General features: G+C 39.9%; 5 protein-coding genes, 1 long non-coding RNA gene and 1 other non-coding gene across 9 annotated transcripts; 3 read left to right on the plus strand and 4 right to left on the minus strand.

Annotated features, from left to right (window-relative positions):
• Nucleotides 1–3,135: 3,135 nt before the first annotated feature.
• LOC102714995 (gamma-glutamyl peptidase 5-like) lies at nt 3,136–6,646 on the plus strand. Its single transcript, XM_006650355.3, has 4 exons — nt 3,136–3,655; nt 5,651–5,806; nt 6,030–6,197; nt 6,343–6,646. Exons 1-4 carry the CDS (start codon nt 3,266–3,268, stop codon nt 6,508–6,510), a joined length of 882 nt encoding a protein of 293 aa, XP_006650418.1. The 5' UTR covers nt 3,136–3,265; the 3' UTR covers nt 6,511–6,646.
• An 8,271-nt stretch (nt 6,647–14,917) lies between these two features.
• On the minus strand, nt 14,918–16,739 carry LOC102715279 (uncharacterized protein C6C3.02c). Its single transcript, XM_040521795.1, has 5 exons — nt 16,712–16,739; nt 16,117–16,170; nt 15,934–16,014; nt 15,646–15,818; nt 14,918–15,268 (listed from the first exon to the last, which is right to left on the minus strand). Exons 1-5 carry the CDS (start codon nt 16,737–16,739, stop codon nt 15,179–15,181), a joined length of 426 nt encoding a protein of 141 aa, XP_040377729.1. The 3' UTR covers nt 14,918–15,178.
• Nucleotides 16,740–17,361: 622 nt separating this feature from the next.
• LOC121054062 lies at nt 17,362–17,477 on the minus strand. The gene has a single exon (XR_005811528.1). It is a non-coding gene; the product is annotated as a small nucleolar RNA U19 (small nucleolar RNA).
• Nucleotides 17,478–19,177: 1,700 nt separating this feature from the next.
• On the minus strand, nt 19,178–23,688 carry LOC102715555 (angio-associated migratory cell protein). 3 transcript variants are annotated; one of them, XM_006650358.3, is made up of 12 exons: nt 23,603–23,688; nt 23,007–23,157; nt 22,860–22,907; nt 22,028–22,072; nt 21,724–21,843; nt 21,072–21,217; nt 20,807–20,954; nt 20,521–20,604; nt 20,305–20,420; nt 19,979–20,037; nt 19,790–19,880; nt 19,178–19,688 (listed from the first exon to the last, which is right to left on the minus strand). In XM_006650358.3, exons 2-12 carry the CDS (start codon nt 23,104–23,106, stop codon nt 19,461–19,463), a joined length of 1,185 nt encoding a protein of 394 aa, XP_006650421.1. In that variant the 5' UTR covers nt 23,107–23,157; nt 23,603–23,688; the 3' UTR covers nt 19,178–19,460. The 3 variants fall into 3 exon arrangements, with proteins under 3 accessions (XP_006650421.1, XP_006650422.1, XP_006650420.1); XM_006650359.3 differs by having other exon boundaries at nt 23,007–23,168; nt 23,603–23,684; XM_006650357.3 differs by having other exon boundaries at nt 23,007–23,180; nt 23,603–23,684.
• A 345-nt stretch (nt 23,689–24,033) lies between these two features.
• Nucleotides 24,034–35,141, plus strand: LOC102721634 (calcineurin-binding protein 1). The gene is made up of 21 exons (XM_006651636.3): nt 24,034–24,124; nt 24,222–24,296; nt 24,761–24,880; nt 24,963–25,003; nt 26,172–26,383; nt 26,472–28,429; nt 29,440–29,661; nt 29,756–29,903; nt 29,988–30,101; nt 30,317–30,516; nt 30,623–30,858; nt 30,963–31,173; nt 31,268–31,423; nt 31,559–31,716; nt 31,805–31,997; nt 32,328–32,719; nt 32,873–33,053; nt 33,147–33,376; nt 33,451–34,096; nt 34,199–34,283; nt 34,391–35,141. The coding sequence occupies exons 1-21, from the start codon at nt 24,122–24,124 to the stop codon at nt 34,627–34,629; spliced, it is 5,820 nt and encodes a 1,939-aa protein (XP_006651699.2). The 5' UTR covers nt 24,034–24,121; the 3' UTR covers nt 34,630–35,141.
• A 7,315-nt stretch (nt 35,142–42,456) lies between these two features.
• LOC107303922 lies at nt 42,457–50,093 on the plus strand. Its single transcript, XR_001549890.2, has 2 exons — nt 42,457–42,648; nt 50,059–50,093. It is a non-coding gene; the product is annotated as an uncharacterized LOC107303922 (long non-coding RNA).
• On the minus strand, nt 42,878–56,409 carry LOC102716201 (myosin-17-like). The gene is made up of 39 exons (XM_015835241.2): nt 56,013–56,409; nt 53,962–54,090; nt 53,592–53,735; nt 53,361–53,506; nt 53,095–53,251; nt 52,934–52,992; nt 52,663–52,822; nt 52,393–52,542; nt 52,166–52,302; nt 51,935–52,081; nt 51,736–51,837; nt 51,582–51,639; nt 51,397–51,498; nt 50,542–50,576; nt 50,262–50,388; nt 50,006–50,176; nt 49,186–49,317; nt 49,008–49,117; nt 48,847–48,907; nt 48,479–48,656; nt 48,191–48,396; nt 47,886–48,005; nt 47,678–47,776; nt 47,115–47,336; nt 46,305–46,444; nt 46,044–46,158; nt 45,891–45,944; nt 45,739–45,819; nt 45,425–45,595; nt 45,043–45,195; nt 44,721–44,927; nt 44,495–44,635; nt 44,346–44,416; nt 44,172–44,271; nt 44,047–44,103; nt 43,909–43,965; nt 43,745–43,825; nt 43,540–43,622; nt 42,878–43,452 (listed from the first exon to the last, which is right to left on the minus strand). The coding sequence occupies exons 1-39, from the start codon at nt 56,013–56,015 to the stop codon at nt 43,341–43,343; spliced, it is 4,578 nt and encodes a 1,525-aa protein (XP_015690727.1). The 5' UTR covers nt 56,016–56,409; the 3' UTR covers nt 42,878–43,340.
• Nucleotides 56,410–56,640: the final 231 nt, after the last annotated feature.

Genomic DNA, 56,640 nt, shown 5'->3' on the forward strand with positions numbered 1-56,640 from the left:
CTGGCAGCAGGATCCGAATCTTGGGGCGTCACATGCCACCACATGTGGTCCTCCTCATCTCGTCTCGTCTCGTCTCGTTGTTCTCTCGCGCCATTTCTTGCATTGCATGTGGACGCCTACATGCATATATACTGATATTGCTGCTACTACTAGCTAACTGCACAAGCACGCCTCACTTGTACTCTTCTCCTGCAACCGTGCAGAACAAATTGCACAAAAGAAGTGGGCAGTCCTCGATCTAGACATGCAAAGACAGCGTCCTGTATCTGTATTTATTTATTTATTTTTATGTTGTCTGCAAGACAAAGATTGATACCAAATGTTCTATAACGTTAGTGGTATTAATGGCACATATTTGTGGCGCATTCCTTGTTGATTCTTAGATGAGTACAACCATAGCATTATTGTAATTAAATTTTTGAAGCAATATTGAAAAATAGTTATACTTTATATGTTTTATATTATAAGATATTTTGGTTATACATAGATTATCTACATATCAATGAATATGTTTTATATGTAAGTTCAGATACATTAGTGCCTATAAAAATTTTAGGGGTGGACCAAAACATCTTATAATACGATAAAAAATAGTAATACCTTAGTTTCATAATATTTTTTGGTTGCAATGTTTGACCATTCATCCTATTCAAAAATTTAAAAATTTAGTATAAATATAAAAAATGGCAAGTAGTACTTAAAGTTCTTTTGATAATAAAATAATTCACAAGCAAAATAAATGATATTTTCATAATTTTTTTTGAATAAAGCAAATGATCAAATATTGTAACAAAAAAAAGTCAAACATCTTATGTTAAGAAACGGATGAAGTACTAAGATATGTTAAGTCAAACACATAATATTTATATATGACCTAATCAGATTGTCTTCTTGGATAGCACATGACTACATGAGCTATCACGGAACCGATGTCTCTCCACTTACTTTTCTCTAACGTGTGGAATTCGATCATGCTCTCACAGTGTCGCGCGCCACTGTCAAACCGGCCACTGTCACAGCCACCGCGAATCTATTCCCTTCCCGAGCCGAACTATCGTGGAAACATGAGAGCGAAAGCAGTATATCCACTCCATCCACTGGGGATGACAATTCACCACATTCCACTCGTCCCTCGCATCAGCCGACGTGCGTGCGTGCTTGACATCCAAAAACCCTTGAGCTTCACGCAGGTTCAATGAACGTGGACGCCTTCTTTTTTTTTTTTTCTTTTTCCCCTTACCACCCCATCTCCGTCTAGGTTCATCCAGAGATTCATTCGGAGAAAGAGAATGGTGTGTGTGCAGGTTTTCTCCGGAATTTCGTTCTTCTCCCGATCGAGATAAAGAAAGCGAGCGTACGTCCGTCTCTGTGTGTGTGCGTGTGTTTTGTGTGATGGCCGTTTGCCGTTTCGGCCTCGGACAGCGTGCTCGAGCCGCTGTTTGCACTGGTCCAAAAGGACGCAAAGCTAGGTTTCAGCGTGTTGAAAGAATGCGTTCTTGGATCGTTTCGTGGAACAAGTTATTACTATTTCTTACCCCTTTTCTTTGGCGTGATTCCAAGGAGGAGCATGGTGTTGCATGGATCTCGTCGGCATATACTTTGATATGAAAAATGGAACAGCTTAGGCCGCGTTCGGCAGCAGAGAAGATTTATCCGGCGCGGAAAATATAGTAATATATTATTACATAATTAATTAATGATTAATTATTTTAAAAAATATGAAATAGACTAATATGATTTTTTAAAAAACAACTTTCTTATAAAAAAATTACAAAAAATACACTGTTTAATAGTTCGAAAAACGTATGCGTGAAAAAAGAGAAAGCTTAGTTATCTTATGGGTAATGCTGAATGCGGCCTTAATGTGGTTCGGGAGGTGGTAGAGTAAAAGTTTTGCTTATACTAGTAGTTACCCTGTTTCATTATGCAAAATGCGGGGATTTACATATATACAGCAAGCTCTCCATCCGCATGTTATCACGCTAAATCGCAGTCATGCTCTCCAAAGTATTGTTTTTACATTGGTGTATTTTAGTCGTAAAGAGGAGGTTTTTAACACCTTATTGGGAAACCATCACATATAAATGTCAATTGAATGGAATCCATGAGGATAGTTGAGATCATAATGTGTACTTCATTCTAAAAAAATACAATTTCTAACTATATCTAAATTCATAGTTAGTAATTGGTTTCTAGGACAGAGGGAATATTTCATTTATTATATTATGGTTTCTTTCGTAAGGCTTTTGCATTAATGATTGTTTTCACCATGGTTAGTTTGTAACAAATGTATTTTAGCTCTATTTGATGAGAAATAGAATCTAATGCTATGGATGGGCGTGGATCGATCTGAGTAATTTAGGAGCGGCCTCGATTCAACTTTAAAAAAGTAAGTTTTACTATAAAATAAAAATTAATTTATTTCATTGAACTAAACTGACCCACGTCCATCCATAACTAATGCTAACAAAAAAAATCGATCCAAAATTACTAAGAAGACAATTAACATATGGATATGTATTTTAATCTTTTTTAGTATGATTGAGATGAAAGTATAGATTCTTATCTTCACGGGGCGATATAAGTGAGAAAAATATCAAAAACTTAATAAGATATACATACGAAGAATATATATTAAAAAATGTTATTAAGATGTACACAGAAAGAATCCAACAAAGGCACATATTTTCAGCTTTCTTTTCCACATATTTTCACATATTATTTTTCTAATCTTAAACTTTTGATATGCGCAAGTTTAATAATATATTTGTAAAACTAGATGCTAATAAAAATGAGTAACTAACGGTTTTAACACCATAATAAAAAACAGCTAATAAAAAAGAACCAAATTTACAAAAGATAATCCCCAAAAGGAATTCAATTTTGTGGAGACAATTGAGCCATGAATACATATTTTATCTCTCGATACGAATGAGGGAAAAGTACATATTCTTTGTCTTGATGCAAGGATTCAAAATGAGAAGAATGAAATCAGAAAAGCAATGAGGAGGCAGACAACCCGGCGTAGACCAAGGGAAGAAATAAAACCGCGGTGGAAACGAAATATTATTTTATTTTATTTATTTTTTTAACGAAATGGCCCACAAATCCCGCCTTTAAATACCGCCGCTCACCTCGCTCCTCTGCCCCTCTTCTCCTCACACCCAAGAAGCCTTCTTCCACCCTTCCTCTGCTCGTCCCAGCTCCTCCCGCATCCGCCTCCGCGCGGCTCCCCATTCCCGGAGACACCCCGAGCGAGACAGCCATGGGAATGGGGCCCCTCGAGAACGCGGCGTCGGCCGTGGACGCGGCGGCGGTGGAGGCGAAGGCGGCGGCGACGGCGACGGGCGGCGGGGGGTCGTACGCGGTGCTGCAGTGCGGGGAGGACTCGGAGTACGTGCGCAAGGCGTACGGGGGATACTTCGAGGTGTTCAGGGCGCTGCTGGCGGAGGACGGCGAGCGGTGGCGGGTGTACCGGGCCGTGCGCGGGGAGCTCCCGGGGGACGCCGATGCCGCGGCGCTCGACGGGTTCGTCATCTCCGGGAGCTGCAGCGACGCCCACGCCGACGACCCCTGGATCCTCGCGCTCGTCGACCTCATCCGCCGCCAGCACGCCGCCGGCAAGCGCATCCTCGGCGTCTGCTTCGGCCACCAGGTGCCCCCACCCTCCTCCTCCTCGATCTCCTCCTTGTTCGGTTCCGGTGGTTTGGTTGGTTGGTTCCCTCGTCGCTCTCGAGATCGGTGGGAGTTCCTTCCGAGGTTGGCGCCGCTTGGCGCGACGAGGCGGGGGTCGTCCCGTCCGAGAGCGCGGCGAGGCTGATTGGAGTGGCGTTGTTCTAGCGTCTTCTTAAGGAATTTTATTTTTCATATATACGTTTTGGCCTTAAAAGTTTAAACCATGCGCGGTAAAAATTTGAACTTTTAACTGAAGCACCTAATCGCATTGCCGCAATTTAAAGTGTTTTGATTCCGTGTTCAAAATTGAGAGATTCGTAAATGTGGATAAACCTGCAATGACTAGTTCACGAGTTGACAGGAGGTGAGCGAGTCATCGCAGTAATTCAAGGCATGAACAAAATTCTTGGAATGAATAAAAGTGCTTAAATATATAAACATTATAGTTTTTTTTTTCAGAAATTAGTCTTTTGAAAACAAATTAGTACTAGCAATGTTTTGGGCGTGAACCATGGGTCCATGCCGAGCCGCACTCGTGGCCAGAAAATACCCGGTTCTGGACATATGGGCCCCACTTCCTGTCACGTCCCATCCTGCTTAAAAAAATTAAAATCAATTACCTGGCCGCTTAAATATTCGTAATAAAATCAATTAGCTTAGGCTTAATCAATTAGTTCCGGACGGTTGATGACAGCCTGGCCGTGTGCCAAGACGGTTCACGTGAATACGCGAGCTGACGTGGCGGCCCCGGCTGAGCCTGAGCTCAGTTGCCGTTGAACACGACACCAAGACAAGCTGCCATTTTATATCCCCGTGCGGCGGCGGCCCCCTGTGGCCCCACCTGCGGCCGGCGGCGGGGCAGCAGCGCGGCAATCACACCGCCGTGGAGTCAAATCGTCGCCGGAGCCGCCGCCGCCGCTCGGGTTTTTGAATGGCTACAGCAAATCCACACGATTGGCGTGACGCGTCTAACCGAGCGAGCGGTCAGCGGTCGCTTTTTTTTGAAACCAAACCACCGGCGACAGCGCCCAAAGTGTGTGAGTTTAGGTTAGGTGGAGTGGGCTTACATGTTTGAAACCGGTCGCTCGTGCAAATTTATCGTGACAATCATGCTCACGAGAGGACTAATTTCTATATTTGTACCATAAAGTTCTCGAAAACCTGAATTTTTAGACGTAGAAGATGGTTTACCCCTGTCCTCGTTCGATCGTTCGATCGAAGAGTCGAGTTGTCTGTACGTTGCATGTAGAGAAGCACAAATTGTTTTGGTGTTCTTGGGGGGTATTGATTTTCAACTAGTCTCAAGTAGGATTGGTTTATTTAGTGATTAGTATAGTATAATCTTAGGATGCGTCCTGTGCCGATCGATCATAGCTTGATATCCAAGCATCGGCCGTGCCGCTGTTCAGAAGTCAAAGCTTTCCTGGCGCCGTACAAGCTGTGTCGAGGAGGTCAGCGTGTCAGGAACAGCTGCACTGCAAGAACAGTTGATTACATTCGGTGACGCGTTAGATCTCCCGTAGCTGTCTGAAAATGGATCCGGTGTTTATATCGCGCCAGCTCAGCTCGCGTGTGCCCTGTCGGTGTGTCCTCCTCCACATGGCTGGCTATGCCAAGTTCTACCAGTTGGAGTTAGTTGAAATGTGATGCGTCGCCGGCCGGCCCCGGCATTGCTGATGATGACCCCAGCGGCGAAGATGGAATCGATCGACTGTCAGGAGCACGTTTAGCTCATAAAAATGGCAACATTGGCCTTAATTATTCATGCATAGGACCGAGTTCGCAGTTGATCTGGTCTCTGCCTCTCTGAAGATCTGTGCATGTGACTGACTGCAGGCGTAGTTTTTACTTCACGTTTCAGAGATTTACAGTTCTTATATGGTTTTGCCGTACAAAGTTTCAGTTCTTGCAGTTTGCAAAATTATATATTCTTTTTCACAAGTGGCTAACCAGAGGAGTGATCGCTCTGCTGCAGATCCTGTGCCGGGCACTGGGCGGCAAGACCGGCCGGGCGAAGAAGGGCTGGGACATCGGCGTCAACTGCATCCACCCCACCGCCGCCGCGGCGAGGCTCTTTGCTCCTCTCCCGCTCCCCGTCCACTTGCCCATCATCGAGTTCCACCGGGATGAGGTACGTTTTCGCCGTATTCCAATGTTTGACATATTTATAAATAAAAAATAATTCGTAAATAAAACTGTTATATGTGTTCTTAGCAATTCAGAAAGTCAAGTCTTATAAGCATTAAAAAGATCACTTTAAATTTAAAATTAAAAATTTAAATTTTGGTTTATAAGCATAAACATAAGCAAAAGATTCAGAATTAGCAGCGACTGAACCGACGATGGCAATGCAGGTGTGGGAGCTGCCTCCTCAGGCTGAGGTGCTGGCACGATCGGAGAAGACCGGCGTCGAGATGTTCCGGCTCGGCGACCGCGTCATGGGCGTCCAGGGCCACCCGGAGTACAGCAAGGACATCCTCATGAGCATCGCCGACCGCCTCCTCCGCAACAATCTCATCCTGGTAATCCACCACTGAAAACGACTCAAAACACCCACACACACACAATGATTTCTTCAGCACAAAAAATAACTCAGGCACCAATGTGTAGCTTACTGTAGATGATCCGAAAAACTGAACTTTTCCAACTTTTTTTTCGTGTTGGCAGGATTGCCAGGTGGATTCGGCGAAGGCTAGCTTCGACGTGCGGCAACCTGACAAGGAGCTGTGGAAGAAGGTGTGCAGGGGTTTTCTGAAGGGGAGGCTTCAGTCGCAGCAGCAGAAGCAGCAGAAAGCGTCGGCGCAGCTGGTGCTATCGGACTCGCTCTACTTGTAAGAGCAGTTCAGGGGAGAAGGGCATTGGAGGGGCCTAGATTAATCCTTATTTTCTGGCTTCAGATTTGTACAGAGAAAAAAAACTAATTATGGGGAGCACTAATAAAGAGAGTAATTGGGTGGTTTAATTGGCAAAACCCCTTGTCACCATCTCATCTTCTATCATGCAATTTTCATTTTAATCGAATGTCCCTCCCCAAATACGGCACCACAAAGTATGATTCGTATTGAATTACTCATCACACACTACCAATACGAAAGTAAAAAAAGACTAAAGTATACTCCACTTTATCAAATTCTAATATAATTATTTTCTAGTTTATCAAATTTAAATGTAATTATTCATTTACTTTTATAAGCTCCAATATAAAGATTACTCTGAGATGAACTTAGTTTCACGAACTCGAATGTAATTATCACTTTGAAATAAAACTATTATGAGGCAATATACGCCACAGCTTAACCTACAAAGGTACAAACCCTAACTTTCATGGCTTCTAGTACTACACTATTACTACTAGAAGACCAAACCAACGAACAAAAAGAACCAGTGCCAAGTTCCTTTCACGGACAAACAGTGTGGCGTGCGTTTCGATTCGAGATCGAGATCGAGAAAGATCGAAGGAAGTGGAGGAGGAGGAAGGCAAATAGGCAATGGCATGGCCCTACAGAATCCGGCGCCGACCGCGGCCGGCCGGCCATGGATGGCCGCATCGGGTCGTCGCCGTCGAGGCCGCCAGCCAAGATCCAGACTCCGGCCACGCATGGCGCCATCTCGCGTGACCCCGTTGCGTCGCTGAGGAGATGACAGCGCCCGCGGTGCATGTGGTCCTGCCCGCTGCCCATGATGTCGTACGGACGGTAGAGGTGGGAGACCACCGCCGGCGCGCCGTCGAAGAGACAGATCCACCCGGCAGCCTTTTCCGGTAGAGAATTCTTTTTCATTAATAAACATTTTTAACAAGTAATTTTATTACTTAACTACTGGACAAATTTTTTTTAAAAGCTACATTAATGTTGGTGGTGTGGCAAACGTTGCAACATAGTCTGGTCGGTGTGGCGTGACAGTCTTGTCACGCCAATATTAGCGTGGTAGGACAATGTTGCACTGACAAATAGCATGGCAAGCCGTTTCGTCACGTCAATGTTAGTGGTGTGATCAAAAGGTTCGTGTGTACGGTAGTAATATTTTTTCCAAAGATTTAGTAATAAAATTATTTATTAAAAAATAAAAATAAAAAAATTTCTCCCGTAGGCAGGAAGGATTCAGGGACCGGTGGTGGGTTATGCTTGGCGATGGGACTGGGACCATTTCCTTTTTCTATTCGAGGGGACCGATTCTTTTTTTTTTCGGTGTGGGGGGGACGATTTATTTGTGAATGCAACTCTATTGGTTCGTTTTGGACCAGAACATGATTTATAAAAACAAACAAATATAGTTTTATTGAAATATATTTCAAAATAATTTCTACATATAATTTTTATGTTTTTAAATATTTCTGATTTATAGTCCATGGTCAAATTCAAAATGTTTGACCTTAGCCTTATCGAAGTGATTAATATTACAAGTAAATCAATGTATCAGTAATAGGTTCTTATGAATTGCTAATTTTAAGCCCTGCTACATATGTAACTAGTGTTGTAGTTAGTGTGTCTAACCAAGTACCTAACACATTATCAATCTAATATTTTCACTTATGTTTATACTTATAGGGGCATTTAACTTTTTGCCACTCTTAGAAATGACAATTAACATATTTGTCAACCGCTGTCTATGACATGTGGGCCCAGTGACAAATATGTTTAGCATAATTTTTAAGAGTGACAAAAAGTTAATTATTCCATACTTATAAGCTAAAATTTGATTTTTTTAACATTAGAATTAGAGTTGATTTTGGGGTTTTAATCATAGTTTATCTTTTGGAGTTTTATATTTGTTTGTAAAAAAACTTAAAAAGTAGTAGATTTTATTCTATTGTGTCCAGCTATAAAAATCACTTCCACAATGTATATAGTAGTCCATATAAGTACAATTTTTTGTGTAATATCTACTTTTATATCACATTGGGGATGCCCCTTATAACGTGGAGCGAGGATAATATATCTATAGCTAGAAGCTTAATTAGAACAAAATACAACGGATGTTACTTGCTTAGTGTTTAAACTGAGTTTAGATTGCTCCATGTGTCTTTAGATTGAAAGTGGTACATATATAAAATAAAAATAGATAAACTTTAGCTAAAAACTTTTCGTATAAACCCCTCACTTAACACAGCTTCGCCCCTGTCGATTATAGCCTCACTGAGCCATCAACAGTTAGTTTCGCCCAACCGCGTGATGGGCGTGTCTGCTTGGGCTTCTGTTCCAATGGGCTTTCCTGTTGGTTTGATCTATAGCACTTCTGCACTTAGCCACCGTCATCTAGAGGTTGACTACCTGCTTAGAGCAAGTTCATAGTCAACTGATAACTCTAATTCATCTATAGTTAATTTAATAGTCAATTCATATAATAGATATCTATAAAACATATGCTACTATGTCTCACCTGTCATACATACATTATATTTTAGAGTTCATGCTGCAACTGGCTACAAATTAGTAGACCATTATTTTTCTCTCTTCTCTTTTATATCCTTAAAATATATTTATAGCTGGTTTATAGTGTGTTATTGTACCTGCTCAAACGCTTCGAGACATTCGTCGTATACTCATATGGTGTTGTGTAATCCGCATCAGGAACCACACTTAACTTATGCAGATGGAACGTGCACCATACTTCCAACAGTTCGTAAGGAAAAAAAAAAGGATGCTACCACAATTTTCCACATTTTGCACGAGCAGCTACAGGCCTACGGCCGAGAATACACACGAGAGTACTGATGTACGATATTTTTTTTTCCGTTCATGCTTATACTTGTAAACCAAAATTTAAAATTTTAACCTTAAATAAAATTAGTTTAAAATTTTTTATGATAGTTTATTTTTTAATATTTATTTTTAAATAGTTAATACGTGCATACAAGTTTTCATAAATTAATTTTTATTTATAAATATACTATTTATATTTTTTTAAGAAAAAACCGAACAATAACAGGCCGCCCAACCTTAACATATGTGCTGCCGGCCATACGTACTACTAGAAGATAAGAAATACTAGGTGTCTAGGTTCGATGAACCACAACTTCACAAGCGGTACCAACATGATTGGTCCGTAAGAGCATCCCCAACAGCTCATCTATCCCATCCTTCATCCTAGAAATAGAGCATGAAGAGTAAAAGTTGAGCTCCAGCAGATCATCTATCTCATCATCTATTTTTGGATGTCATCCATATTAGGAGAGAAACTCTATATTTAGATGTTCTCTCTCCAATCCTCCAAATAGATATAGATGATGTCATATATAGATGATCTGCTGGAGTACAAAGGGATATCAAGGATGAAAGTGTTTTAGATGATCATCCAAATAAAGATATGGATGACCAAATTTAGATGAGCTGTTGGGGATGCTCTAATGCACTAATGTGGATTAGTGAATAGACGTAGCCGTCCCAACAGCTATGGAGCTGCTTTATTCTAAGGCCTTAATAATTAACTTTTTGCCACTCTTAGAAATGATATTAATATATTTGTCACTAGATCCACATGTCATAGACACATGAGGACCCACGTGTCATAGACAGCGGGTGGCAAAATATTAGGTGATATTTCTAAAAGTGGCAAAAAGTTAATGCCTCTTGTTTAGTTGCCAAAAATTTTTGGTAAAAAGGGTCACGTCCAACGTTTGATTGGATATCGAAAAAAGTTTTAGAATGAAAAAACAAATTTCAGATTCCGCCTGGAAACCGCGAGACGAATTTTTTGAGTCTAATCAATCCGTCATTAGCACATGTTGGTTACTGGAGCACTTATTACTAATAATGTCTTAATTAGGCTCAAAAGAATCGTCTCACGATTTTTCCTATAACTGTGTAATTAATTTTAATGTCCATGTATATTTAATGCTTCATTTAGATATCCAAATATTTAATGTGATGTTTTTGGAAAAGTTTTTGGAACTAAACAGGGCCTAAGTCGTTGCGAGAAATGCAACAGTAACCCAAAAGGGTCAATCTCACAGACACCGTTTCATCGGCCCTCTTTAGTTTCCAAAAAATTTTCCTAAAAAATATGCATTGAATCTTTGAGCATCTAAATGAGCATTAAACATAAATGAAATAAAAAATTAATTATACGGTTATGGGAGAAATCGTGAGACGAATCTTTTAAGCCTAATTAGCCATAAGTGCTACAGTAACTCATATATGCTAATGGCGGATTAATTAGGCTCAAAAGATTCTTCTCGTAGTTTTCAGGCGAGCCGTGAAATTCATTTTTTTCATTCGTATCTAAAAACATCCGGTCAAACGTCTGATGTGATAAAAAAAACCGTTTTTCCCAACTTGGACTTCAGATTTTAGGATGTGGACAGAAGGACAAAAGATGCTGAAACAAACAGGGTTCAAACAGGACAAAAAATTTACAACACTTTATCACAAATTGGGTACAATTTTAATAACACTTAGTTTGACATGATATGCTATCTATAAGTGTTGTTAAAACTGTACCCAATTTGTGATAAAGCTCTGTCAATTTGTGATGAAAAAATTATGTGTTACGTTATACTAAAGAAGGAATTAACAGCAATACTGCTTCTATTGATGTTTACTGATACGATGTAAAATAGAGGATAAAAACGCAAATGATGAAATATACATGGATAAAAATAAAATTCCTGAGAAAGGATAAAAATAAACTTTTATGACTGAACTATTAGTACCCTCCATCCAAAAAAAGGAATTGAGCTAAAAAAATGGTAAAAATAAAAACCCTAAAAAAACAGAGGTAAAATCAGTATTAGAGATTGAAGCATGGTAAGAGCGAAATTGCCCTATTTTTTAATGGTTCATATTACTCCCGGTCGTTGAATTCCGAGTACAGGATACGAGCCAGCAATCCTTTTCCACTAGAGGAAAAACCAAAGCAAACTAACCAGAACCGAGAAATTTTTTATTAAATAAACCTTTTAAGCATATACTTTTTATAATAAACTACCATGGAAACAATTTTCAAAACTAAACCTTCTCATCACACCTGGCATGGCTTACCTACACCAGTGGCGGCTAGCCGGTGGACTGGTCAATTGGGGGTTGGCGTGGAAGAGCTGACGAGGCGCTTCTGCCACGCGCGACTTTCTAGCGTTACAGAGTTAAACAAAACTGATATTTTTTTTTTGGAAAAGGCTAGATGCCTATATATACATTTTTTTTTTGGAAAAGGCTAGATGCCTATATATACTGGACTGGCTGCACTTTGGACGTGGCCTCTGACTTAAGTCAGAGGGATGCGGGTGGCTGACATGTGGGTCCCGTCGCCCATGGGCCCACATGTCTGTCACTATGACTTAAGTTAGAAGATCTCATTCCTGCACTAGTATTGTTGGGTTTTTTCTTGAAAAAGAGGAGTGGACATAATCTTGATGTATTACGTATGTATAAGTTCCGAAATCATATGCCAGAACATTTCACAATGTTTTAGTAAGTTAACTTTGAATCTCTACAGAGCAATAGTATGAGACAATTAACACGTTACAACAAGCATTAAGACTTAATTTAATGCTAATTACTAATTAGCATCAATATATATGAAAACATGTTGAAAAAAACCGTTGTAAAACCGTTATTACGTTTAAAAAAACCGTTTATAAACCGAAGTTGCTACGTTTGAAAAGGTGGTTGTCAGGTAATGCAATGGAACATTTCCAAGTGGGATTGGATTTCATTTACGAAATGAATGTTTATAGCGTTGGTGACTATGTGTGTACGCTTGCGGTGCAACCTTAATTGATGGTGCTAAGTAAATCCGGGATATAAAGCAATGAGGGCACATGTGTGTAGAGATAATCATGCAAGAAGAGACGAGTATAAATAGTATAAATAGGGAATGCATTCGGACACGAAAGCAACCTTAATAATAAAAATGAAATAGATCGATAAGATAGCCATCTAGTAGGTCATAACATTATGAACGTACAGTAACAAGCAGTACATGTATGGGTTTGGCTAAGGTGATGCCTCAGCTAGATCTAGAATTGCCCTTAGTAATTTTATGGCCATGATGATTCGGAGCAACATTGTCGATGCACATAGTGAATTTGCACAATCTAGAATTGCCCTGAGAAAAAAATTAGAGAAGATAAATAATATTATGCGTTGTTCAAAACAAGAACGGAGAGGAAAATACGTGAGATTTGTAACATTTGTAACGTACAATCGAAGTTGGTGTCTATGTTGGAACAAATGAAATATCTTCTTCGAATGTCTCCTGTTCAAACGATGTAGTCACCTGGCAATGAGTTCTACAATTGTATTTTGGAGCTCTGTCCATTCGGGGATACCTAATGAATTGTTCCTCCAATAAAATCTAGCAGATTGTACACGACGTTCGTACTCCATCCATGCATGAATGAATTGGGTTGTTGATTCGGGTTGGATAATCCTCTCATCCATGGGACGTAATCTCACTGTATCAATCCACTTTTCGAAGCCACATTTTTCTTTCTTCTTTCTAGGATTACGGTTTCGTTAGAAATGGTCACACTGATAAGTTTGACAAGTAGTTGGTATTGTATGCACAATGAAATAACTAACCACAAAGTCGTCGTCGATTATACGTGGACATACAAAGCATCGTTTAGATATAACATTGTAAAAAGAGAGAGATCCATCAAAATCAGACACACACGTACATACCATGGGGATTGGCTCCCCCTCAAATGTGATTCAAATCAGGGTTAGAATCCCTAGATTTTGGAGGGTCTCGAGGGATTAGGGTCGGGGGAAGAGGAGCAACGTTCTTCCGCACGTGCTAGAGAGATACTAGAAACCGAGAGGAGAAGAAGAGAGGAAGAAAGGTTGCGGCAGGCTGAAGCTATTTCCCCTGCCAGTGGCAAGCCTAGGGGTTATTTAGATGGGGTTAAACTTTTTAGCCCTATGTCACATCGAATGTTTGGACACTAATTTGAAGTATTAGACATAGATTAATCAAAAAAATAATTTTATAAATGAGAGCTAATCCGTGAGATAAATTTTTTGAGTCTAATTAATCTATAATTAGTAAATGTTTACTGTAGCATCACATAGGCTAATCATGGATTAAATAGGCTCATTAGATTCGTCTTGTGAATTAGTCCAAGATTATGTATGAATTTTATTTAGACTACGTTTACTATTTATAATAAGTATCCAAACATCCGATATGACTAGGGGCTAAAGTTTAGCCCATAAAAACAAACACCCCTACCTACCCTCCCCTGGTATAGAGGCATCAAAGCTGACCATTCGGGTGCCCAGGACCGCCACAAGTGCAGGTCTGCCAACTACTGCATTTTGCCACGTTAGCTTCAGTGGCGAAAATGTTCAGATTTGACAATTGTTTCCCCTACTTATTTAATAAAAAAATCTAGAACCGAAATCAACTTTTTAGTCTCCACTGAGACTAGCAAAAGTAATTTCAGTTATAGTTATGGTTAACCAACCAAATTAATATAAGGAGGTATTTGTTTTCTTTAGCCCTTAGTCGCATCGAATGTTTGGACTAGTAAACGTGTCTATTAATCAAACTCATCTATAATCTTAGACTAATTTGCGAGATGAATCTAATGAGCCTAATTAATCCATGATTAGTCTATATGATGCTACAGTAAATATTTACTAATTATAGATTAATTAGGCTCAAAAAATCCGTCACGCGTATTAGCTCTCATTTATAAAATTAATTTTTTTAAACATCTGATATGACATGAGACTAAAAAGTTTAGTCTCATCTAAACAACCGGAGATTAAAGCATATTAGGCTATAAGCCTTATTAGTGAAGATGTCTTTGGTTATTAAAGCATAAAAATTATAAAAGAGATTTTTATATTACAATCTCAATATGTCAAAATCGAACTACACAGTACTGGCTTTTCCCAAACCAAAATAACAAAATTAATGAAATGCCCACCTACACTTTCCACTAATCAGGAAAGTTAATGGGCCGCAAGCGGCAAGCCTAACCTGATTTCCCCTTTGCACAACGTCGGCAGTTTGTACTAAGTACGCACTTTCCCAACTATTTAAGTATTTTTAATAAAATATTTCTATATAAAAATTCATCATCCAACTTTATAAAGTAGACTATCAATTTTATATTAGTTAATTTTATTATCTATTATATTAAATAGTTATAAAAAATTGAATAATCTTTCAACGGGAAGAAAAAGAACACAGCCTTGTGCCCTTGTCGCTGATCTCTTTAGCTTGGGCCAGGAACCATGAAAGAGTAACAACCTCGAAACACTAAGCCATAATAAAAAAGTAACAGCCGAAACATGAAACCATACTCAAAGAGTAACATCATGTTTAATTTCAAATATTTGACACCCAGAGCCATGGCGGCAGTTCTTGAAATTTAGGATAGTAGAATGTACTACTCCCAAGACAACATACGATACCACAAACCCAAGCGTACCAATGATAATCAGAGTACAGCCATAAGTAGTGGCACAAGTTCACAAATTTGCCAAGTTATTCATGTAATCATGAGAGTAAAGCGAGGCCCAATTAATAAAAATTCCAACCGGCCATCAGCTTAAGCAGTTGCACCACCACGGCGGCACTCGTTCAGCATATCCAGGTAGAATTGGCACTTGCTGATGTCACTTCCATAGTTGTTGATGCACTGCAGTACAAAAACCAAACAATTAGGATAGGACGACCCCACGGTAATGCTGGATTTCGGACAACCTCCACGGTAATGCTATCAACATGTAGAATGTTGTGACAGTATGAATCCACCGTTAACCTTATGATTAACAATGATGGTTTCTATTCCTATAGGCAAAAGAACTATTGGGTATGAAACATTTCAAATCAACAACGATTAGATCGATATCAACCAGAGAATGGTGAGGGGAATATGCAAGTCTGATCAATTTTAGGAGTAAAACAAAAATAGATCGACAAAGCATTGCTAAAATCATCCTCACGGTAAATGGAAATAGATTAAAGTAGCCAGAAACAAAAGGTGACTGAACCAAAATGGGCAGGAAAACATACGTCTTGGAAGGCCTTGGAATGGATGCTGCATGAGTCGGATGCAGCGGCGTTGCCCATTGGGGTGACAGAGGCAGCGGCCTCAGAGACAACGGTTTCATGCTGAATGGTCCGCGGACCCATTACAGCATCAACTGCCCTGTGTGCCATGGCACTGCCAGTACCGAAAGCCATGCCTGCATAGATGTAAAAAAGTACCTATTAGAATCTGCATTGATAATTAGTGCCATTCATTCCAATTAAACACACAATGCTATTCATTTGAATTAAATCAAAGCAAAATAATGATACCTTGAGCAATAGTGGACCCAATTCCTCCCAGGATAGAGCCACCACCGCTCTGGGTGGGAGCTGGAGGAGGAGCCTGCCTTGCTGCAATGAACAATTGCAGATGCGAATCAAATAGGAATTAAGCAGACTACTGGTAAAAAAATAATGAATAGCTATGGAACTCCAGCAGGGACATATCCATACCTGGCTGCGGAGGGTTCCGCACTGGAGCAGCACGTGGGGCAGGGCGAGACCTTCCTGCAAATTAAGTGCCAAAATGAGGATCTCCATGTCAAAAACAAAATGGGTTGATACGTTCCACACTAATCCATACAGATGTAGGGCATATATAATACATAAACAGTAACTTTGTATCAGAATCTATCTAAGGATGAACAGAAATTCAGATCCCTTCCATCAAATATTCTTTTTGCTATGTGCCCCAGTCTGAACCAAATGCAAAATACTAAGCAGCAGGTTATTCATGAGGCACATTCTTTTTTACTAACATCTTAGCACAGTACTAGAGTTATATAAGTGGTAGTTTAACTAATTTTAGTCATTCAGAACATAAGTTATCTAACACATTTAAATTGTGTATTTAGCCTATTTAAATCTTGAGGCCCAGACACCATGGTGCACCAGTTAATTTACCTATATACATATTTATATTTATATATATACACCAATCTTAGTATTAGTACATCTCACAAGTTTTCCAAGAAATTGACTAAAAAGGAGAAATGACAGAATGCGCAATGCTGATCAAAAGGCAACCCATCAGATAAGGGAATTGTACTTAGAACAGTCAATGCAGTCAATAACATCTCTATATGCCCCCTAACTAAGCCAAGATAGCATGTACAACTATAATGGCTACTCAAAAGGCAGAGTATGAGTTCCAACCCAAAATGAAAAAACAATCTTAATGCACAATGTTTAAGGCCATTCAGTGAACAACCCTAAAAAGAAGGAAATTACACATAGAACAGCCAAAGCAGTCAATAACATCTTTATATGCCCACTAACTAAGCCAAGATAGCATATACAACTAACATGGCTACTCAAAAAGGCAAATAGTTCAAGCTCAACAGAGGAAGAGAATCAAAAAACTCTTAATGCAAGTTCAACACTACTTCCCAATAATCAAATATGAAAGTGGTAGCCAAGTGGAACTAAAGAGCAGGAATTAGAAAACAATGTATATCTAGAGCATCTTGGTATCATTTCCGGTTAAGAACTTAAAATAGATGAAACACCCAAGCCCAAGTAAATTTGAAAACTTTCACAGCTATGATGTCTACTCATGAAGGCAAATATGAAATCGTATAATAATGATAAAATAAACACAAAAAGTGAATTTTAATGCACAAGGCTAAAATGCAAAGTTGCTGATGTGGATGGAAAAACGTAGCAAGAAATAGAAGCAAACACGGTAATTTGATGATAGAATGTCTAGAGCTGCTTGGGGAGCATCGCGAATTATGGTTTACAAGGCGCTCCCTCAAAAGGCCCAAGTGGACATCACATTGCCCATCCGTATGCGCCTCCTAACTAAGCCAGAACAGTATGCAGAACTGTAGTGGCTACTCACAGAGGCACATGTGGTGCGAAGCTATCGAGCTATTGATAACGATGAGCTTATCATAGCACATCCACGATACAATTCACAACTGAAGATAAACCACAGATATATGGAGTCCATATGAGAAAGGATCAATGGAAATTTCCTTTCCTTAATGCTAACATGGATTCAAACTTTGTTATATGCCCCTGTCTGAACCGCCTGCGAACAATTCGCAATCGGTTATTCAAGAAGCAATCGATCTGTCTCTGGTCTAAAAACGGCCCTTTTAATAACTACCCAAACACGGGGGAGCCTACCTACCTACAGATCTGACCATTCTACCAGCTAAATCCGGGGAACCGATCCTACAGACCGTCAGCCGCAAAACATCAGACTACGAATCGTCTATCAGATACCCCACTCGCAGGCGGATCGAACTCAACCCCAAAACCTACCACCCCGAACGAGGTCAGATCCGGGAAGAAACCAACGAGCGCGGGAGCGGAGCCATGAGTCGTTGCTGCTAGGGCAGGTAGGGAAGCGTGGGGTGGGGGTGGTTTACCTGAACTGCGGCGAGCCATGGCGGCGGCGACGGGAGCGGACGAAACCCTAGAGGCGGCGACGGAGGCGGGGGGGAATGAACAGGGAGAGGACACCAACGGATCGGAAGGGTGAACGCGAGCCACGCCTAGGGTTAGCTTTTATAGCCACGGGAGCGGGATTTTTTTTTTCGCTCGCGTTGCGCAAACCTCCCTCCCACCTTCTTGCAAGACACGCCAAGCTGACATGTGGGCCAGAGCGTGTTTGCGGATGACAGGTGGGACCATGACGTGTGGGGTCCACAAGTCGGAAGCACCGCTGTGAGGTAGCCGTCTTTGACCATGGGAGCTGGGAAGGATATGCTCGGAAGACTCTGGATTCCACCAGATGAGGGCATCAACGGATGAAATACCAGGAGAACGGCGATTTTTTCTATTTCTTTTTTTATTTTCCTTTTGCGTTCGGCCGTGATAAATAAAGGTGAAAATTGATTCGTAATTCTTCCAATGTCAAAGAAATTTGACAAATTTGTCCATAAATAAATATATTCAGCGCACCATTTCTTCTGGACAATGACAATATCTATTGTAATCTTTTTTTTCTTCTACGATGACTTGGGCTTGTCCTAAAATTCCAACGGATAATGGATTCAGTGGCAGATCCAAATCCGAAGGTTGAGGGTTGCTTATCTTTTTCTTTCAATTTTTCTTCATTTTTCTCTCCCCTATGGAACACCAGTTGATTTCAAGAAGTTTATTAACAGATGCTGATGAAGGCTCAGGAGCTCGGATTCATTCCGGCGCTAATGTGTCCACCGTTGTCTTTTTACATATGCTTATAAACAAAAATTTAAATTTTTAACTTTAAATCTAGAGTTAATTTTAGGCTTTTTATCATATCTTTTTCAGTCTTACTTTTAGATAGTTAAAAACACGTGCTTAAAAGTTTTATTCATAAATTATTTTTGTTTTGTAAATATGGTATTTGGTTGAAAAAGCCAAACAATCTTCCGTATAATTAGTAAGAACAAAACAACACAGGACACACCTTGAAGTATAGTAAAAATATTCTAAAAATCTGTGAACTAATCTCCACATTTAGTTAGGTCCAACAAGCAAGCTCCGACACAGAGCCAAACGCATGCACGCACCGATGGCATTGAAAAGAAAAGGGTAAGCAACAGTATGCAGCAAAACATCAGAAAATTTAGGCTATCAATCCAAGTCAAATGCCCACAATAAAATGATATAGCCAACTTTGCAGTTCCAATCCCCTCGACAGGAGAAGGCGTTAATTTTACAACTCGCAGTGGGTGCGGCTCCATGTATAGAAATAAAATTTCAATATCTGGCATGTGGCCAAAGTGGCCGAGTAGATAAGATAGATCACCGTGCAGCTTCGCATTGGCTTTTTTATCTATTGTATTGGCGCTGCCATGCCTTCACTTGAACATGGAAATGTCGAAGACGAGGGCAGAGCCATCGGTTGACACCGAGACCACGGAGTTGCCGTCAGCGGAGACGGCGAGCGACTGCACGACATCGCCGTGGCCGGCGAAGGCCCTGACGCACTCCCCGGAGAGGCTGTCCCAGACTCGCACCATGCCGTCGATGCACCCTGACGCCACAAATCTTGACGAGCCGAGCCATGCCAGGGACGTCACTCCCTCCTGATTGTTTCATCAGCACAAGCAGCCCCAAATACTGTAAGAAATGTAAATGGTGGTGCAGGACGAAAAAAGGAAGGAACGGGCTACAGTTTTGTGCTTACATCATGGTTGCAAGTGCATCGGATCGATTGGCGAGCAAGGTCCCAGATAATGAGCTTCTGATCCATGCTCCCTGTTGCCACCCAATTGTAACTGCACACAACACGGTAGGTCAATATGAGAAATGTGCAGTGTTAAACAGAGTAACCATAAACACTCCAGGGATCCACCATCGTATTCAGAAACAGTACCTTGGTGAGATACCAACACACTCAATAGAGCCACTGTGGCCATCCAATGAACCAACAACCTGCAAAACAAAGTCACTACTTCTATTAGACATCTTAGCCGCCTCTCTTCTGAGGTGCTGTGGTTGCCGCCAGTTTCTCTCAGACGGCTTTGTTTGTGTATAGCTTTTTTCGGTTTTTTGGACCTTCTGTATTCTTTCTCCCTAAGTCTTAATAAATTTCGGGACAGGTCCCGTGGAATTAGACATCTTAGTCCCAAACAGTAATGTATACATCTCCTAACAAAACAAAACTTCTATTAGACTAGCTTTAATCATAAATACGCTTACCTGGCCTGAGTTTATGTTCACAACATGCACAGAATTATCCTTTGAGCCACTAACGATTGTTTGGGAATCCAAAGTAATTGATAAGCATGTTACTCCATCCGTATGATAGCCATGGCCTGGAGACAAAAGAAAAGATCAGAATTTGATGTCCACACTGAGAGTATATATGAATTCAATAATATGGTGATAGCAATACCAACGTAGATGATAATTTACCTCGGATAACATGCCTGCTTTGAGCAGTTCTTGGGTCCCATAATCTCAATGATGCATCATCTGATCCGGTACAGATAAGTTTACCTTCAGAAGTGTGCATATTAGCAAACAATATTTTCATTGAAAACCATGTTGCCATTGCAGAGCTTCTATGTGAACAGCTAAATAAAGATGGTAGGAGAAAATATCCATGCTAAAGCATCCCAACAATTTGTTTAGGCAGAGGTTAACTAATCAAATTAACAACCTAAGCAAATTATTATTGATCAGGGAAATATATTGGTACCATCTGGAGTAAAATCACCACATGTCACTGTGCTACTATGGCCAGCAAAGGTATTAAGAATGGCATTATGGTCAGCGTTCCACATCCACAAATTACAGTCTTCTGATCCTGCAATTATCAGATGCCCTCGTGGATGCCATTTAAGCCACTACAAAACGAATGGCATACAATTACACCATAGAATTCACATTTTGGGAGAGGAAACAGGAATTTGTCAGGGGAAATAAATTCAACTATCAAATGAAATTAACCTGAATCATCTCACCTCGAAGCCAGATCCAGAACCCTCAAGGGTTCCCTGAAGGGCTCGTGTAGCTGTATTCCACACATTTATGCATCCATCAAAACTCCCAGAAGCCAAAAGATTCCCATCTGAGCTGAAAGCAACTGTACAGACTGTATCTGTGTGCCCTGTATTGGAAAACTACTACATTAGTTCAACAAAATTCCTAGCATCAACAATCTGCGATGATAATTATTATGTGACAATTAATTGCAACAATAATGTGAATGCAGATGAATCTAAATCAATGGGCCATAGGAAATCTCAAAATTCTTTGATACAAAGTATCCAGAAAGCTCGTGGGTACTACCAACTTGCCATCACTGACATGCATGAGAAAACAGAGAAATTTAATGTAAAATGGTTGATATAAACTGAGCAAATAATTTGTGTGCATGAGATCAATATATAACAATTGAAATGCTAATATGTTGTTTGTAGACACCATAGACATTATGCAAACATTTTCCAATTAACAAAAAATGGATATGTCATCTTCATAGACGAAAGAAATGGAAGCAAAAGCAAGATGTGGCAGTTAATATTTTTAAAAGGTGCAAAGGAACATAGATGTTCCCATGAATATTTCAGATACAACAAACTAACTTGGTAATAGTTAATAAGTAAAACATACCGGCCAGCTCTAAAACATCCTCTGCTGATCCAATTTTCCACAGGAATCCTCTATCATCTTTCCCTCCAGTAGCCACAAGTGATGCATCTGTAGGACTGCATGCAGCAGAGTATATCTCGTCTGTGCAGAAGAATAGGAAGTATCAGAATGCATGTAATAAAACTGCGTGGATAAGTATATCTGGGATACAAATAAATGGGAGCCATTGCAGCCTGAGCTACGAATGGTGTGGTTCAGAGAACAGTGCATGAATGTTACTCCAGCATCAGAAAAATCATAATTTTATACTCTTGCACCAGCTTGCCTGTATGAGCACGGAATGCGTATTGGGAATCATCCTCTTGCAAATCTGAACTTGAAAGAAAAGAGGATTACAAACCAAATTTCACAAGTAAGCAACTGAAGAACCAATTGCAACTAAAATTCTAGAAAAGGAAAAGGTGTCTCTAGGATCTAACACGAGCTGTAGAAATAAAAATCTACAACAATTGTAACTTGCTTTACAACACAATTAAGGTTAGACGGAATATGTCGAACTGTCATATTTCTCACAATATTTCCATCATTTCGGATCACAATAATATGTTAGATTAAAAGAAAGCAGTCTGCTGATTGCCAGCACATCTAAAAGCAGTTGCACCACACGACACTATCTGAATCAACCTCAAAGCCAAATGTAGCATCAGATATACAGTAAAACATGCCTAACAAGATAATACTAAAACAGAAGTGCATTCAGAAAAACTCCAAATCCTCAGCTCTACCTATTGCCATGGTTGTAATTTTGCTTAAGAAGTTATGAGTTAAGATCACCAAGACCCATGTAACTGTAGGAAAAGGTGACAAACCATTATTAAACAGTATAACAGCACAATAGTAGTCCGGAAATGCATCCAAAAGAACTGTTCCAGTTAATTCAGCCCCCTATCTACTGCCCATGATTGTAATTCCACTTAATAATTGAACTAATGATCATCAAGAAGGGAGAGTAAGCTTTCATGCTTTCATTTGTCAAATTTCGGCAGGATGGTAAAGAAAAAAAAGAAGCACAAGGCACTACACCTTGTTGCCTACTAAGAAACTAAGAGAAAAACTATTGTCCAAAGCATCATGCTGAGCATTAGGATGCAACATACCCATCCCATCGCCGTCATCATCATCCTCTTCATCACGGTCAGGGAGATCTGAACAACACAACCAGCATAATAAGCACCAAGCGCCAGCCAGGCAACAGGCAGGAAGCAAATACATGCATAGTAAGTTAGTAACAGTGTAATACCGACCTTCCTCATCGATGGGTATCTCGTTGATGATGTCCTCCTCATTGATGAATACCTCCTCCCCATCAGAACCCTCACCGGGGACCTCACCCGAGATGCTCATCGTCTTCTCCGGCGAGCAGTGGCGTAGCCAGGAAATTTTCTATGGGTAGTCCTGTCCAAACTCTAACATCGTAACTTGACACGACATAAAAAAATTAAACATCACATCACATATATGGATAAAAATTTAGATAAATTATGATAGAATATAGAATTCACATCTTACACCATCAATAATCGACTAATTTAACAAGTTCAAAATGTTCAAGTACTACAAGATAGATGGTTCAAATACAAAAGATGTTATACATAAATAGGAAATTATAGTTCAGCTATTTAGACTTCAGTCTATGCTTGCCTTAGCCATGACATGAAAGAGTTTATTATCTCTTCCTCGCTAGTTTATTATCTCTTACTAATTTTCATTTGCACATGAGCATAGCCATAATTTTCATAGTGAGTATGCAAACTTTATGTGCACTAGTAACTTACTTAGTTACGCACTTATTGTCTTACTGTCTAAAAAACTAAGATAGAGAGAGAGAGAGAGCACTCACAAGTCACAACAGACAGCAAATGGGAGCTGGGAGGCCGGCCGGCTGAGGCAGCGCGGCACCGAGCGACGGGCGAGCAGGCTGGGCGGGGCGACGGCCGACGGGCGGCGGGGCGCAGGCGAGGCAGCGGGCGTCGGCCGATCAGGTGCAGGCGGCGCGGCGGGCGACGTGCGGCGGGCGACCGGCTGTGGGCGGCTCCGCGGACCCCCACAGCCCACTAGCCTAGCGAGAAGGAGATACCGAGCTAGGGTTTGCTCGGCCTGCCTCTCTGGTTCTCTCGGACTCTCTTGGTGGCGGCGGGCCGGCGGCGGCGTACACCTCGTCATGTTGGGCCTCTGAATGGGCCGTGGGCCGCGTGGTGGGCCCAAATCGATTCCGAGAAAGATGAGAAGGGAGTAACCGTGGCAAAACCCGTAATTATTGGCAGGGAAGCGCTTCGCGGCGAACCCACCACTGCTGGCTGGAGGGGTCCTCGTCGCCGGCCGAACCCGCGCGGCCTCCTCCTCGTCGCCGGCGTAGGCCATGGTGAGCTCTACCTCTCTCTCTCTCTGTGTGCGTGGCTGCGCGCCTGGTCGGCTTATTCCTTACTCCCTTCCTCTCTCTCGCGTCCGTGCGCTCGCAGTTCTCCATCGCGGCCATCAACGAGAGCGACACCGGGGGAAAGTGGGAGCCGCTCGCGCCTACCAAGGAAGCGCAGGCAAGTCTACTCCCTCGTCTCGCCCAGAGCACTCTCTCTTCGACTCTTTCTACATATCTGAGGCATCGCTTCCGTAGCTTTTGAATTTGGGCCTGTTAGGGTTTTCGGTTCCTTGAGTGCAATGTGATGGCTTAAATTGTATTTTAAGTAAATAAACGCAGCGTAACGTTGTGGCAAGCAGACACTATGCAATGTAGAATTTTTAGACCGCCTCCGTACTTTGATGTGATATAAGATATCATGCGTTCTTCAGTTTGTGCCAGCAGCTTGAAGTGGGGCATTTGTGACTTGTATGGTTCACATTTTATTTAGTTTTAGATTTGAAGATAATTGTTTTGGTATCTTTAAAAGTAGATTATAATCTGTATTTATTTTTGTAATGCACAGGTACTATGCTAATATATCATAATTTTTGTTGTTGCAATATTGCTGTGTTATTGAATTTAGTTTTCAAAATGCTTCAGGAATCAGCACTCTCTCAGAAGTACCACGAGGGGCTCCTTAGGTTGCAAGAAAAAAACTATGTAAAAGCTTGCGAACTTCTGGAGGATGTATTAAAGGATCCACTAATATCACAAATTCAGGCAATCTCTATAAGAACATTTCAGATATCAGTTTTCTGTAGACTTGTGTCCTCTATAACACCAAACTGTTTATTTAAAACAGGCTGATAACGTGGGCAGTGATCAGCATTTGCTGCAGCTAAGGTTCTTTTCCATATTTCGTTGTTAATGTTCATGACATGATGCCTTTTTATTCATTGGTTAAAATCAACATAACATGAAGTATTATACTAAGTAGAATAAACATGCGTAAAACAAGGAGATTTCATAGAAGTACAACAGCTCTAAATTTAAGAAGAATGCATTTGTGTCCTGGCCTCCTGAGGTCGGGTACCCATGTGGCAATGATTCAAAAATTCCAAAAGAAAAACAAACTCATGTGTAGTACACATAAAGTTATACAAACTTGCAAAAATTCAATCTAAAATTCATTTTAGATATCATATCAAGAAAAAAAAAGGTGAGACAATCAGTAGAGCTTCTTGTTTTTGGATCTCAACTTCTAGAATGAATCTGATATTAACCTTCTGTAGATTTATAAAAAGATTATGTTTATTAACTCATGATTTCTTTGGGAATTTGTGGAGCATTGGAACATGTTGGAATCAACATATATTTGCAATGGAGATGGTCTTCCCCCAGGACTTTTAAAACTTTCAGAACACTATCTGTATAGTGGTGACCTTGATGGAACAGTTCTCTCCCATATAAGGAAGTGTCATTTGTGTGACTGTGGTTTCATTGTTATTGAAATAAGAAACTAGTTTACTTGATGTTGATAGTCTAGATGAGTTGCATAATATTGTAACTAAAAGGTAATACAATTGTATAGTATATCATGAGAACTTGAGAAGGTAAACACATAATATTGCATTGCATACAATATAAAATCGGTAAAAGGAACGTGTGTGGAGGATAAAAAAAAAGAACTTGGGATACAATGACTCAGAGATTGAATTGCAAACCTCAACAAAATCAATTTGATGCTGAATTGCAACAACCGAGTCTTTCAACTAGAGACAAAGCATGTGATTGTTTCCAATGTTCATGTCATCCCAATCCCGATCACCAATCTGATTAATCATGGTTTTGGTTTGATCATGTTTGGTGGATACATCTCTTCTTTAAGTAGCTAATATCATATGCATGATGTAATATAATCATCAGGAACTGTTTGTGGCACAATCTTGAGACAGCTTAATTGGCTATGTTGACTCTGAAACAGATATGGCTAACTAAATGCCGCTGGTTCATTGATTTGAAATTTGTGGTATTAATTTTTACGTGAATTGCTGGCTTCTTAATTTCACAGGTTTCTTACATTGAAAAACCTTGCATCTGTTTTTCTTCAACAAGGGCCAGAGTTCTACGATAGTGCTCTTCGTTGTTACCTACAAGCTGTAGAACTTGATGCAAATGATTCAGTTGTATGGAACCATCTGGGAACACTTTCTTGCTCGATGGGTTTGCTGAGCACATCAAGATGGGCATTTGAGCAAGGGCTTCTGTGCAGCCCGAACAATTGTATGATGACTTTTCCATTATTCTCTTTTAGTTTATTCCCTCTGTTTTTTTGTTCCTAAAATCCATGATCTCATGTTTTGGTTTTCAGGGAATTGCATGGAGAAACTCTTGGAGGTGCTTATAACTATCCGTGATGAAGTTGCATGCCTTTCTGTAGCAAAGTTAATACTTAGGAGTTGGCCATCACATCATCATGCTTTACATGTAAAGAAGGTCATTGAGGACGCAGAACCAGTACCTTTTGCACCTCGGGGAATCGACATACTTGAACCCAAGCATGCAAAACTAAAATTTTGCAACAAAAGAAATCTTGGAGATGATGAAATGCATCATGAGACAGCGATGAAGAAGAGCAGACAGAATGCTAAATTGCAATTGACCGAAGCCAAATGGATGTCCCTTTTAGATGGTATCCTAAGCTATTTAAGTTCAAACGACACAAAAGCTAATGATGATCATGGTGCCAATACTGAGAGTCAATGTTCAGATACTAAGAGGAGTGTCAATGGGTTTTCTTATAACATGATGGATGTCTCCTTATCTATGGACACATCGAAAACTATGGAATCTGCTGGTGGGAATGGACATGACGTGTACCATGATGGTGAAAGTGTGCTGCCTCAGGATTGCAGAACTCCAGTTAAAGAGAAGGATGCCAATTCAGATAAAGAACATCCTCATGAAAGGCGAAGCACACGTCTCGAGAGGCTGCGAAGTCGCAAATCTGGTAAAGATGAACATGAATCCAATGGGAAAGATATATCACATGCTATAACTCAATTTCTAGATTCATTTATCTTGAAGTGCACAAGTACTGCAGAAAAGATCGATTGTTCTGGAAATGGTGATACTTCTAATCCTGAAGCTCTGATATATACACCTGATTGTGAGGCAAGTGATGTGAAGCAATTTCTTTGCAAAATATCGAAAAACTGTGGCCCTCTTCATATTGGCTATATGTTACTTGAGGAAATAGCTAAGACCAACATACCTTTTCAAGATTACTTTGTTAAGTTCATTGAACTAGACAAAGTTACTAGAGGCTGGGCTCAAGATAGATCTGCGCATTGCAGCTTATTTCTTGCTGAATTATACTATGATCAAGCTCTTTGTTCTGGAAGCCCATTAACATCCTCAGAGTTGTCCGATTCATCGTACCATCTTTGTAAGGTCATCGAATCAGTAGCTTTGGAATTGCCATTCCGAACCTCTGGTGGAGCAGCGAAGTCCACCGACTTGGATTTGAATATGGAAAACCATAGGAAAGAAGGGTGTTCAAGTGATAAAACCAAAAAAGATACCTCGAATTTTCCCACTGTATATTCTGGCAAATCAGTTCCCAGTAATATACTTTGCAATGAAACATTTGAATGTGATTCTTCTTCAAATATTAATTGTGTTTTCTGGGCTCGCTTCTTCTGGTTGAGTGGTTGTCTGTCCCTTTCATCAGACTGCAAAGAAAAAGCTTACAAGGAGTTCAACATTGCCCTGTCACTTCTAAGAAGTAGCAAAGAAGCCAAAAGCAATAGAGAATTTGTATTTCTACCTCACAACAAGTTTGCAAAATTGCTAACAGCTGATAGGATCCTTCGTGAAATTAACTTGATCAAGCTTGAATCTTTACTTTGGCATAATGATGAAAACATCAACAAAATAACTCATACAGAGTTCATGGAGTTGCTTCCTCCACTTTTGCTTTCCACCAAAGATGTCTATGTTGGCGGTGCATATGGTCCACCAAGAGAAAGTGAGAAAGTTATTTCACTAGAATTAGGTGCCTTGGATGTCTTAATATCAGCATGTGAAAATGCTAAACCAATGAACATCCAGGCATATCTTGACTCTCATCGAAGGAAAATGCAAGTTCTAACTGTGGCAGCTGGCATGGTTGGATCTGTTAACACCAATGATGGAAAAAAATCAAGTGATGTAGAGTTTATGGAAGCAATGAATAGGAATCGACTGGAAAGTGTTGTGGAAGCAGTCAAGGATGTTTCTCGAAATGCTAGTAAAGCGAAAGCCTTTCTTGATCAGTGTGATAGCCCTGTAAGTTGGCTTTTCTATTCTCTGTGGATCTCCTTGACTGTCATTTTAATTCAAGTCTTTCATGCTGGGAACACTATCTATCAAGCTTCACTTTTATATTAGCTTTTAATGCTATAAGCTTGCCACTGCACCCCCACTAAAAAAATATCAGAAACAGGTATAAAGGAAGAAGACTTTGTTAGCTATTTGGACTTCAGACTTCTCATAGCCTTTGTGTGGACAACTGTGTATCGTTGCAGTAAGAAGTGAGCTAGGCTCAAGTATAGGGATGCACCGCTAAGCCACCAGAAAAGGATAAACACTAAAAAGAAGCTAGCTATACAATTTAACAATTGGTATATTGATGACTGCCAAACTTTTTCTTTACTTGGGCTATTTACACTTTAGAAATATTTGTATTGGCATGCTCAATGAGTGCCGTGAAAACTATTCTCTGTAGTTTTAGGATTTTTAGTAACATATGAGATTTAACAACATAAAGAAAAAAATCATTTTTTGAACCAAAGGAGTGGATAATATTATGAACCTCATAAACAGTTACAATGAATTATGGTATGGAGAATTGTACATATCATGCTTTAATCTTTTGAGCTTCTCTGGAACATCATCTCACCTCCCATCAATCTAATATATAACTAACCTTAAGCATGGTTATAGGGTAATGGTTACACAATGCATTGTAGGATGGTTTATACCATCTTTCCTGATTGTTTACTGCTTTATCTGAAAGTTGTTTATCAAGGGTGTGAGCTAGTATAGCTTTAGCACTTATGCTATCCATGGCATTAGTGTACCAGCAATGTTGCCCATGGACTTTGAGACTGAATAATATCTGTTGTAAAAAGACATTTGCTATGTTCTAGTTAAACGCGTATGTGAAATTTCATATTTTATCACTTTCTTTAATCCGTCAGGCCGAATATCTATATCTCTAACTATTGGGGGCAAATTATTATTGATTAATCCGTCAGAAGGCCACTGAATCAACTGTTTTATTTCCATATTTGCAGGATGGGCAAGACGGTTTCAGTTCACTAGTTTCTATAGTTGGTGATTTTCAATCGTTGCTCCTCACAATAATATGTGCTGCTGTCAAGATGATCCTATCTAGAAAACACTCATGCACTGGCACCCATCAGGCTGACCAATTGGAGAGTTCCTGCCTTGTAGATGCAGCTATTGCATTTTGCAAACTTCAGCACCTTGACCCTATGATATCTATCAAAATTCAGGCATGTCTGCATACACATTACCAAACACTCAGTAATGCTGATTTTCGTGATTAACGTTACTTGCTTTTGTTCACCTATGATGCTTTCTTTGCAGGTTGACTTGATTGTGGCAGTTCATGATTTGCTTGCTGAGTATGGGCTCTGCTGTGCTGGGCGTGATGGTGAAGGGGAGGAAGGGACATTCCTTAAGTTTGCTATCAAGCATCTCATGGCACTAGATGTGAAACTAAAATCTCAACTCAGTAGGTGTTTCTTATCAAATTTATTATGGAAACATGTTTCTGTCCCAAACTAGCCTTTGTTTACTGTCTCTGTCTTATTGTTAGATCCAAATGGGATGGAAGAAGATGCAGCAGAAGATGACAGACCAGATGATGCTATGACTGATGAGACATCTGTACGTGACGATAAACATAACTCTGAGGATGAGGAAGAATCTGGTAGGCCTGAACTGCACATATTCGTAACTATTTCATTTTCCTATATATATTGTGGTAGACATGATGTACAATAGCAGATTATACTTCTGGTTATATCTGCATGCATATTGACTTATTGACATGTAAATGTTAGGTGATCTAGTCAAATTAGAGTCTGACGAATGATTGAATTTGCATTATGTTGCCATCAACCCTGAAATTCTCTGTTAATGCAGAATTGGAGGAAATACAGTCAAGCATTGATAGTGCCTTGGACCAGGCCTTTTTCTGCTTATACGGTTTGAAGATAAACCCTGATTCTTGCAGTGAAGATGACTTAGCAGTACACAAAAATACAAGTCGTGGTGATTATCAGACGAAAGAACAATGTGCTGATGTGTTTCAATATGTCCTACCATATGCAAAAGCTCTATCTGTGAGTAAATTCATATCGAATACCTTCATGTTTGTTATTTCAGTTTCGTGAGAAGCATAAATTGCAGCACATAATGCCTTTGTCATTCTTTATTCATTTTCTTCAGAAAACTGGCTTGGTTAAACTACGGAGAGTGCTGCGGGCTATACGTAAACACTTTCCACAGCCACCTTATGAATTATTGGTCAATAGTCCTCTTGACAATTTCTTGGATGGACCTGATTCATGCGAAAAGATACTCTGTGAAATTTATGAAACTAATGGATCTAAGGAAGCTATCTTGAATGTACTGTTCCCAGGTGAAAGTGGCTACGAAGTGTTCAAAAAGCTGTCCAATGCTAGGTTGACTTTGTGCGCTGTACCTATATTCCCTCCTTTCTTTTCTACTGATAAGTTTAGCTGTAGATAAGATGTACCCTAAGTACGTTTTTGACTGATTGCTGCAGCTCAGAGCCATACTCAGACGTTTATGGCAACCTGTATCACTACATAGCACAAGTTGAAGATATAAGTGCCTCGGACAAATATACAGGTTTTGTGTTGAAAAAGGAAGGGGGAGAATTTGTGCAACAGAGTGCTAATCTTTTCAAGTATGATCTACTGTATAACCCATTGCGGTTTGAAAGCTGGCAGAAGCTTGCTAATCTGTACGATGAGGTAATATTTATTTGCTTACGACAGTTGATTGAACTTGCTCCATTATAGCGTGCATGTCTGTTGCATGACAAGTTTCTGTCTTGTGCAATAATAGGAGGTTGACCTGCTGCTGAACGATGGTAGTAAGCATATTAGCATTTTGGATTGGCGAACAAATACAACTTTAATACAAAGAGTTGAGATGGGTCGTAGACATAGTCGACGTTGCCTATTGATGAGCTTAGCACTGGCCAAAAATGCTTCTGATAAGGTGTGTTTCATCAGTCCTTTTGTTCTGTACTCATCTATGAGATGCCTTAGTTGTTATTTTGCTATTTTTCTTCTTTTTATCTTGATGAGAACTTCATCAATATTGACAATGACGTCTAATCTTATTTTCTTTCAGGCCCAAATGCATGAAATGTTGGCCCTAGTTTACTATGATAGCCTTCAAAATGTGGTACCTTTTTATGATCAAAGAGCTACTTTGCCAGTGAAGGATTCAACATGGGAGACATTTTGTCGAAATTCTATGAAGCACTTTGAGAAGGCATTTGAACTGAAGTAAAATCTGATGAACCTTGTCTGTAATCTCATAGTCTCTGTGTTGTTTGCCACACGTAGGATGATATGATGCTTATTTCCTTCACAGGTCTGAATGGCTATATGCATTTTACCTTGGAAAGTTGTGTGAGAAACTGCGGCATTCCCCTGCCAAAGCATTTTCATACTACAACAAAGCTGTCATGTTGAATCCAACTGCAGTTGACCCTGTTTATAGGATGCATGCATCACGCATGAAGTTACTTTATACCCAAGGAAAACAGAATCTGGATGCTATACAGGTTTGTCGAAGATTCATAAATTAGTTTTTGCTCTTTTTGTTTTCTTTCTAGAAGTGTTACAGTACGGTTGGGTTCCTTACTGAATGGTTTGCATACATTCTTAGCTAGGCTATTTTCATGGGCATTGGCCAAGGGCCAAGTCCCACAGTGGGGCCAAGTTCCACAGTGAGGCCAAGGAATGGTTGCAGCCAGTCAGGTGCAACTGCTCCTTCCTTGGCCTCACTGGTCTAGCTTACTGGCAGCCTTCGGTTTTTCCCTTGATTGTGACTGGCTAGCTTATACACTAGTAATAGATATTTAGATATTAACTCTACTGATTTATGTTTTTAGGTTGTTGCTGATTATACATATAAACAGTCAACAAAGGAACACGTCTTGAGCATGCTCCAGTCCATAAATATTGTTCAGAATTCATCCTCTGATCACAATGATAAATGTGCCCTTGATAGTAATGTGGAACATAAGTTTGTTGACCCTAATCTACTTGATAAAGTGTGGCACATCCTTTATGATGATTGCATGTGTGCCCTTGGTACTTGTGTGGAAGGCGAGCTGAAGCATTTCCATAAGGCAAGATACAAGCTTGCACAAGGATTGTATAGAAGGGGTGAAGCAGGGGACCTAGAGCGAGCTAAAGAAGAGCTTTCATTTTGTTTCAAATCTACTCGATCTTCCTTTACAGTGAATATGTGGGAAATTGATGGTTCTGTTAGAAAAGGAAGGTAACTTTTCTTGTCCACGTGAGTGTAATGTCGTAATTACCTATTAGTGGAATAGTGGTTCAACTGTTCAAAATGCATTGATTTATCCAACTGTAACAGCTTATAATATTATTATCTTCCCCGACAAAACTCTTATTGTCCTTCCTTTCCCAGGAGGAAAAATCCGAATATTGGTGGATCCAAAAAGAATCTCGAAGTCAGCTTATCAGAAAGTTCAAGAAAATTCATTACATGCATTCGGAAGTACATGATACTTTACTTGAACCTTTTGGAGAAAAACAGGGATTTATGGACTCTAGAGAGGGCATACACATATCTGCGAACTGATAAAAGGGTACCATCACCCCACCCCCTCTAATTACCACAACAATGATGCTAAGCCATATTTGTTTTGCAGATATATCATAATAAGCTTGTTTTCTTGTAGTTTGCTCTGTGTTTGGGCGATATCGTTCCTGTTGGTCTTGGGAAGTACCTTCAAGTTCTAACTTCAGCAATTCGTGATCCTGAGATTCGTCGAGCGTCTGGTGATGCTTCTGTTGAGCACTTACTTGAGAAAATGTTTGGTGTGTTCATGGACCATGCAAACTTGTGGGCTGATATAAGCACTATTCGAGAGGTGAATAGTCCTGACCTATCAGAGAGCAATCTTTACAGGTAATTATTAGATTAGAGTGCAACTCACAGTTACTCAATCCAGATGGTTTTCATGCTTTGTTTCTTTGTGGCAGTTATATCCACCAATACATCCATTTGCTCGAGAGTGATGTCCGATTGGATGTTCTTGAAGGACTAAATGAGAAGATAAGAAAGCGTTTTAAGACACCAAAACTTTCAAATAGCAATTTCGCCAAGATATGCAAACACGCTTCTCTGGCATGGTGTCGTTGTATTCTCATCAAACTTGCGTCCATCACTCCACTGCCTGAATCCATGGAGACAACTGGTCAGCCTGCTCCATTATCCAATGGCCTTCTACTTTACATTGACTTGCAACCTGATGAGCTTCTCATCTCGTCTCCTGATGGGCCTGCTCAGTTTAAAGGTCTTGATATGAATTGGTTTGAGACTTTTAACAGGATTAGAAACATTCCAATCAGACAAACATCTGAAGATAATATGGAGACTGCTGTTACTGTTATGAAGAGCACTTACAACTTCTATCGGGAGAGCTCTTGTGGAACATTTCCATCGGGTATTAATCTGTACACTGTTACCCCATCACAGGCACCTGTTGAAGGGCTGCAGCAAGCCCCAGATGCAGTGGAGAACCTTGAGCTCAGTATTCCAAGGAAGCTCCTTCTATGGGTATATTCCTTGGTCCATGGTCGTTACTCCAATATATCCGCTGTTGTAAAATACTGCGATGAGATGAAGGTATGAATATGATGCTCCTCTGAGCTAACTAACCTCTTCGCTGTAAAGTACTACATAGCTTTCCTCTTTGCCTAACTAACCTCTGAGCTGCTCTTGTTGCAGTCAAGAAGTAAAAGAGGAGCCCCTACAGCGACAACTTCACAACAAACCGTACAACCCGCGTCGCAATCCACAGTTTCTCCTCAAGGTATCGCATCAAACTTCTGCCATCTTGGGTATGCTGAAAACAACGGTGACATCCCCCTCTTTCCATACCTGAAAAAGCCTAATGGATGATGTGTTTGATGTTAACAGTTGGCTCCAAAGAGAAGAGCACCCACATTGAGCCAAGTGAAGCTCATGAAGCCCCTACAGGTCCAGCAGTGGTGGGTGCTCCTCCCCAGCAAGAGGTGGCCATTGCAAGCACCCCTCAGCTCCCCACTGAGGCCCAGAAAACCGGCACCGCGTCAGCTTCTCAGCTCACCCGTAGCAGCTCATCGAGGGCGATGGATACCCCACAGGATAGCAGCAGAGGAAACGATGGCACAGCTTAGCTTTGCACCATGGCTGGCTGTGGGCTGCTAATCCCGGCAACGTATGTGTCCATGACTCCATGTGGTGTGACCCTCCTAATGTCTCACAACGCTGATTACCGCAGCTGAAAATCTGCTTGTACAGTTCTTGCAAATCTGTAGCAAACAGTGGAATTGAGTATTGTTACTACTCATTTAGTTGAAAAAAATAGGTGAAAGTGCGAAGACGCTCGCTACCTGAAATGTTGTTCTTGCCCTTGGTGTATATCTGAAACTGCATCTCACAAGGTTATCAACAAGATGTCCATGTGTTGCCATGTTTTTCGAGCTCTACATTGTGGCTAAGAACCAGCTCGTAGTCTAGATTGTTAGGATCCTGATAGAGGTTGTTGTATCGTGCCATATATCTAAACTTTATAGTATCTTAATTGCACGTTATATCCTAGAATTTTAGTGTCTTAGTTCTGCGCAAGAGTTTCATGCCAGAGATCGGTAGGATCTTACACAAAATTGTGATGCTACGCATTATCTTCATCGAACAAGACGTTATATTTTTCCCAATCACACGCAAATCACTACAAAGTTCCAATGCATTCGTTCCCTTTTTAGCAAATTTTATTGCATTTGTACTCTAGTTTTACAAAGTCCAATGTATTTGTTCCTCACTTTAGCAAATTCGAATATAATTATTGCTTTAAAGATGAAGTCTTTGTGGGTAAATAAATAACATGCAAAATAAAGACTTTATGGGATGAAGGGAGCAAGTATTATTTCAAATTAAGTTGGACTGAAAATCATGTGAACAAGTCTACTCATCTTTTTTGAAAGAAATCAATTGATTTTAGGGCTTCAGTTTACAAAACTTATATTAAAAAAAGTATGTCTTTTACAAAATTTTGTAGGATCCCGACTCAGGCACAAGAAACAATCTTACCTACTGCCCCGATCATGAAAACTTAAAGGTAATTATGTTTTGGGTGAGTTGCTAGTATATTTATGGCTTTGATTAGTTCAGCTATGGGCCTACGGTTAATAAACGAAATTAACAAAAAAAAATATAGCTAAGTCTTCTATAGTTTTATTAGTGCAGATTAAAGTTGATGCTGGAAATAAACCATGATGAAAAATTGCACAAAATCAACTCTAAACTTAAAATTTGGTTTCAAAATTCAAATTTTACATATTGCTGGTAAACTAACAAGTAGACGATGGAAATTAACGGTGATTACTATAGCCAATTGCAAAAAATTCAGGAAAAGAAACAGCTACTACTTTCGTTTTCAAATAAGTGCATTTGTGAATCATATTTTATCCCAAACCAAGTGTAATCATATGTTACTACTGATCTATCAATCACACTTCGTTCAAATTTGTTCAAATCTTACCCTCAACTCCCCTCCCGCTCTTAGAGCATCCCCAACAACTCTTCCATCCCATCCTTATCCTAAAAATAGAAGATGAAAAGTAAAAGTTAAGCTCCAGTAGAACATCTATCTCATCATCTATTTTTGAATGTCATCCATATTAGGAGAGAGAAACTCTATATTTAGATGTTCTCTCTCCAATCCTCCAAATAGATATAGAGGATGTCATATATAGATGATCTGTTGGAGTACAAATGGATATGAAGGATGAAAATATTTTAAATGATCATCCAAATAAAGATATGAATGATCAAATTTAGATGATATGTTGGAGATACTCTTAATCATCATCGTTCGTTTAATAGAGGCAGCTATGTCAAAAAAAAAACATTCCTCTTGATTTACCTTTCACACTCCTAAAACTACACATATTATGAGATTAAGTTAGTACAAAATAAAAATGCTACCCTTATAACGAGTCTGAGGTAGTACAACAAAATAAAAAACAATGCATTTATTATACAACTACAAGAGGGAGGGGAAAACTCAAAAACGAAAATACTCTCTCAATCAAAAATAATAAGTTTATGATAATACAATATACTTTTTAAGAGAAATCTATATATTATTTTATATTAAACTAAATATTTAAGAAAATATCAATGGTCGAAAAATTAGAAGTTTAATCGAATCTTTCCTAAACGACACATATTTTTATTACACTGGCCCATCATCGTGAGGCCGTCGATGAGCAGGCCACTATTGGGCCGGGTCGGGCCGGGATAAAGTCCGGCTCCGCCAGCCACGACCAAGAGGCAACCACATCGAGGTCTCGCCGCCACCCGCCACCCACCGCCACCACCACCACCACCGGGGAAGAAGAAGAAGGAGGAGAAGGAGGGGAGGGCACAGATCGATCGGTCGGTCGGCGATGGGGTTCGTGATGGAGTTCGCGGAGAACCTGATCCTGCGGATGATGGAGGACCCGGAGAAGCGGGACGCGGCGCAGCGGGAGCACGTGTACCGGATGAAGGAGCGGTGCGCGCGCACCAAGGCGGCGTGGAGCCTCCCGCTCCGCCCCTACGGCTTCTGGACCTTCGACCGCTTCAACTCCCAGCTCTCCTGGGACCCCCAGATCAGCCAGGCCCCCGGCCGCCGCGACCCCTACGACGACGTCCTCCACCGCCACTCCAACCCCCCTTCCTCCTCCTCCTCCTGATCCGGCCCGGTTCGGAGCAGGTACGTACTCGCCTCTGCGGCCGGGGTCTGGGGCCATTTGCCCGCGGTTTGCTACTTGGATTTGTAGAGGTTGAAATTTTCGATCGGTCGATTCCCCTTTTGCGGGAGCTACAATCGGGCGAGTTTTGAGGTTGCTCTTAAGCTAGGGTTCGTGTAGCTTGTTGGTCGTTTGAGCTCTCCGCTGCTGTAGCTTTCATTTTAGGCTGTACACCTGTAGGGATGTGGGAGCGAACTTGGCTCGGTTGGTTGGAGTGAATTAGCTTGATAGATTTGGGTTGCTGCAAAGCACGCTCGTCCTTGATTACAGCGAATGGTGACTGACAAGATCATGTTGCAGCTCTTTTGCTGAGATGCGAGTGATTTTCTTATATGTACTATGCTGCATCCACCTTTGTTTTCCTGTTAAAGCATGAATCAAAACCATTAGGTTATCCTAAAGTGTTGAATTCATTATGCTTGGTCACATGTCAGTTGGTAATCTTGAGGTGCATCAGTGAACTGATTTCCAATCTGACTGCACTATTGCACTGACACATGACTGAATACACTCAGGAGATGTTCCCCAAATTTATCTCAAGTGAAGGACTCAGAAATAACGCCTCTGTGGAACTTGCAGGTTTAACTATTATCCTGGGAAATAGGGTCTCAACTCATATAGTGCATATTGATATCACAACCGACAACTCTAGGTTTTCTTGAAAACATGAACTTAAGTGACAAACAGAGTGTGTTGAATGGTTTATTAACTTTATTTTGGTGTCATATCAAGAAAACAATATTGGTGCATTTGAATTTAGCAACTTGTTGGCTCGTCCAGTTCATACATAATACATGACTATTTATTGACTGAGCCATCATAGGCCTGAGTGGCAGGACTATGACTTTATGTTGTTCTAACTAAATAGATAAATAACTTAACAGACTCGAGCAGTTATTATGTTTTCAGTTCTGAAAATCTACAAAAAGAATCAAACGCTAGAACATATATTCTTATATTATTGTTGCATACACTGAAACTGCCAACTTTAGTTGTATTTATTCCTGTAATGATTTTACATAAATTTTCTTACCAACTTGTTAAATCTTTAATAGGATCTTATTGATGTTTGTATTGGAGCATTTTTTAACCAAAATTATCAAAGTTTGGCTCCTAACTAGTAGAAATTGTACCCTACCAAATTTGCTAGCGCCAAAATTTGCCTAGGTAGTGCCAAAACTTTTGTGCAGTAGAAAACCAAACTCACCTGTTTTTCTATAGTTTGACATTGTTCGTGGTTTTTGACGAATAGTTGGTTGGTACTGTTAACTTATAGACTCCTTATCTCTTTGATTTAACTAATTTTAGAGATATAATATGTCTGTTCTCTGTTGGGATTCCTACTTACATAACTCTGTAAAAAATAGAGCAATGCTCTAATGTTCTATGGGCCTCTGGGGTCTGGATAATGAGAAACAGTTATAGTTTGGGCACTGGAGTCATTGTCTAACTCTTTTGATGTGCCTACCTCTCATGGTCTCATGTATTGTTTGGTTTCCCTCATATGGAATATTGGGCTATGATATATATTGTATGTATCTATGTTAATTAGGGAAGTAGTTACCTGGAGTCCTTGATGACCTGTTGTTCTTTACTTTTATTTTGAAATGTTGAATTATGATTAATTAAATGCAAGTCCATATTATTGATTGATGGCAAACGGGGAAGTACAAGTTATCTTATACCCACCCTCGGCTCAAGTGTGGGTGCTACATTATCAAAATCTTGCACCTTGCAAAGAACTAAGAAGTAGCTGAGTAAATTTTCTTGAATAGCGATAGCCTCATAAATGCAAGTAGTCTCCTCATGGAAAATATGCTATCAGCTCAGCTAGTGAAGTTTGTTGTTTCTCCTACAGAAGGTCCTGCTGTGGTGTTTACGATCTGGGTTTGCACTGCCTGATGATAGGATCTTGTAAATTTATATTGTTTTGCAAGTCAGCCGGTCATATTTTTTTACCTACAAACCTGTTATCCACGTGTGTTGTTCAATTATCTTTTATACTTGGGAAACCACTTGTTGCATCAGATGGTTTGATGTTCCATTAATTTTGTAGATGCTGATGGTGAGGAAGTGTGGTCGCAAGAAGAAACCTGTTTCCGTCAAAAAGACAACAACTACATTCTGGCCTATCTTGAAAATTTATCCTTGAATTACCGTACATCTGCTTTGTGTTTGGTTAAAAGCTCAGATCCGGAATGTCTTAGAGGCCATTCTATATTTTCGTTCTTGACTTACTGTTCTGTATGGCTCGACATATAAGGTTGTAATAATCGAACTGAGGATATGTTTACCTCATTTAAATTTGATAACTATTCCAATGGTTGAATCCTAGTTTTTTTTAATGTTTTACAAGACTTTTTGTGCATGATTTATGTGAACCAGGAATGTTGGTTTCAAGTTTCAACTTTAATCAACCATGCTATGTTCCAGGTTCCTCTGAGGCTGTGAGCATTGAGCAGAGCCAGACATGTTGCTCTGAGGTTTCAGCATCGCAATCGCAGCTCGAACTCCCAAGGCTTGACTAGTTTGGCTTGACACGAGTACCAGTCTCTTATATCAACCTAATGAAAAATCCGGTTTAAATCCGGGAGATGATGTTCAGGGTCATGTTTTTGGGTAAAAAGGAAAAAAAACAAACTATATATTTGCAAACAAAATATTATGTTTAAATAAAATTTTTATATACGTATTCTTAGTGATCTAGAAGTAAGGCTAAAAAATAAACTATGACAAAAAAACTCTAAAATCAACTTAATTTAAGATTAAAAATTTAAATTTTGTCTTATAAGTATAAGAAAAACAGAAAGATGAGACTATTATATTTGTTAGAATCATCTACGATGGACTAAAGTGAGAATCGTTGTTATATGATGTTATAGATGACTAATGATCGTGGTTGTTCATCTAGCCAACGGCTTATAAAGAGGAGTCGTTGAATATGTTTATCTAGCAACTTCAGAGTTGTTACAAGTGACAGTGGTCATCTGTATATATACTTTTTAATGTGATAATAGTTTTTCTCACAATTTCTCCATCTCCACCTATAGTTCTCTTATCAGATCTCCCATGGCCTCCCCTACCCTTCCTAACATCTTCGTTGACCGTCTCCTCCACCTACAATGATGTGGCTTGTACGCAATGGATTTGGCCTCATCTACTATGGTTTGCAGTAGATTTCACCTCGGGGAGGATGAGGAGGTAGCAGCGAGGGGATGGGAGGAGGCTAGCCATGGCATCATCAGACATGTCATCGACGCTACCAACTTTTCCCGTTCGTTCCTCTCCTTTGATGCCTCGCAAGATGTCCCCCCGACCTCCATGGTCTTGCCTCCGCCCTCACCTTGCATTAGGCTTGTTTGGCGAGCTAAGGATGCTGACGGTCAACATCGTTGAGCGGGCAATGCAGCAACTACTTGTTTCACTGTTTTTTTGGATTTTCCCTATCGGTAATTGTCCATAACAATGAACTGTTACATATATGATGAGGTATCTATAACGGGCAGAGAACCATTACATTGTAATGTCTGAGTCATTACAGATAAGGGGGCATATGCTAGTGAATGCTCAATAATTAGCACTATCATCCATCACTACAGTTTTCCAGCTTTCTATTCTCTTTAGTTTGTAATAAAATAGAAGCACTATTCTCTCCTTCTCGTTGTACTTCTCTTCACTATTGTATCAATCAATCACCATTTGAGCTTTGAATGAATTGTCCAGCTATCGCATCCCATTAAACAACAAGAGCAGGTCAAATATCATTAGAGAGATCCATTTTATACCATTTAATTTCATCAAATGCTTATAACATGTCGTCGATGATTCGGTGATCCAAGGTTGATGTCCTATATTTGTTGACTGTACAGTCAAAGGCATGTGGTATATTTGTGGAGTGTATGGTAAGAGGCATGTGGCAGGTAGGGGTACAGACGGTGTCCATTGGCTTAGTGTAGATCTCTCAGAATAGAAACCGCTCTTCCCTCTCGCAAATCATAAAGATCCTCTACCTTCAGCTAGTAGCCCAAATCAATTTCAAAACATGAAGAAAATGGTGCGATTGTGCAAAGGTAGCATGAAATGTTTCTTTTGAGATACTCATGAAACAATACAACCCATCTTTTTTATTATCATGATGCAAGATGTATTTGGAGTGCTTCTAATCTTTTTTTGAAATTGGCTAAATGGTTTATAACCTACACTTAAACATCATTTTTTGTGGGAATTTGTGGTATTATGTTGGCCTATTTAGTTGAATAGAATGATGTGGTGTTTAAATGTTCCAATACCAACTCATTCTTACATGTAACCTTTAAGGGAACTTGTTGGACGCATCAATGGTGGTTGTTACTTTAGAAGAAATATGGTCACAAAGCTAAAAGGAAGATCGCAAGTTGTTGGAAGCTTAGAGCTATGGAGTTCTTTGCTAAATATGGTTGGAACTTTAGAAAGAGAGTTGAAGCTTAGTGTTTTTCTCCTGTTGTTAATACTGTTGCTTGTAGGGTGAATACTTTGTGTGTAGGGTTAAGTTTTTTGGTTGGAACTTTAGGAAGAGAGTTGAAGCTTAGGAATTGTTTCTCTTGTGGTTGCTCGTACTTATTACTTGTAAGGTGAATCCTTTTCAAGGGTATGTGTCTAAGTACTCTTGTTATTATTTTTGGCTATGTGCATTTGCTTTAAATGTAGAGACCGTTACAAATAACTTTTATGGATCACAGCTCTGTTGCATGACAAAATTTGAATGGTAGCCCGAAGATTTAACGAGAAATTGTGTGATTTTTGAATGCATGGCTCACTAGCGGCCAGTGCACCTCGTACATGTCAATCTACCATCTGGTCGTGTCCCCCGTGGCAGATCTAGGGGATACCAGCGCGTCGAGAGCGGTGGATCTCATCGGTGGTCGCGTCCATGTGGCGGATCTGGGACGGCGACGTGTCAAGGGCGACAGAGCTCGGCAGCACACGCGTTCACGAGACAGATCTAGAGGGCAGTGGTCAGCCTCGCAGGCAGCGGGTTAGGGACAGTGGCGATTACTGGCCTTGGCAGGCGACCTCAACTTTCTCCGGCGTCATTCTCTCTTCTCTCTCACTTTCTCTCTGGCATCTCTCTCCTCTCTCTCGCTTTCTGAAAAAGCCACTTGTGCCCTCTGCAATGCACACGTGCCTCTGTAGGGGCATGGTCTATGGCAAGATGGTGTGCCGGCTCTAACGTGGTAGGCTAGAGCTACACACCATGTTAAAACGTTGTGCATGCACTTAAAATCCATCGGGCACAAGACAAATATAGCACGACGACATGCATCATCTGCAACCTTGCACCCGCGGGCTGCGGTAGAGGAGACGACGAGCACACCAAGGCGGCATCGAAGGGGAAGATTGCCGGCCGTCGACAATAACCTGGTACGCCCAAATCTGGGACTACTCGTTCATTTCGACAATGTTAGTAGTAATTTCTTTTGGTTGATGTTTCTTGTGGGCAACTTACGCATATTGGAAAAAGAAAATCTCTTGATGAGATTCTCGGGCGTTCTTTTCATACCCAACGAGGATGGAACGAGACATGGCTGGAGTTTTTGGGTCTCAGTTGCATCCCTGATCAGAATTGGGGCAGACAGAATACAACAAAAGCTCAGTTTTCCAATGTGGTTCTTTTTTTTTTCTTCTCCTTTTCAACTATGATCTTCTTTGCAATTTACAATACGGTGAGGATTGAAAAGAACGACACCGGTGACCTGACACAGATGTGGAAAACCTTTTCCAGACGCTAAAGAGGAACACGAGCTTTTCAATAGCAGCTCGGGGACCTGACCAGGGGCATCCGACCCCTTCCATTACAATATAAATTTGATCCCCCAGAAAAAGGAGGGAGAAAATTGGAGAAAGAACCAATCAATCAAACCGAAGACCTAACAATAATAAATAACAAATGGACCTAACGATTACTGACCAGACTAGACGATGTGATTTGGTAAAAGAGCAAAGGAGAATGAGTAGTATGTACATGAGTTATGCACAGGTTGGAGATGAGTGGACAAAAGGAATGCAGAAGAGGTTTTGCGTTGAAAGGACCACCACCCTTGTTAGTCCTTTCTTCAGTGTAGGAAGTTAAAGCCAGAGTTCTCCCTGATCAAAGGAGGCATGTCAACGTCTGTTACCTCAATTTCTTTCATTGACTTTGAGATATCATCCACCGAAAACGGAATGCTGCAATTACAAGTACCATGGCCAATGTTAGAGAGCAAATATTTCAGGCGATGTTGACTTTTGTTGAAGTCGGCGTAAGGAAATAACCTTGAATCATCGTCCAGCAAGAAAGAACTGCTCACTGCATTGTTCGAGTCTTCTGTCATCATTATTCTCATACTTGAGATGACCTGTAACCATTTGTGTATCAACCAAAACAAAATTTAGCAATAAAGAAATATAGTAACTCCACTGCTTGACCCAGTAGCAGAAGTACATAGGAAAATTTGACAAGCAAGCAAAACAAGATTACCTCTGATGAAACTGTGTGAGTTCCATATTTATCATCCCAATACATTGTGCTGATTCGGTATAGCTGTTGTATGCTAAGGACCTGAAAGTTTGCAACATACATGACAAGTCAACCAACAAATGTCAATGGCTTGAGAAACTTAATTCAGTTCAAAGATCACTTACAGGGCATAAATCGTTGGTGATTTCTTTCAGTGTTTTCTTTGGCTTTTGATGAATTACCTAATAGTACAACCGATTAGAATATCCTATTTTGACCCAGAAAATTAAAAACAAAACATCCAATCAGTGCAGAACACTTACAAGGAATCCAACAGCCTGCCTAATATGCTTCAATTCTTCCCAGGAAGAACCTGCATACTGTATATACCACATATGTTAGCACCAAAACAAATGATCTCCAGGAAAATTAACAGGCCCATAAATACCTCCTCAGTCGCATAAATACACCACTGCTCTAATTCTGCCAGTCCAGCTTTGACATATTCTCCATTGCTAAATGAACAGCACTCTCGTCGAAGAAGCAGACTACAAGATAAGGAGTATCTCAAAATCCCAACAGGAGAGTATGTAGAACACATAAAGCAAAAGCCAAATCTTACCTGTTAAACAATTGAACATTAATAAACGAGAAGATTTGAGTGAAAACCTTGCTGATTAAGAATGAAGGGACCTGTTGCACATTTAAGATAGCACATATCAATGTCAACTCAATCAAAATAATGTGCGAGGATACGTGGCTTATACGTACATAATTGGCTTTCAGAACATTCAAGTAGTTTGTTAGAATTTTCACAATGCTCTGCCAATGGGCGATCAAGGTTTGTTGGGCCAAGGCATTTGCTTGAGAACGAGATCCTTTAATTAGACTCGCACGAGATGTTCTTGGTGCCTGCAAAAAATAAGCATCACAAAAATAAACCCGAAGTTCACTCTCTTCTTATAGAACAAAAGCCAGGCTAGTGCCCAATTCATACCTGTATGCAAAGACCAAGTAATGGAGATATCTCCTTCTTCAAGTTATCTCTGATCATGCCATAGATTTTCTCAAGGAAAGCTGTAAGCTGCTGCTTGAAAAGCAGAGCAGGATACTTGGCTTCAACTTGACGAAGATCACCTATCCCTGCCATCAAGCGGCTAGCCAGAAAAGGACGTCCAGCACTCTGTGGTGAAGCTCTCATTCCCTTTTATTTTCAGAAACAGTGAATTATTAACGTAAAAAAAAAGAAACAGTGAATTAAAAGATATTAAGAATAGAAAATCCTAATGGTAAACAAATAGGGATGAAATATGTTTTACCGAAAACACCCTCCCAAATGATGCAGCAGAAGACCTTCGCCTCTGAGGAGTGAGTCCAGCTGCTCCAGTTGTTTTCAACGTTCGTTGTAGTAGTAGGAGTAATGTGGAAGAATTTGAGAGCCAATATGCTAGTTTGTCGTTATTTTCCTGGGCCTTTGGAAAGTATTTAAACTTAGCTATATAGCAATATGACAAAACATAAAGGGTAAACGATCTTAATCTAAAAGTAATAGCAGTATTAGAAACTTTAAGCTCCAGTATTTCTGTTTTTCAATTTCTACCACCAAAGCAGATATCTGTACTAGGCAAACAAAATGTCATGTGCAGCTTTCCAGGAAAAGGGAGGAAAAGTGGAATACAAAAGAAATATATTATTTATTACCTCTATAGCAGTGCCTATTGTTTGAATTATACGGTCAAAAACACCAGTTCTTTCAACTTCAAATGATCTCCAATGTAGAAGGCACCTGTATATAAGGCAAGCAGCAATAGGCCTCCCGCTGGAGAATCCCAGATCTTGTGATACACATTTGATCAGCATGTCTTGGTTTTCCTGAAGCATAAAACAAATACAGGATGAAAAAATAATTCGTACTTGACATAACTTCAGGACCAAATAAACAAAGGTGTGTAATTTGCTTTAGGACAGAAATGTCAAACAAACAATGGAGTAAACCCAAATAAGAAAAGGCACACCTGTTGCTTCTCATTGAGTGACTTTTGTGGCTTCTCCTCAGTCTCAGGCTCTTTCAGGTTGAGTGAGATAGGGGTGACATCCTACACAGAGATACCTAATGTCAGTAACTTTTGAATTAATATCAAATGAATACATTGTTCTTTCCACTTACAGGTAATGGTTTCACTTCTCCATATGGAGCTACACCATTCTCCGGAGTTTTCAGCTAGCAAAGCACAATTGATTTGAAATATTAGGCCATCATGATGAAATTTGAACAGAATTATATTAATACAGAATGTAAGTACTCAGGGTCATGGAATACTTGGAAGGGAGACTTAGGATATGCAGCTAATGATTTTGCAGTAGGAGAAATAGCAACAGCCTGTTGACGTAGCACTTTGTTCTCAGACTCCATGTTAGTTGCTTTCTCTTCCAGCCTGTGCTCAATTTTACAAAAATGTCCAATTCAGGATAAAGAAAAAGGTGCTAATACATGTATAGACAGAGGGATCATCCTTCACAAAAGCAAAACATTAGAAACATCAAAATGAAATAACAACTGGTAGCATTGTTTACACTGCACCTCTGGACAGAATCCTGAAGTTGCTCAATCTTTTTCTCTGCGCCTTCAAATTTCTTGGTTAGTTCTTCATTTCTCTGTTCAGCTTCAGCATATTCTTTCTTGGCAGCTTCTGTTGCTTGCCTTTCTGTTTGCAGCAAAGCCTGCAAATATGACAGTCAGGCATAAGTTCAACTATACAACAAACGTATACTACAATCATTGTCTTTGCCTCTTTGTCTGAAATGAGTGGCAAATTGTGGAATGGGGTTTCTAAGACAAACAAGGATTTCCTCAAATTTGCACACATAACAGAAACCACATGACCTCTTTCCCACTAAACACTTAGAGCCTGTTTGGGGGAGCTTCTCCCAGCTACAGCTTTTCCTAGAAGCTGCCCCAAACGGTCCACAGTTTCTGAGAATCTATAGCTACAGATTCTGGAAAATGAACTAAGAATCCAGAATCTGGAGAAGCTGGGTTTAGGAGTTTTTCCAGATTCTCAGAAGCTGGCTACGAAGCAGCTGCTTCTCAGAATCTAAAGCTCCCCCAAACAGGCCCTTAATAACATTTCCTTCATAGGATAAGCAAAATATGGCATAAACCTTGCAAATTTTCACAAGGCAGCTTACTCGGTTCAGATAAATGTAGAAGTTAATATTGTTGTCAATGGAAAATGTCCCAAATAAAGACCGGTATACTGAAAGATCAGCGTAAAAACAAGGTCCATATAATGCATGCACCAACTATTGAAAAACACTTACAGCAACTACCAGGGGAAAAAATAACTGCATGGGACACGAAGAAATGGTTCAGACTCAGATTCTACCATACCTTCAGTTGTTCAAGCTCAGCTGTGAGTGAGTTAATCTTTTCCGTGTCTTCAACCAATACAGGGGTCTCTTTGATTAAAGGAGGTGCCTCTTCTATTGCCTTTCTAGCTGCTTCTCTTTCCTTAACAATCATAGCCTTTGCTTCTTCAACTTGCTGTTGCATATCATGCAGTGTCTCTTGCAGCTTAGCAATTTCCTGGGCTTTTGCCTCCTCAAGGTCAGTCTGCAAATTGAGAATGTTACACGTAAGCCTCAAGTGCCAAATGAACAAGGGACAGATACCATGTCATGGGTCATTGGGTTGGGAGGCTAAGGCCCACAGCCAACCAATTCTCTTGCGGATGAACAGTACCCTCGTGGTACTGTACCACCAGTTAGTGTGGGTTAGAGTTAGGATAAGATTAGGTTGAGTCCTTTCTTAGGGGTTAAAGTCTGTCATATGGGACTGTATCCATCTTTCATTAAGCAATGAATAAGAGTCAGTCTCCCCTAAGTTCCCTCTCTCATCCTAGCAGCTGCCCCCCGGCTATCCTTAATCCATATGAACCCTGGCCCATGACATACCCTTAATCGCTTCTCCAGTCCAAGGCGCCATGTCAGCTCTTCAACACGCTTCTCAAGTTTATCCTTGGCCTCCTTGAGGGCGCCTGTTTCTCTTGCAGCCTGCAAAGGATTCATGGATAAACACAACAATGACATTCATGGATAAACACGACAATGACATTTGCTGTGCTAAACAACACTTGAAGATTGGAAAGGGATAACAAGGTACCATTTTGAGTTTTCTAAGCTCTCTTCTTGCAAGCCTTTGTCTCCATGCACACTGATAAGTAAGAGCTGCTCCTTGCAGATTCTTGTAATGAGCATAGTCTCTGTGGCAGCGCCATCGTGCCTATGTTTAAAATACCACATCACAATACTACAATGATTGTTTCGCTTCTTTACAACAAAGGAAAACAATAAATAGAGCAGTGCAGTTTCAGAAATACGATGAACCTAAACTTCTCAAGCCATGGCATAATTTGTAAAACTGATGAAGTACTATTACAAAAACAATGTAATTGAAATCATACATACCTGGATATGGACAGCTGCTTTAGTTTCCTTTCTGAATCTGAATTCTTTGCGAGCAGACATTGCCCTTAATCCTGTCTGCAATGTGATTGCAGCCTCCTGTAGTTGTAAATAAGACACACGAGCTTTATGACGACGAATATTCTTTTGTATCTTCACTGCTGATGCTTCCCGCCTCATGCACTCGTACGATTTACGGGCCAAAGTTCCTATATTACAGAAGGGAAAAGGACAGCTGCATAAAATATGTCCAATGCTGCAGAAACTGCATTACAGAAGGGGGAGAAGTACCTCTAACGAAAGACTGTAGCTGTGTTGCTGATCTTCTGAGCAAAACAAACTGTTTCCGTGCAATATATGTACAGATTTGTCTCTGTATAATTCTTGCCGCTCTTCCTAGCACTTCAGCTCTTCGTGCATCCAGATCAGCCATCTGTCCAGCTCTCAGAAATACCTTTGTTTTTCCAATCTGAAAGACAACAAAGAGATTATGTAAGAGCTAACCAAAGGCAACAATAAAGACTCAAAACTGTATACACAGCATGCATCTTTTTCCAGCATTGCTATGTGATAAAATTCACTGATTCAGTGATTCCATCAGCACAATGACTCAAATCATATACACAACATGGTCATTTAGCATCTGTTGCATGTGTTACCTGGTAGTTGTCCAGCCCCATCTTTTCCAAAATCTTCTGGCATGCAATTTTATCATCATTGCTAGGTAAAAGAACAAAATAAAAGTGAATAGCTTGAAACATCAAAGAAATACCAAACAGATGAGCAAAAACTCCATGTTGCTTTCAGCTGGATTGCTTACCTTCCTTCTAGAACTTCAGGAGCAAGAACACCAAAGCGATTAACAAATTCATAAAATGTTTTCCTTGTGGGATATCCAGCACAGCTGATCCTGATAGCTTCAAGAACACCCTGCAATATGTCAGAATTAGTTCACCAGAAGCTAACATAACAACAAAAAGAGAGTATATGAATCTTACTCCACATCGCAGTTGCTGTATAACATTTGTGTTCTCAAAAATGGCTGGCTTTAGGAGGTTATTTGGCTTCACACATCTAATGTAATGGGGTTCTGTTGAGCTCAAAGTCTCCATGAGAGATTGAAGTTGCAGCTGAGAGTTGTACAGCAGGAATGTCAACACAGAAAGGTCAGCGGCATTGTAAACAAGATATACTTTCTCAGATAGAAATAAAGCAAGACTTCAGCACTAAATTTTAATCATATTATGCTATCACATGAAATTATTTTGGAAGGAATTTTCTCCACATTACAATATGCATGCAGACCTAATGGTTATGTCACTATGTACAGCAGGAGGAATTGAGCAACAGTGTTGTCATACACCGCCATCATGGCAATCAAGGAGAGCTTGAAGAGAAGGTCGGAAGGATATGAATAACAGTGATGTGGCGACATATATAACATTTACAAAGGATGCATATATTAACTTCTGATACAGTACATCAGTACCATAACATATGTGATATGTTATCCGTGATTTATAATATTTTGATTCACACACCAGATGTCCGTGCATTCCAAACACTGTTTTGACAAAACAAGTATGAGCTAATGTGACAGCACAACATGATAGAGTCACTGGTTCTTCTAGCACTAAATAATATTTTGGAGATTATATTTCAAATGAATGGACTGATGCATCCAGTATTCCAGTAGAATATACTGTGTGGCAATAATAGCTTCCAAAGAAACAGATGATTCATTTTAAGGCTACAAACAAGATGGGATGTGTAAGTAAGGTATTGTGGTAATTAGAACAAAATCATGTAAAGTTTCACCTTAAAACGTGACCCGATTGATGAAAATTTTGAAGATTTTGCTGTTTCTTCAGGGAGGGCAGGAAACAAAGCAGCTACGAAAGGACAAGAAGAAGCATTCAGCAAATCTTGATGTTCAGCCACTACATAATCTTTGTTCTTGTCTAGGAAAAAATCAGCCTGGTATGTCACCTGTGGATGATACACAACTATGTCTAATTAGTATGATGGTTACCTTTTGCAATAATATACTTATCTTATAATGAGGAAGACTTACATCACCAGCATAATGAACAATTGTAAAATCTGTGCGTGAAAGCTTCGGTTTGGCAAACCGCTTGTTATTTTTAAACGTTGTATACAACTTCTGTGCAAATGTCTCATGTGTCGATCTAGGAAACATACTGTGAACAAAATTTGCAAAACATAATTAGTTCACAAGCAGTTACATGTCACAGATGAAATAATCTATATTCAATCCAGATGTCATGATGATTGAAGAAATCTATGTTGGTTGCAAGTGGTTTGGAATGATAATTGTGAGTTCCAAAACATACCATGCTTCATCCAGAAGTGCGATCAAACCACCTTTCTGTAAGTAGGGAAACATGCGTTATAGCCATTGTATATTACTCTAAAATAAAACGATTATAACAAACAATATGTTGTTTGTATATTACTCTAAAATAAAACGATTATAGCAAACAATATGTTGTTTCCAATTTCCGCAATCAAAGACTAAATGGTTGTGTGGCCAAGCCTTGAATTTACTAGAACTAGAAGCATGACATGTATTAAGGAAATCTGCAAAGCTCACCATAGCTAGGACACTTCCTTTTATCAACAACATACCATTGGGCACAAGTCTGTTGAAACATTATATGCACTGCAAGTACAATATTACCCAAAAGACCCTTTAACAACCTGAGGACATAACCCAAACAACCCAACTAATTTAAAAAATCCATGAAATTGGTAAACTCTCAGATGGTAGGGCCATGAAGGTTTAAAACTTGCAGAACAGATTTTCCTCTAGCCTAAGTTAAGCTATCTCAAGCAGCAAATGTCAAACAGCCTAGGAGCCTGAACAATAATCATTTCAAAATGAGAACACGAATTGGATCATTTTCTCACTGATTTATAATTGCTGACACTGTTATTGGCAGAAATAGATCAACAATTACCCTGTATGGAAAATTGTACAAACCTCATTACCTGACCAACATTTGCAGGATGATAATAGGCTTTTTGGAAAATTTTATCTCATATCTTAATCTGATATTCCGAAAACCTTATACGGGCAGTAGATAAATTTAGCATGTATTTATATACTCTTTTGCAGAGCTTATACCATAAGCTCTTTGCAACATGTGTGCCATCTCATACCATGTAAGATATGATGAAATGTGTACCTTCTCAATCAAGTCTAACACATCTTGATTATCAACAAACTCTATGTAACTCCAGTTTATCTCTTCTCTGGTGTATTCTTCTTGTTCCATTTTGAACACATGCTGCAGGGCAAACATCTCATATTAGACACAAACCAGCAATCTCTAGAGCAAAGCTCAATTTCAAGAACTAATTCAAGATGTACCTGGTTAAAATGTTGTTGCAACTTTTCGTTTGTATAATTGATGCACAACTGCTCAAAACTGTTTAGAGGAGTACAACACATTGCTGTTTTAGCATATGTTATGGGTTGGATTTTTCACCTAGTTTGAACTTTGAAAAAGGTGCAAAACACTAACCTGTTAATTTTGAAACTCTCGAAACCATAAATATCAAGAACACCAATCAACTGTTTCGAGTTTGGGTCCTGTCCAATGGAGACATTGATCTTCTCCACAATCCTGTGCACAAGATAACAGTAACAGTGGGGAAATTTCAAGATCCAAATTTGAAATCTAATTGAGTTTTTCAGCCAGAGAAAAGGGAAAAGATCATTACCAATCAAACAATCGTGAATATATTGTTTTTGCTAATGCATCTCTGCTAACAAGTGCAGAAGCAGGATCAAGCGTTCTAGTTATAATTTCTTCAGGAGTAACTATAACTCGTGTTATCAGTGCTTTTTCCAGATTATCACAATCACATCTGTAAGAAACTTTAGTCGTTAGCAATTGCACTTTTGGCCACACTGAACAAATATGAAAGGAATAAAAGGAGAAATTTACTCACTTCAACAGTTCTGCTGCTGTGTTAAGGTGGAATCTGGATTTGTCATCCTTGATTACAGATGAATCAATTTCTGTTCCTTTGGCGAAATTTATGTTTCCAAGATGAAGTATAGCAGCTACAACCCTGAATATAGCTTCCTGTAATATAATTTGGTAATTATGTATGCCATTTCTCCTCGAACTAGTATTTTAAATAGCTTCGGTCCTTCAGGACAATACAATACAAACCTGCTCTTCCTCATTGATTCCAACTATGTCCATGGCCCTTCTTGTTGCTAAATATTCTTCAGCGTCATTAATTCCTTCTACTTCAATACAGCTTGACTGATTGAGGTAATGGAAAGATCTAGCATCAGCCAACTTATACCTCTGAATATCCTGCATATTATGTACATCCATAGTAAAGAATGTCCTTTAGGGCTTAGGCTACATTGAGTTCCATGTTCAAAACAGAGATGAATGGTCATATAATTATCAGCAACTCAATACAAAACATACCTCTGGGGGTGCAGCACAAAGGAAATAGAAGCAATGATAATTTCTCTCTGGAGTATTTATTTGGCATACACGGGATCTTTCCAACAAGTAAGTTCTGATAGCAGCTCCTGATATGCGTCCAGTCTTGTCGAATTGGATCTCAACAAACTTACCAAAGCGACTTTACAAGAATTGTAGAGCACATGAGGATTTCACAAAACCAATTGGTAATGTCCAAAACTCCAAATAAAGCAAGAAAAATTGTCAATGACAGGAAAAGAAAATAACTAACCTCGAGTTATTGTTCCGCACAGTCTTTGCATTACCAAAAGCTTCAAGAACTGGGTTTGACTAAAATTATATGGTTTATAAGGAAATCAGCTACCGCAAGTTCTTTTTTTTTATTTGAAAGATAAATTAATGTGCAGACCAAGCAAAGGTTAAATGAATTACCTCTAGAACTTGCTGTTCTACAGTTCTTCCTTCTACTCCTGATCGCCCACCTAGGTGTGCCAGATATCTCATAAGCATCTTTGTTGTTTCAGTCTTGCCAGCACCACTTTCACCACTGACCAATATAGAGTTGCTTTTCCCTTCATTTATCATTGCCCTGGTTGCTCACATTAATAGGTCACATCAGGCCGATGTAGGTATATAGAAAGTACATTTCGCTGACAGGGTCATATATTTGTCAATATAAATATTATGCAACAGTTCACCTGTAAGCAACATCTGCAACAGCAAAGACATGAGGACTCAGCTCCCCAAAATCTGCACCTTTGTATTGTTCCATCATATGGGTATCATAGAGATGTGGCAATCTTTGAAATGGGTTTACCGCAATCAAAATGCTGCCAGTGTAAGTCTGAAATGCAACAGAATGATTACTATGTGCTAGTCATGTGGTGCATCTACAGTGAGATTTTGGGCAGAAAAGATAAGGCACTCACATATATTTCATTTAGCTCATAACGGGTAGCAAGATTCTGTAGAACACCAGGTTCATGTAAGTAAGATAATCTTGTCATATCATCCACTCCTCCTGGTGGAGCTTCCATATCCTTGGGGAATACTTTTGATTTATTTGTAGTAATCTGTGCAAAAGCATTGCTTGTGATGAAACTCATAGTTCATTTTATGTCAAAAAGACAGAACCCATAGTAACAGTCAAGCCACATGTAAAATAATTAAACAGTACTATAAAGTTCTCCTTTTATATTAAAACAAAACAACACAGGTTCATTCAAGGATTTTAAGGAAATACTAAGAACTAGATAGAGATGATCTGCAGAATGCAAGATAAGAAATTGCAAACTGTACCTTTTTCCCATTTGAAGTCTGCACATGAACGTCATTGTCTTTTATGCTAACAACATCCCCATCTATCCAGGCTAGAGTTGGGTCCTCAACCCAAACATGAGAACCAACAATAATATTAACAGGAGTTCCCTGCAAAACACATGGTGCAGCAATCAAAGAGATGCCTTGATTAAACAGAAGAGTAACTAAAGGTTTTGATGGATGATCTAATAAAGTAATATTCCTCGCTCATTTTCATGCAGAGGGTTGTGTTACACCTTGTAAAATTTTCATACATGACTGATAAAGGAGAGAGTCGTGTAAGTATGTTGGACATGACAGAACAAAAGAAAAATTCACGATGAATTGCTACCAACTACCAACTGCACCAGGCATCAGATACTCAGGGTTGACAAATATGCCATATCCCTAAAAGGCTTTTGAAGAAACTGGGATTTTAGCCAGAAGGTAAAGATAAGACTTGCTTTAGCGGAATGAGTGATTCAATGTCCTCTTCTTCTTTTTATCTCTCTAACATGAAGGCCATAGGTAGATTCATACTTCTTAGTAGATCTGGCAGGTGAAATTTGGTTAACAATTCCTCTGATGACTGTATCCTATACACACTAATTGTAGTTAGTGCTAATTCTCTCGTCTGACACATCACCTCAATTTCTTTTAGCCTTTTAGATGATTGATCTAAGGTACGAATTGTCTCTCTTCTCCATACCATGCATATCAATAATGTACAGCTTTTGGAGAGATAATCAAAGTGCAACTTGTACCAAGCACATGAAGTGAACCATTTGGTAACAACAGATATCGATGCCACACATTATGCCTACCATTTTACCATGCATTTCCAACAGCAGCACGCAGGGTCTCATCTAGAAGATTCATAAGATTTAGAAACCAGAACACAACAAGATCAGACTAACATTCACTCCACTAGTCCACTTACCATGCAGTAGATCAAAATCAGTTTTTTCATATGCAAACTTGTGAGTGCTTGAAAACCTTAGTATTTGACTTTTGCGGTATCAGAGTATCATCATACGAAAACCTTAGTATTTAAGTTTTGCAAAGTATAATAGTATTTCCTTACTAGCTGTCTCAAAACCTTAGTATTAAGTTAACTTAATCCATACTACTTGGTTCAAAACCTTAGTATTTACGTTTCACAAGGTGTTATAATATTTAAGCATAACCCTAGCTAGTTGGTTAAAAAACATGAAAATAAAGCGGTCTCCTCAAATGGTTTTAGTTAGAGCTTCACAAATGCATATTCGAGTTCAGAAAATCATGTGTAAGGAGTTAGGAGTCAGGACCTAAAAACTGCTCATAATGCATATAACAATATATGGTTCCATTTTGAACATCACCTAGGCAAATTCAACAAGCAAATCAAAAGTAAAACACAAGGGAATGTTTCACACAAAGCTATTCATAAATCTCATTCCACGTCCTTCATATTACTGCAGAATCAACTTCTTTGTGAAGGCCAAACATTGTTGTCGTCAATGTCAAGGAGTTGTTTCGTCACCTATTAAGTGAGTAGTAGCAAAGTTCCAAACCATGTTGCCCTATCCTAAATCTGCATGAGTCTAGGTTTCTCTTTAGGTGACTCCCATAGCTTACCTTTCGGCCTCTGTGCCGCTGCCAAAAATTGAAGTTCATAACTTAATTTTGGAGTTAATTTTGGGGCTTTTTCATCGTAATTTATTTTCCAGCATTGATTTCTGAATTGCTAAGGGCACATGCATAAAAGTTTTACCTATAAATTATTTTTTGGTTGCTGACAAGCCGTTACGGCTTATAATCAGCAGACACCAAAAATAGCAGCTAAAGGATTTCAAAAGTTGCAACTACACTACTGTGGGCGATGGAGCATCGTGAAGTAGCTGATTACCGATTACTCCTAGCATCTCACCGATGGCTCCATCCAAGCCATGAGAGCTAATCCAAAACTCCGAACAGCAGCAAACTAACATCCGATCCGAACCCATCAAAACCGACGCGGCTGCTAGTATCATTGAGGAAAGCAAGAGGAAGCACGCGATCCGTAACAGTACCATGGGCGGATCAGCCTCGGATCGGAGGGGGCCACGAATCCGTCAGCTCCAGCAGAAGGATCCTGCCACCGGCGAGACCCGGGCGCCCGTCTCAGGGACCAATCCGAGAGGTCTCTCGCCGCCCCCCCTGCTTCGCCACCTACCCCACCTCGCAGCTTGGGTTGCTTCCACCACTCCTCTCCCTTATCCTCCGCCCCCGCCTCCCTCCCCTCCCCTGCTCTCTTCTACGGTTGCTTCGAGCGCCCTGTGGCTCCGCCGCAGCCGGCGATGAGGGTTTCGTCGGCGGCGGCGACGGCGGGGGGCTGGAGTCGTGGAGCCTGGAGGGAGGGGGGAAAGGACAGAAATGGTAATTACAGGCTGTTTATGGTTTTTTTGAAAGAATCGAGGAATTCTGCTCTTCTCTCTCCTGGCTGACATGCGCTGTCTCCGGACGGCAACTAAACAAAAATACCTTTTTGCTTCGAGGACCTGAAATTTCTGGGAATTGCGTATTCATCCTCTTAGAGCAAGTTCTGACAGTATAGCCAATTGCTAACTTCAATTTAGGTCATGTTTAGTCCCAAAAATTTTTCCCAAAAATATCGTATCGAATCTTTGGACACCTAAATAAAGCATTTAAACATTAAAA

The sequence above is a fragment of the Oryza brachyantha genome, chromosome 3 (genome assembly GCF_000231095.2).
Source record: "Oryza brachyantha chromosome 3, ObraRS2, whole genome shotgun sequence".
Taxonomy (NCBI): domain Eukaryota; kingdom Viridiplantae; phylum Streptophyta; class Magnoliopsida; order Poales; family Poaceae; genus Oryza; species Oryza brachyantha.

What these genes read in the sequence shown, in the direction of transcription:
- LOC102715279 (XM_040521795.1), bottom strand. Translation starts at nt 16,739, where the DNA reads ATGTTATTGACTGCATTGACTGTTCTAA. An exon ending in GCGGAACCCTCCGCAGCCAG is followed by an intron (nt 16,015 to 16,116) that starts GTATGGATATGT and finishes TGTTCATTGCAG; the next exon opens with CAAGGCAGGCTCCTCCTCCA. An exon ending in ATTCCAAGGCCTTCCAAGAC is followed by an intron (nt 15,269 to 15,645) that starts GTATGTTTTCCT and finishes TTTGTACTGCAG; the next exon opens with TGCATCAACAACTATGGAAG.
- LOC102721634 (XM_006651636.3), top strand. An exon ending in TTGCTAATCTGTACGATGAG is followed by an intron (nt 31,174 to 31,267) that starts GTAATATTTATT and finishes GTGCAATAATAG; the next exon opens with GAGGTTGACCTGCTGCTGAA. An exon ending in AATACTGCGATGAGATGAAG is followed by an intron (nt 34,097 to 34,198) that starts GTATGAATATGA and finishes CTCTTGTTGCAG; the next exon opens with TCAAGAAGTAAAAGAGGAGC.
- LOC102714995 (XM_006650355.3), top strand. Translation starts at nt 3,266, where the DNA reads ATGGGAATGGGGCCCCTCGAGAACGCGGCGTCGGCCGTGGACGCGGCG. An exon ending in TCGAGTTCCACCGGGATGAG is followed by an intron (nt 5,807 to 6,029) that starts GTACGTTTTCGC and finishes ATGGCAATGCAG; the next exon opens with GTGTGGGAGCTGCCTCCTCA. An exon ending in TCCGCAACAATCTCATCCTG is followed by an intron (nt 6,198 to 6,342) that starts GTAATCCACCAC and finishes TCGTGTTGGCAG; the next exon opens with GATTGCCAGGTGGATTCGGC.
- LOC102715555 (XM_006650358.3), bottom strand. Translation starts at nt 23,106, where the DNA reads ATGAGCATCTCGGGTGAGGTCCCCGGTGAGGGTTCTGATGGGGAGGAG. An exon ending in TGGTGATTTTACTCCAGATG is followed by an intron (nt 20,605 to 20,806) that starts GTACCAATATAT and finishes ACACTTCTGAAG; the next exon opens with GTAAACTTATCTGTACCGGA. An exon ending in AAGCAGGCATGTTATCCGAG is followed by an intron (nt 20,421 to 20,520) that starts GTAAATTATCAT and finishes TTTTGTCTCCAG; the next exon opens with GCCATGGCTATCATACGGAT.
- LOC102716201 (XM_015835241.2), bottom strand. An exon ending in CATTTGGGAGGGTGTTTTCG is followed by an intron (nt 44,928 to 45,042) that starts GTAAAACATATT and finishes TGAAAATAAAAG; the next exon opens with GGAATGAGAGCTTCACCACA. An exon ending in TACTTGGTCTTTGCATACAG is followed by an intron (nt 44,636 to 44,720) that starts GTATGAATTGGG and finishes TATTTTTTGCAG; the next exon opens with GCACCAAGAACATCTCGTGC.